General features: G+C 33.3%; 2 protein-coding genes across 2 annotated transcripts; both read right to left on the bottom strand.

The window, feature by feature from the left end:
* Positions 1 to 12,387: 12,387 nt before the first annotated feature.
* On the bottom strand, positions 12,388 to 19,167 carry LOC142230865 (uncharacterized). Its single transcript, XM_075301487.1, has 2 exons — positions 17,542 to 19,167; positions 12,388 to 12,441 (listed from the first exon to the last, which is right to left on the bottom strand). Exons 1-2 carry the CDS (start codon positions 19,165 to 19,167, stop codon positions 12,388 to 12,390), a joined length of 1,680 nt encoding a protein of 559 aa, XP_075157602.1.
* Positions 19,168 to 42,174: 23,007 nt separating this feature from the next.
* Positions 42,175 to 45,375, bottom strand: LOC142230864 (uncharacterized). The gene is made up of 2 exons (XM_075301486.1): positions 45,343 to 45,375; positions 42,175 to 42,750 (listed from the first exon to the last, which is right to left on the bottom strand). The coding sequence occupies exons 1-2, from the start codon at positions 45,373 to 45,375 to the stop codon at positions 42,175 to 42,177; spliced, it is 609 nt and encodes a 202-aa protein (XP_075157601.1).
* Between the last annotated feature and the right edge of the window lie 26,714 nt (positions 45,376 to 72,089).

Raw genomic sequence — 72,089 nt, 5'->3', positions numbered from 1 at the left:
AGCAAAATATTATGCAAATTGTTTCAAATTTAGATATAGCTTCCATATATATGCATCGCTCGATTTTCCCAAATTTGGCCATAGTACTCCTATTTATTAACCAATGTTACTCAAATTTCAAATTTTGATGTACTAGCCGATCGTACTTATACGTACTTGTAGCTCTTACATAAGAATATTGCTCGATTTTTACAAATTCTTATTTATTACCCACACTAATTTAACGATTTTTTCTTTTTTAATAATGGGCTCAATATTAGTGGCATACTAACTCCGTAGGTGCAATATCAACACAGCCAGTGTTGCTAGAAGTAGGGGAAATTCCCTATATGTAGGGTTTTTCTAATATTTAGCGTCTTGTAGGGACGTAGGGCCACAATGTAGGACATTTTCACTCAACACAATTTGTAATCATTTTTACATTTTGGTGGCTCTAGAGGAGGAAATTAGAAGCCGGCAAGGCTGATCTTTAACAATGTGTGGTAAACTTTATTCCTCTAGAAAATTTTGTCAACATTTTAGTTCTTTTTTCAAAATATTATTTCTATAAAAAATTTTCTCAAAATTTTATTTCTGTGCAATTTTTTCTCAAAATTTTATTCCTATAGAATTTATTGTCAAAATTTTATTTCTATAGAAAAATTTCTCACGAAAATTTGTTTATAGAAACTTTTTCCAAAATTTTATTTTTATAGAGATTTAACAAAAAAGATTACTAATTTGGGTAGAATTCTACCAACTGTGGCAACCGTGGTGGTAATACAAAATTTATATTCTAAGTTATATACATTCCATATTCATGTTTTAAGATAATAAAGTACTTAGAACCATTTTTGTATTGTAAAATTTTTTAAATTTAACGAAAAATGTAGTAGGGAAAATTGTTTGGGAATGTATGGGAAAGTAGGGAACTTTTTTGCCCTTGTAGGGTAAACCGAACATTTTCCGTGGCAACATTGACTATGAGCTATAGTCAGATTGACACAAAGTACCCATAGACATGTACCCCTTAATTTTCTTAAATATGCAACTGCGGTTTATCTCCCAGACCTATATGCTACCCCACAAATGCTTATGATTACTAATTCTGTAATGGTGGTTTAGGGTATGATATAGTCGGCCCCGCCCGACTTTCTACTTAACTTACTTGGTTTTTATTGTTTACAATCTTACAAAGCATTTTGACCTGTTAAGTATGAGTTTTTAAGTAAATACTCAATTATGTGAATAATTATACCTAATGGTACCATATTTTATTCTATTTTATTAAGTCAACTGCATAATAATTAAAAAAAAAAAAAAAAAAAAAAAAAAAAACAATTCTAAAATTACCGAGAAGCATTTATTATTGGCATTACAAGTTAGTCATTACAACCCACCGCAATGTAATGCAACGTGTAATGACAGCTTTACTCCTGGTAATGCCAATTGTAATGAGATGTGGTTACCTAGTTTTTGCTGGGTGGATTATGTTGTTGACCTTTGGCAATTAAAAGCAGACTCGGATAGGCTTACTCTTTATAGATAGATACTAACCGTTCTACGATTGGTTCAATGCACATCGTTCTGTTCGTCGGTCGGTTAGAATGCGTCGCAAATATTATAACCGAAGGAATTCGGGCCTACAGTTCCCCCACTGTGTCCTTAAGGCCTACAGTTCGCTCGTACACTAGCTAGTAGAGTAGTTTCAATGATAGTCGTCAGTAATACTAAAACGTTTTCATCAGTTTTCTATCATCAATGAACTACATCGAAAAAAAGTTAACTATTGTTTACGAAAAATTAACTAAGCCATAGTAAGAATGACCATGATTTGGCGCCAAAGATTTTTGTCGTCTACATAAGTTCACGATTTTCTTATAAATTAGTTCATGCATTGCATCGTATTCAAATTCATTATTACTACGCTATGAGAAGAATGTCTCACAATCATTCAAAATATTCCTGCTATCCAGAAAAATGAAAAATTTTTTGGGAAACTATATTAAGAAATTGGCTTCAAATAAAATGTTTTCAAAAACGTAGATACATTAAGTCGTTCAAGGTACAACAAGTCTATATACAACTAAGAAATTTTTCGTACAATACACTGAAAAAACAGTGAATCCACCAGGAAGAAAACTTTCGGTTAATTTTAGAAAATTTTGAATATTTGTAGAAAATTTTAACTAAACAGTATTACAAACGTTGGCATCACGCCGATGTCATAAAAATAAGTAAATATTTTTCGACAAATTCAAGAAAATTTATTAGACATAACTAAGTTTTTTCACTTGTTAAAGAAAATTTTGTAGTTTGAAGGAAAAACTTGGAGTTCAAAATTGCAAGAATGTCTTTAGTGACATACGAAGTTCATGATGGACTCATTTTTGGTAAAATTTACAAATTTAAAGAAATTCTGAACTATTTTGTGGAAGACACGAATTTAGTTAATCTTCATGCTTCAGTTGAGTATATTTTTTTCCTCGGGTTTAGTTAATTTAACTAACGTACACAAAAAATTATTAGAGTAAAGAAAACTTTCTCCAAACATAATAATTCCATGAACTAAAATAAAGTTAAATTGGCTTTAGTGTAATAGAGAGTTCACTTTTTTTTGAGTGTACATGTAAATTTTCTATAACCACCAATACTTTATTTCAAAAAACTATTATTATATTACAAAAAACTATGGCTTATGAACTATTTTTATTCGCACGTTGAATGCAGTTACTTGTCGGTTGAAACATTCTAACATATATTAGTAGGACTAAACTAATTAATTTCAATTTCCATATTTTTTAGATTTGGCTAGTTTTTGTTGTGTGGATTTGCTTTATAAGCATCTGAATTTGCAAAGTTATACAAATTATAAAAAATATCAAATTCTTTCGTACATATTGATTTTTAACCTACGGTTTTCATCAGTATTTTCTTAATGGTTAAGAATGTTAACCATTAGAACCTGTCTAGCTGCACGGACGAAAAAGACTGTTTTTCACATATTTGGGTGTAAAAATTATATGTTTGGAACTCAAATTTTTAAACACAATATTTTTAAATGCAAGCATATAATGTTCATAAACTAGCATAATATGTTTGGGACATATATGTTAATATGTTACAACATATTATGTTTGGGACATAACATGTTTGTAAAAATAATATGCTTGGATGCAAACATATATTAATTTAGAAATAGACTATAAACATAGTTTATGTGTTTAGAAAGAGAGACATAAAGTGTATGCTGGAAGTAAAACAATGAAAGTAACTAATTGGCGCCTTAAAAATATATATATATACAAAGAAAATTTCATTAAAGATTGGAAAATACTATGTGTGAATATAAACAAATTTGAAGTAAACATATATGTGTTGTGATATAAGACTTCGCCCAAAACTGTACTTGCTTAAGTAAAAATATTAAAATGAGTATTCGGAGAGAAAATTCATTCGCAACCAAGAGTAAAGATATTTGAAGAAAAGAGCATGAGTTTTGTTCATGTTTATCATTTTCGCATTACGGGCACAATTTTTTTGTTTCGTCAAAACAAATCGGAACGTAGGACGAGTAAGTCAAAATATTCAAACAAAGGTAATTAAAGGGATCTTCATAAAAACTAACAAAAGGGCACTATACACTGAAAACAAAACATGCCCGGTTCCAAAGATTGTCTCTCTACTTTAACAATTTTGGTATTGATTCCGAGCCAATGAAGCCGAGAATTCAAGTAAGGATACTTTTAAGACACAATTCTCTTTTAAATGTGGGTTTTGTGCATTTGACTCTATGAAGCAATTTTTTTTTCGCTTTTTCAGCTTTTTTCATATGCTATAAAAGGTCCGTTGAAAACAAAACTTTCAGTAGAATTTATGCTATGTTTCACGTAAAAAACGTCTTTAAAAAAAGTGTTGAAAAACATGTCCTATTTTTTTACGATTTTTGCATTGTAGTCAAGATGCAAAAATGCAACAAATTTAAAGACAATTTCATTAATTTTAAAGAATTTTTCTGAATTATTAAAGTCAAGTTGACCTTAGTCCTAAAATTTTTTATTTCATGTTATGATACCCATTTTCAAGTCAAATCACTTAATTATACGGACAATATTTTTTGTCAGTGTACTCATTTTATACCCTCCATCATAGGATGGGGGTATATTAACTTTGTCATTCAGTTTGTAACACATCGAAATATTGCTCTAAGAAATTCTGAAATTCTGAGTCGATCTAAGCATGTCCGTCCGTCCGTCCGTCTGTTGAAATCACGCTAACTTCCGAACGAAACAAGCTATCGACTTGAAACTTGGCACAAGTAGTTGTTATCGATGTAGGTCGGATGGTATTGAAAATGGGCGATATCGGTCCACTTTTACGTATAGCCCCCATACCAAGGGACCCTCAGATTTGGCTTGTGGAGCCTCTAACAGAAGCATATTTCATCCGATATGGCTGAAATTTGGTATATGGTGTTGGTATATGGTCTCTAACAACCATGCAAAAATTGGTCCACATCGGTCCATAATTATATATAGCCCCCATATAAACCGATCCCCAGATTTGGCTTGCGGAGCCTCAAAGAGAAGAAAATTTCATCCGATCCGGCTGAAATTTGGTACATGATGTTGGTATATGGTCTCTAACAACCATGCAAAAATTGGTCCATATCGGTCATTAATTATATATAGCCCCCATATAAACCGATCCCTAGATTTGGTTTGTGGAGCCTCTAGGAGAAGCATATTTCATCCGATATGGCTGAAATTTGGTACATGGTGTTGGTATATAGTCTCTAACAATCATGCAAAAATTGGTCCACATCGGTCCATAATTATATATAGCCCCCATATAAACCGATCCCCAGATTTGGCTTGCGGAGCCTCAAAGAGAAGCAAATTTCATCCGATCCGGCTAAAATGTGGTACATGATGTTTGTATATGGTCTCTAACAACCATGCAAAAATTGGTCCACATCGGTCCATAATTATATATAGCGCCCATATAAACCGATCCTCAGATTTGGGTTGCGGAGCCTCAAAGAGAAGCAAATTTCATCCGATCCGCCTGAAATTTGGTACATGATATTGGTATATGGTCTCTAACAACCATGCAAAAATTGGTCCACATCGGTTCATAATTATATATAGCCCCCATATAAACCGATCCCCAGATTTGGTTTGCGAAGTCTCCAAGAGAAGCAAATTTCATCCAATCCGGTTGTAATTTGGAACATGGTGTTAGTATATGATCTTTAACAACCGTGCCAGAATTGGTCCATATCGGTCCATAATTATATATAGTCCCTATATAAAACGTTCTCAAGATTTGACCTCCGGAGCCTCTTGGAGGAGAAAAATTCATCCGATTCAAATTAGGAACGTGGTGTTAGTATATGGTCGCTAACAATCATACCAAAATTGGTCCAATCACACAAAAATTGGTCCATATCGGTTCATAATCATGGTTGCCACTAGAGCCAAAAATAATCTACCAAATTTTTATTTCTATAGAAAATTTTGTCAAAATTTTATTTCTATAGAAAATTTTGTCAAAATTTTATTTCTAGAGAAAATTTTGTTAAAATTTTATTCTGTTCTATAGAATATAAAACAAAGATTAGTTTCTCTTTATTAATGAGTAGTCCAAGAGGAGATGACGGGTTCTTTCGAAAATAAAAGCTGGCATTGAGTTCGAGTTTTGCCGCTAAAACTATTTCTCATTTTAGCAGCAAAACTCGAATCGGTAAAACCTGAATAACATTATAACTTTTTTCGGTAAATTGTGTCATAACATGGTGGGGAATGATCCAAAGCAACAATTGAAAAAGTTTATTTTCTTTAAAATAAATTATTAAAGAAAAGTAAAAGGGCCATTTTAACGCGATAATGCCAACTTTATACCGGCCTTAAGAATTAAATTAAGTACAAAATTATTCGTTAATAAAAATTCATATTTATTTGTATTTCTAAATGTTTGGGCAATACCCAAAAATGTATATGCTTGAAGCAAAATGTGTTTGGGAGTATATGTTACAGAAGCGATTTTTTTGAGGGTGTGCAAATGAAAACAATTATTTTAAAAAGTTTAAATTTTTGTTTTATTACAAATGAACGAAATGCCGTTTATAGAAAAACTTACCACATTGAAAAAGTCCATCTAGTAGGTACATTATTCGATTCATATCCATGGACTAATGGGACATTTTTGAAATTTTTCTCAGAATATATTTGAAATAAAAAATATTAAAAAATTAGACAAAATTTCCACTGGCCGCTATACCATTTAGTTTTAGCTAAAATCGCCGTTTTTCACGATTAATTTTCTTTAATAATCAATTTAAAGAATATAAACCTTATAAAAGCTTGGCATCAAAGACGTATAATTTTAGACTTTTCTTACTGATTTATTTTTGATTTTAGCGACTAAACTCAAACTTTGCATTCAAGAATTGTTGTAACATAAAAAATAGAGATTCAAAAAAATTTTTTCATCTCCAACCTGTGATCCCGATGTAAGTAAATAAATAAATCAACCTATTACCACTTATGAAGTCGTTTATTTTTCATGTAAATCAATTTAAAATCAACAATAATTTTAAACCATTAACAAAAAATATTCCGGCGATTTGTTTTTTAGTTCTATATTTTTTATCAAAATAATTTTATATCACAACATTCACTGCTCATTTTCTAAAACGTTTCGAACTAAATGTATTTTCATTAACGAACACCAATACTTCGCAAATTTTTGTTTTCAATAAAAATCACGTGTTTACACCATAAATGCATCAACAGACTGAATGCTGCTATAAAACTCGAAGACACAAAGGTCACACACCTGCAGTAAAGAAAAACAAAAGCAACAAAAAAACAACTCCACACACACACACACACAAAAATAACTGCAAATAAATATTAACAACTTTATTTGTATGTAGAATCTGCTTATGCTCAACAAATTTGTCCATTGAACATGAGGCATTTGTTGTTGAAATGTGTTTGTAGATGTTTCACAGAGGAAATAATAGAAATATTCTGAATTTTCAACAAATTGCTTTGTTGCGAAAATAGTTGACTGCTATCGATATGAAAACAAAAATACAAGACTGGTTACGCACACATCGCTGAGAATATGTACGAAAGCTATATTTATATATTTTATATATTCTTTGTATATTTTTCAATATGGTAGTTTCTTAAATGTGTTTTTGTATGAGATAAATAATAAAACCATATTAATATCGGGATTAGAGTTATTACAATTCTAATTAACTAGAATATATAGCACTGGGAAAAAAGTTGTCAAAATGCTTGCTAGACCCGGACTACTCAAATTTAAAATTGTCAAACATTTACAAAACTGAGTATAGGATTTTCGACACAAAAATGTTACATGTTCCCCGTCCAAAAATAACATTTTGGTCATATTCCTTCTCTGTGTGTACTTAACAAAATATCTCCAAAATTGTTCCGGCAATTTTGCAATTTTGGTGCAATTCATAGCAAAATTCTGTCAATTTTAATTTCAATTTAATTTTTTATCAATACACCAATAAATTTGTTACAGGTCATTGATAAACTCCAACAAACCACAATCAAATTTTTTCGTTCAAATTCAAAAATATTTGTTGAGGATTAAACGTAACGTTCAACAACAAATATTTTGTACTGTTGGATGCTCAACAAATTACTTACAAATTATGTTATTGAAAACACAAATTATTTGTTGCCTTCTGATGGTGACGATTGCTAACAACTTTTTTGTAATAATGGTTATTAAAAGTACAAATTAGTTTGTTGCAGGAAAATTAACAAATTTTGTTATTGGTTTTCCAACAAAAGTTATTGGTTCTCAAACTTATTTTTATCTGTGCACGATCCCTTTCTGATCTCGCTTTTGCAACAAAACAACTAACAGGTTGGCTGATAAGTATGACACATAGAATGCGTCGCTAGTATTAAATGCATATTATTTTTATATAGTAAGTCAATTAGTTTGTGAGATAGAGGGGTCTGGATATGCGGAAGCTCAGTGCAAAATGGGTGCCGCGCGAGCTCACATTTGACCAAAAACAACAACGTGTTGATGATTCTGAGCGGTTTTTGCAGCTGTTAACTGGTAATACACCCGAGTTTTTCCGTCGATATGTAACAATTGATGAAACATGGCTCCATCACTACACTCCTGTGTCCAATCGACAGTCGGCTGAGTGGACAGCGACCGGTGAACCGTCTCCGAAGCGTGGAAAGACTCAAAAGTCCGCTGGCAAAGTAATGGCCTCGATTATCTTGAGAAGGGAAAAATCATCAACAGTGACTATTATATGTCGTTATTGGAGCATTTGAAGGTCTAAATCGCGGCAAAACGGCCCCATATGAAGAAGAAAAAAGTGTTGTTCCACCAAGACAACGCACCGTGCCACAAGTTATTGAGTACGATGGCAAAAATTCATGAATTGGTCTTCGAATTGCTTCCCCACCCACCGTATTCTCCAGATCTGGCCCCCAGCGACTTTTTCTTGTTCTCAGACCTCAAAAGGATGCTCGCAGGGAAAAAATTTGGCTGCAATGAAGGGGTGATCGCCGAAACTGAGGCCTATTTTTAGGCAAAACTGGAGGAGTACTACCAAAATGGTATCACAAAATTGGAAGGTCGTTATAATCGTTGTATCGCACTTGAAGGGAACTATGTTGAATAATAAAAACGAATTTTGACAAAAAATTTATTTTTCTTTGTTAAACCGGGGACTTATCAGCCAACCTGTTATGTCCTCAAAAGATACCAACAACACACAAGGAACATTCCAGAACTTCATCCACACTGTCTCTACAATCAAAACAACCAACAACAGCATAAAAGATGCAATAACCAACACAAACACTCATACAGGATATACACAAAATGTCTCTACAAACCCCCTCACATGATGCAATGATTTCATCTACAGGATAAGATCAAATATATTCCAAATTTACGAGGAATCTATAAAAAAAAATCATATACAACCGTCAAGGATTATATTAACTGCTTTTTATTCTACTTTATCTAAAAATTTCAATACGAGGAAAAATACTCCAAATTATAATAAAAATGGGAATAAGCTGTAGGTAGCCATCATACGAATCGGTAATGTGGTTAAGTTCATTTTTACTACAAATTTATTTTTTCCATACAAACAAATTTTCTAGTAAATTGTCCATATTTTGTAATAAGATTTTTATATTGCCTATGTATTTTTATAATACAATCAACGATGCATTAACTACTGATCAGGCTATTTATTTAAGGAAAATCCCCCCATTTCGTAGTTAGTGAACTAAAAAAAATTTACTGAAATTTTACAAGTTTTCCTTTAACTAAGTTAATTTTTGTTCTGGTAACGAAAAATTAACTTAATTAATTTTAAATTAGGGCGTAATTTCATGACTTGTAGTTAAAAAGTATACCAAAGCACTAAATTTTCCTAGTTTCAACAACGCTTTGTCGAAATCTCAAAATGCGGAGTAGAATTTAGTTCAATTTTCACACGTGGTACTTCATTCTTTCTAACTGTTTACTTTTTTCTGTTTATTAAGCTTTTCAAATGGAAAATTCTCTCCAAGGCTTTCCGTCATCTTATATATATCCATCTTATCATTCATGTAACTTTTGCGTGATTTTCGTGTGGAAAACCTTATTGAGAATCGCCATGACGATGCTGGACTATTGAATGAAATCTGAACGTTTGCGACTACCCATCTACAACGATAATGACCAAAACGAAAGTCATTCATGTCTTTAATTACTCGAATTCATATCATAATTAAATTTTTTAAATGAAGCACTGGTGAATGGGCTCTTCGCTTGTATTGAACAGAGCATCTCTACGAGTAGAATTTCGATGCCACCATTGTGGGTAGTAGGAAAGGTTGTGATTGTGAAGCATGCAATATGAGCAAACGAGTGCAGAATACCACAATGAGTCCTCATCAAGACAAACTCCACCAATGGGTTTGGATTCAACGAGTCCTCACAGAACTCACATAGATGGATCGACTAAAATCGATTCACTGATGGATGAGCGATGGCAATGCCTTTGTCTCGTTTGAGATGTATGGAAATATTGTTTCATATGGCACTTGCCTTCCATTCAACGATGACACAAAGTCCCATTGGTTCAATAAATCGTTTCGTTCACTGTGTAAATTGATGTCTGTTAGTCTGTTAGTCCGTCTGTTTGCTCGAGTTCTGTTTGGCTGGCTGTCAGTCTCTTTGTCAAACAGCCTTCAACTGGGAATTCGAGTATGAGTTGGCAAGTGTGACAATTGTCACATTTGCAATTCAACGCTGCTGGCATCAGATTCAGGTCCACATTTATGGAGCGATGCATATTCCGAATGTGACTCATTTTAATGTTGTTGTGTTGGATGTCATGCATGACTGCATAGATGGATATCAGAAAAGTGTGTAATAATTCACAAACCGGATGGAGAACATTCATGGGTTTGTGTTTCTATGTCTATTTGAGTACAATAACTTATCCAGAGGCGGTTATTTGACCAAAAAATAGTTGAAAATATGAAGCCCCAAAATGCAATTGACTTGAAACTGTTTTCAATACTAAAGTCATTTGAATGGAACTGTAATAATATCGGTAACGTGGGTGGCCACTATGGGAGATACTGGGTGTGCGGGTGCATACCTTTCGTTGTATTCCTGCAAATTTACACCCGGTACCTGTATTTTTCTTTACTCAACACAAAAATAGGCGAAATCACGATATTGTGAATAGCAAATAGTTTCGACAACACTGTCGAAAGTCTAAAGTCGGGCGGGCCCGGATACCATATCAAATCCGTCAAATGTGTTGGGTGTTATATAAAGGTTTATGTTCCCATATACATATACATTGATAGAAAGATTGATAGAATTAAAATTAATGCAATCTATTATCTAATTGACACTAACTTAAGTATTGATGTGGTAAAATCCAGAATTTCAGCATATTTGGATAACCAATAATTTGTTGTTGAATATGGTAGTATTTAGTCTTGTAATGTAATATATCCGGATGATGAGTCCTCCTCTGTAGCTGGTTGCATCCCTCTGCCTCCACCCCGCTAAGGTCCGTATCATGATGTGTACGCTTGGACTGGGTTGGGACTATTACTTACTTCGCGGACGGAATTCTCAATAACTCCGAAAGTGGGATTGATAATAATTGGCTTGGACCTAGGCCTCGAATAATCTTAGTCAAACGATTTGTATTTAATATTCTTGTAATAGGGTATTAAATGATTTCGGACAGACGGACTAACATATGAATTATTTCACAGATGGAATTTCCAATCGGAATCAATTGGGTTCCATCGTTCTCGGAACCTGGCTCTTAACCCAATTTGACGCACGTACTATAATCAAAAAGGTCTCTGTTCTGTTGGTGGACCAACCAAGGGTCCTTGCCAGGCTGATATTAGACTGCGTTATCTGAATGTCGGTGGTGGCTTTGCATTGACAATTGCCCTGTACGAAATTTTCGGCTACCAACCTCGCCAGACATTCACCCTACTATTTGTGGAGTCTGGTAGCCGAAAATTTCCATTTCCCCATATCTATAACCTTTTCCGCCAGGTGGGCAAACACAATGGACATTCGAATTCGGAAGTAAGTGATTTACGTCCATCGTCTCCATGTGATGGTTGTGGTAGCAAGTATAGCCGAGTAGGCACATTACTTTGCTATTGTAGTCTATCGCTATTATTACCCAAAATAGTCGAATTTCCGTAATGGTGATCATTCCTACGATAATTACTACTATTCCGAACATAACCGATCGAACCATCATTGTCCCGGCATTCGAATTTCTGTTGATTTCCAACTGATTCACGATGGTTTTTATTCGATGTGCTACTTTGTTAAACATTGCTGTTCGAATTTGACACGCTAAATATGGAGTAGCCAGCGTTGATTAAATATCCATGGCTGTCTCAAGTGGATCGGGTATCCGACATGCAATTATGGTCCGTAGAGACTTCACCACCGTCAGGGACATTCGCATTACCCAATGCGACTGACTTGTTATTGAGGCCGGGAATCCGACCTCTGATTTCGTTATTGAAATCCACGATATTTGTTCGAAAGGCAACCTGTCGTAAATCTCCTCCACACTGTATTTCTCACCGAAATAATCACCTACACCACATTGTAAATCCACATTTTCTACACCATCCCAAATCCTTCAAATTTGTTGGGTGCCATATAGAGACTTCTACAAAATCTATAGACTTGAATTTAAATGGTTAGCGCCCTAGCGTAGAACATAAAGAAATTTTTAGGCAACTTCGACAAATTACATTTATGGTTTATCGATGGATAATATGTATTAGAGTTATAGAAAAATTTGAGTAAATTTTATATGTTTCCAACTTACAGGCTATTTCTGATATCCGAATTGTACTCCTCGATATGAGTACAATTGTTCTAAAAAGAGAAAACAGATACATTTCGAATGAAACACTCATTAAAAGGAGAACTGTACTCTAATTATAGTAGAAATATAGAGATACAAGTACACTGCAAAAAATATTGTCGTGAGGGCAAAGATTTCATGTCTTTAAAATACGAATGCAAATTTTGCTTAGCATAGAAGACGCATGTCTCTAATATAAAGTTTATTCCTTGTCCAAAAGTCGATAAAGTTTTCAATGAAATCGTATTATCCTTATAATTAAGTGATTTCACTTAAAAATGGGTATCATAACATGAAAGAAAAAATGTTTGGTAAGATCAACTTGACTTTAATAATTCAGAAAAATTCTTTAAATTTAATGAAATTCTCTTAAAATTTTTTGTCTGTTTGCATCTTGACTACAAAGCAAAAAATCATTCAAATATAGGACATGTTTTCCAAAACTTTATTTTAAAGACGTTTTTTACTTGAAACACTTGAAAAAATTATTGAGCTAAACCAAACATCAGCAGTGGGAAAAGTTTGCCAAATAAATGGCGATGCTAGATTGAATTTTATGGAAAATAATTCAAGTAATTGAAATAATTGAGATCTGGAAATATTTGCATTTGACAGTAACGTAAGCCATGCGAACGAACGAAAGGAAGTTGGTCCCTATACAAATCGATAGATATAGTTTTACCATATATACTTGTTTTCTTTACTCTTAATTTAATTTTGTGTTAATGAAATGGAAAATTTTGTAAATGATTGTTCAAAACCAAAAAAAAAAACATCAGGAAATTATCATTATTTTAACAACGAGTTACGACAAGCTTGCAAAATGCCAAAATTGAACTAAATTCTAGTTCAATTTTTGGCACAAAGCAAAATGTATTTTATATTTTTTCTATGTATAACCGGAAACATAACAGCCTCCGGTAAAGTTTTTTGTTTTTAGAGCCCCATTTTTGAGTCTCCTTCATCTATTGGCTCATGTTGTAACCACATATTCCATATTTTCCTGCATTCAACATCCATTTACATGTCTTGACGAGACTTCCAACAATTTATACACTTAACTAGTTTGCATTTTTTTTTATTTATCACACGGAGACGCCACCGATCGAAACGAAAGTGAATGTGTGTGTGTTTATATGTGCCTAGCTAGGAATGAAGAAGAACTGAAGATGGAACGTATATAAACTGCATTCAATTCATACAAAAATGGCAGATTTACCAGATATCCCTACAATATTGTCATTTTGACATCATTCACATTTCCCATCTGCCACCACCGGGGAACTATGAATGCACCTCCTTCGCATAGGACTTCCAACAGATACTTTGTGGCACTTAAAAATGTAACGCAACAATAAAAACGGGTTTGCTGCGTTCACTCCACTTCTTCTTTTTGTGTGTGTTCTTTTTTTTTTTTGCTTCCTTTTCCTGGTTTATACTGGAATAATTTGCACAATTCTCGTCTTGATTGTTTGTTCCTTCGAATACCCGCCCGATCCCTATATAGTGGGTTGTATGTCTGGGTCGTAGTTACGTTCACTCTCTGCTTCGCCCATTGGTTGGTTTGTTTTAATTGTTTGTTAAAAATTGCGGAGTACCGTGTAATTTCTTAATTACCAAAGCTATTATACGAAAAACAATCACGTTATTCAATAATTAAAACATAATGACTATGCAACACGTAGTTCTTGTTCCATTTCCCCCTTTCTCCTCCCCTCCTTCTACAATTCCTTACTATCTACAGTATTATCATAGCAACCTAGATTGCCAGCAACGACACCATTCCATTTCAATGGCTGTTGTAACATCCACATCCATCCTCAAATTTCGTACGAATTCTTTGGGGTTTTTCTTTGGTTTGCATTTTCCACGTACGTGAATTGGATTAAACGTGGGTTGGTGTAAGAATTGCCACAATTTGCGATTGATTCAACGATGAACAAAACGAAAAAAATATTTTTTTAGTAGATCACACTCAAAAAACAATGAACTCACCAGGGCACTAAAGTCAGTTTAATTTCATATGAGTTCATATAAGTTATTATGTTTTAGTTGAAATTCCCCCAATATGTATAGGTTAATTAAATGAACTAAAAAAGAGAAAACCATTTATACAGATCTACTACATTCCCATTTCAATATAGTCTAGAATTTCTTAAAAATTTTAATTAATTTATGTCTACTAAATTTTTTTGAATTTTTTTTTTGTGAGATCTGCGTTTGCTATAGTTTAGTTAAACTTTTCTAAAATTAACCCAAATGTTCCTTCCGGACGGCTTCACTTTGTGTTGAAATTATTGATTTTTTAATAATGCATATTGACTCTTTCGTAAAATACATGAATTCATACATAATTTATCACATTCGTAAAAATCGAAATAATAATCTATAAATTAATAAATGTAATAATGTTGGTTTTCAGCATGAATGTAAGAAATTTTTTAATGGACTTTTTTTTTTTTTGGAATGAACTAATATGTACACGGACGAAAAAGACTGTTTTTCATATGTTTGGGTGTAAAAATTAAATGCTTGGAACTCAAATTTTTTAACACATTATTTTTAAGTGCAAGCATATAATGTTCATAAACTAGCGTAACATGTTTGGGACATATATGTTAATATGTTAGAATATACTATGGTTGGGACATAACATTTTTGTAAATAATATATGTTTGGATGCAAACATATATTTATTTAGAAATAGCCTATAAACATATATGTGTGTAGAAAGAGAGTCCTAAAGAGTATGTTGCAAGTAAAAGAATGGAAGTAACCAATTTGCGCCATAAAAATATATATACATAAATAAAATTTCATTATTATACCCTCCACCATAGGATGGGGGTATATTAACTTTGTCATTAGGTTTGTACTACATCGAAATATTGCTCTAAGACCCCATAAAGTATATATATTCTGGGTCGTGGTGAAATTCTGAGTCGATCTGAGCATATCCGTCCGTCTGTTGAAATCACGCTAACCTCTGAACGAAAAAAGCTATCGACTCGAAACTTAGCACAAGTAGTTGTTATTGATGTAGGTCGGATGGTATTGCAAATGGGCCATATCGGTCCACTTTTACGTATAGCCCCCATATAAACGGACCCCCAAATTTGTCTTGCAGACGGTTCGGAAACTTCTTAGCCTATCAATGAAAGAGAATAGTTAATTTTTCAAAAATATGTTTATTTTTCAATATAATCTCCTGAAACTTCAATACACTTAGACCAACGCTTTCCTAGCAATTCTATCCCTTGATTAAAATAGTTTTCCTCAAGGTCTTCAAAATAGTGGTTTACAACTGTAATTTCATTTTCATTTGAGGTAAAACGCTTGCCATCAAGGAATGTTTTTTTAGATTTGGGAACAAGTAAAAGTCACTGGGAGCTAAATCAGGAGAATAAGGTGGGTGGTCAAGCAACTCGTACTTTAATTCGTTGATTTTAGCCATTGTTAAAACACTCTTGTGCGCTGGAGCGTTATCTTAATGATTTTTTTTTGTGTTGTAAGCCAGGACATTTTTCTCGAATTTGTACATTTAATTGAATTGAATTTGTTGATTTAATTGAATTAAAAGGTTGCAATAGTACTCTGAATTTATTGTTTTACCCTTTTGCAGATAGTCAATCAATAAAATACCTTTGAAGTCCCAAAAAACCTTTGCCATAATCTTACCAGCCGATTGAATTGTTTTTGCCTTCTTTGGGGCATTTCCTAAAGCTTCAGTTCATTGTTGGGTTTTTCTTTTGTCTCTGGAGTATAGTGGTGGATCCATGCTTCATCAACAGTTATGAAACGACGGCTAAAATCCATTTTATTTCGCTTAAAACGATCCAAACTAGCTTGAGAAATGTTCATTCTTAAGCGTTTTTGATCGACTGTTAACAAATGCGGCACCCATCTTGCAGAAAGCTTTTTCATCTGTAGTTCTTCATGCAAAATTAAATGGACTCGATCATTTGAGATGCCCATGATATTAGCAATTTCACGCACTTTTATTCGTCGATCATTTAATACCATATCATGCACTTTGGCTACAATTTCTGTTGTTGTTGCTGTTTTTGGACGTCCACTACGTGGTTCATCTTCAATGCTTGTACGACTAGGTTTAAATTCAGCAACCCAATTTTTTACTGTTGCATACGAAGGAGCACTTTCACCTAACACATTCACCATATCATTATGAATTTCTTGTCCCGATAAATCTTTTTTATGTAAATATTTAATGACAGCATGCATTTCTAATTTTTCCATTGTAAAAAAATTTCGGATGCGTCTTTTTTGAACACCTGTTTCTGTGTTCATAACAGAGATGGAAGTTTCCAATACACTTAACTTTTTTCTGTTTATACCGCGCTTTTTGTGCTAGGCTAAGAAGTTTCCGAACTGCCCTCGTATACCAATATAACAAGATTATTATCTTAAATATTACAGTCTTGGAATTACAATGTTAGCATAATCTCTGTGTTATTCATATGTGGATTAAAATTAATTATAAAAGAAAAACAAACAAACAAATTGACAAACATTTAATATTTAAATAAAATAAAATTAACATTTAAAACTAATACAATTGCAAAGATGCAACAATTTTATAACATGAAAAAAAACAATATTTTCTTTCTTGTGTTAGATGTGGAAAGAGTTTATTCTTAAAACATTGCACGTTGCTAATGGTTTGAATAAGATTGGGGATATGATTCCAGAGATGGATTGATCGTATGAGAAACAAATTTTGTGATGATATTCGACGGTATGATATTTGTATGAGGTTCTTTTCTCTAGATGACCTAGCAATTTGTAGTCTACTGTATACACGGATGAAAAAGACTGTTTCTCATATGTTTGGCTATAAACATTATATTACGTTGAACATTTTCTAACATTATGTTATTGAATAAGTCGGCGCCGATCAATAAGTCGATTCGGCTACTTTCGTAAAACTTCGGATCCGCAAGTTTAATATTCGGGAAGTCTAACAGAAGAGATGGGTTAACTGAGGAGCTGGGAAGATCCCCAGACAGTCGTGGGACAACCAAAGCTGTAATATTAACCCCTAAGTTGGAATCGAATCGTGGACATATAGAGAATTTTGCCAGTTTTCTTGCCTTGGCGGAAGTAACTCCATTAAGTCCCGCAATTTCTGCCTCAATGGACTGGAATGGCAGTTTCAGGATGTTAAAAACTCGTTCGGAAATGAAAGAACCTTGTGATCCTGAATCAATTAAGGCTCTAACAAAATATTTTAGACCCAGATGTGCAATTTGGACCATTGCTGTACCCAGCAGAACATTATGGGAATGTGAAGCAAAACAGGATTGGATACTTCCGCTTGAAGTGGAAGGTTGAAAAGAAATTGGTTCCATATTAGTCTGATTGAAGGAAGCTTGAGAAATTGTGGACTGTACTGGATGACCATTGGACATCTGAATAGGTTGATTGGATGGATTTATGTTGGACTTCACTTCTTGTGACTGATTTGGAGTACGATGCAGAAGTGTATTGTGTCTTTTACCACAAGAAAAACAATTGTAAGGACTCTTGCAGTCCTTTACTCCATGAGCCTTAGCAAAACAATTCAAGCATAAATTAAGTTTTTTAATATAGGAAATCCTATCTTCGGCATTCATGTTAATAAACTTGGGACATTTTCGTATCGTGTGGGATTCGATTGAACATAAGGTGCATTTTGGATTAGATGAGGATGAAGAGATTTTCGCATGATTTGAATTTACCTTCTTATTCGATGAGGAGGGCTTTTTAGTGTTGGAGTGCGAATATTCTTTCGCAGAAATGCCATTAATTTCACTAATGGTTTCTAAGGTCTGATATCGACTGGATAAAAAAGAATCTAAATCACTCCATTTGGACAAGTCCTTTTTATTTTGAATGGATTGTTCCCACAAGGAGAGTGTAACGCTAGGGAGCTTTGTGGAGCACATATATACGAAAATTGCATCCCACGTAGAAACATCAATATCATACATCCTTAACGCCGTGATGCAGGAATTAATGTCCCGTTGAAGACATTTAATTTCTTCGCTTGATTCAGAAGAAACCGCATTGAGATTGAATAACACCCGAAGCTGGCTATGAACCAGCATTCGTTTGTTCTCGAATCGATCCTTAAGATTTGACCATGCAATGTCGAAGCCGTTATTAGTTAAGGGACACTTTTTTACAATATCATGGGCTTCACCCTCTGTCTTTTTCCTTAAATGAAAAAGTTTTTGGACCTTTGAGAGACTGGAATTCTGTATGTATATTGCAGAGAACATGTCTCTGAATGAAGGCCAAGACTTGTAATCACCTCGAAAGGATTCCGTATCACAAGCTGGTAAATGAAAATTGGAATGTTGGACAGTGGTTTGGAGAGTGGGACTAGGGTCCGATCTTTCGTGAATGATTGAACTAATTCTGGAGACGATACGAACATATGTATCGTATGAGGAGTGAAATTTTGCATTTACGCTGTCCAAAAGGGGGTTCTCTTCATCGCATACCAAGGATTTGCCGTCGCCCTTTTTAGCATTATCTCGAATTTTCCCTTCCTTGTCAAAATAGTCTATACAATTATCGTAAAGATTTTTTATAGTTGACCACATTGACTTGAGTTCTTCTCGGTGAATCTCAAGCGAAAAAATAGTCGACTCGGAAATGACAGAATCGGTAAATTCCTGTTCAAATTTAACCAACTTATCGTTGGCGCGAATAAATCTATCCAACGCACTCATAATGAATGGTATTCGACAACAATCGGCAGCAAAAAGATATGGTCAGAAAAATACGATATAGAATAATAATATCCACAAGAGTTGGAAGAAAGTGGGCAATCGAAGATTATACTTAAAATTAAATAGATATTTCAAAAAATCTCCAAGGACAAAACGAGATAGAAAACTTCTTTATTTTTTTCTTTTTTTTCCAGAGAGTTAACATAAATTAGTAGCAATTTCTACTATTCTAAACCAATTTTCAAGACGGATTTTCCTTTATCTTAAATATTGAGAAAATATTCGTTTCAAGCACCCAAAGTAATTTAAGAAATTAATTAACTCTGAGTTGTGACAAGAACAATTTTATAAATACATTAAATATTTCAAGTAATAAACATATATCCTTTTCCAAATTACGGAACCTGGATTTTTATAAAGAATAAATCAATGGCACATGAAGATAAATCTAGAAAATATACAACAATTTCATAGAATATGTAAGCTTTGGATTCATCGGTTTTCTTTTCTTTTTTTTTTCGTATATAAACGCATTGGTCTATGCTTACGACAGAACAATTCGGAATTTAATATTATAATTCACGATGCATGTATATGTCTATAAATATTGATTTCACCCCAAACTATTCAGCTATTTTCAGAAATATTTGTTCACTCTGGTCACCCTAATACATTACTCGAATTTGTGGCAGAATAGGTTTTTTTTTTTTTCACAAGAAAGCAATTGATTCTGTAGTATCAAACATATATACTTTTCATAGATACATATAGAAAGTCATATACATATATACACAATATATAATTTTTCTCATAAATAATATATTCTAGGTGATGTCGCAGTAATGTTTCTCCTTTGTGCATATATGTTTGTTTATCGATATTTGAGTTATCGATAGGAATATAGAAACGAAACGATCAAAATGGACATAAGAAAGAGTGATAAGACAACGTCACTCAATCTCTCTTTTATCTCTACACTTGTCTTTAAACAATTAAATGGTAGCCATAATGGAGTGAAGAGAGTCAGAGTTTGAGTAATAATTGGAAAGTAAGTGCAAAATAGCACAAAACATAAAAAAAAGATAATATTGGAGAAGTACGTACCAATTAAAATACTGGTTTTGCTGAAAGTAACGGATTAATCTGTTGTGGAGAGTTGTAACGTTTCATCTGTTCCTCTTTCACAGGTTAATTTTACATATGCCAATTTACATATGGCTGAATATATTTTCTTTTGTGTCTTCTTTTTTTTCTAATTTTTTAGGTTATGTTTATTGAACAATTTTGTTATTTCCAAAATTTCTTTTGTCACACTTTTCTTTATGGATTATGATTTCGAAGACATCTAGAGAATGATAGGTTATATTTATTTTAATTATATTCACATAATTTTCCCAAAAAACATAACTTCATATTTTCGCGCCTTTTCTTATGTTGGAGTACAACAATCATACATGTAAGTCGGAATGTCATATAGCAACATCAGAAATTACGTAACGAATATTGGAATGGATGGTAAATATTTATATATATATTTTGTTTTTGGATGAAAACGATGTGCTAGACATAAGTGTAATGATACTTATATACGAAGTTGTTTGTCAAAAAACATGAAAATTTACGAAATTTGAATATTTCAGAAGTTTTGAGAAAGGCGCTATCATTACATTTTAATCACGGTTACGCCAAAATATTTGTTTTTAGGGAATATTTAATGTGTTTACAAGTTTTCATAGCACACTCTTGGAAAATTTTTGTTTTCACAGTGATTATTTTTCAATAATTTTTTTTTTTCACCATTTGTGTACAAATGTGAAAGAAAGGATTGTCTTTCTTAAAATGAATTATAGCTCCTAAGATTGCCACGACGTTTTGGCTTGGTAACTATTATTTTCACAAGAAAGCAATTGATTATTATTCATCTGATAAGCACTTTAATTTTACGCCAATTAAAGTCTTTAACAAAAACCAGACCGGTAAAAAATTATACTCATCCGAACGCGTACCTTTTCAATTGTCTGTCAAATCAATACTACTGCCTTAATTGCCACGTACATACCATTGGAGACCAAATAGAGTTAAATGCGAACCTGAGAATGATGGACACAATGTGGATGCTCCTGAGTGATGAAATGAAGTAGTGATGTCGTCTTTGGGAATTAGTGTTATGTAACCCGATGCCCAGTTCTTGTAGGTATCCGGTTCGATAGGACCATAAAATGTTTGTACAAGGATTGAAGAGAACTGGACTAGATAAGGTACTAGTAGGCTGCAAGACACCAAAAGTGATTTGACTATCACTCTTCTCGACGATGTTTTCCTCGGAAAAGAAACCACAAATGTAGGAAGAAGAAATTTAACTTTTTTGAGAATATCCCAGATTGAAATAAAGTGGATTACCGATGTTGTTTCTTTGGCTGGTGAATAAGAAGTGGGCTTTTATTCATATTTGACCTTAAAAAACTAACATTGTGTTTTGACATTTCTAAATCTTAACGATTACAGGGCAACGCCACCTGCATATGAACTTAATTATTATTACAGACTTAAAGATAAATTTATTGAGTTTAGGGATTCCAATCGTAGACATAAACACATTATATGTTTGGAACATAAATTTTTAAACACAATATTTTTGAGTGCAAGCATATAATGTTCATAAAATAGCAGAACATGTTTGGGACATATATGTTAATATGTTAGAACATATTATGTTTGAGACATAAAATGTTTTTAAATATAATATGCTTGGATGCAAACATATATTAATTTAGAAATAGCCTATAAACATATATGTGTTTAGTAGCTTGGAGCGCTATTTAACAGGGAGCGATATTGAATTAAGTTGGTGGTTGTTGCTTGTTATTACAAAATTAACATTTTATTTTTCCTTGGGCAATTGATCAGCTGCTTCTTTGATCCTTACAAATTGTGTGGTCCGCTGTTCGAATCCCCGTCCGGCAAAAGGTAAAATTAAAATAAAAAAATCATACAATTGAATAATTTTTTCTACAATGTTTGTACTACAGAAAAAGGTGCTAAGAACTAAAAAATCTCGTGGAAGTGAGAAAGATGTGGGGGAATATACAATTGGACAGAAACAAAATTTTGAGCATTCAGGTCGAAAACCTATGTTGTTAGCACCTATATTACCTGTTTATTTTCATAATTCATTATGATTGTAAATATATAAATAAATAAATAAAATTTTGAGAATTTTTTTTAAGCATATAATAATTTTGGGTGCAAAATGCTTCCAAACATATTATATGTTCATATAATAACATATTGTTTTTTGAAAGACAACATTATTGAATTTGGATGCAAAAATACAAAATGTTTGGAACTTAGACTACCCAAATATATATTGTTTAGACCAATATGCTTTCAAACATATTATATATTGGAAGAGATCAAACATATAAATGTTTGGGCAATATCCAAAAATGTATATGCTTGAAGCAAAATATGTTTGGGAGTATATGTTACAGAAGCGATTTTTTGTGAGCGTGTAGGTAGGAGTGATTCGGTGTGTAAATTATTTTGTGTAAAAATAGCAGAGATTTGTATTCTAAGTACATTTCCCAAGGCATTTTTAGCACTTGAAGTGAGAACGATGAAACACGATCAAACTTTCTAAGTCCAAAATATATAAGTCCAAACCAACTTCAACAATGCCATTGTTGAAAGTGGTTTGGAGTTTGCGTCACAGCCTGCAAAAATCTCAGAAACATAAAGCAGCGTAGGTAAAATGTATATTCTTCGACAAGTGCTAGAAAATGTATTATAGTTATAATTAATTTTTTTCAAGTGTTAAAAAAAAAAAAAATCGTAAAATTTTAGGAAAAAACAAGTATATACGGCCGTAAGTTCGGCCAGGCCGAAGCTTATGTACCCTCCATCATGGATTGCGTAGAAACTTCTTCTAAACACTGCCATCCACAATCGAATTACTTAAGTTGCGGTAACGCTTGCCGATGGCAAGGTATCTTAAAACCTCCTAACACCATCTTCTAAATTGTATGTAAGTCCATACGTGGTATATATTAAATCAAAAAAGATCGATCCAATACGTATATAATTCAGTTCGATAAAGTAGACATAAAATTTTGACATAATTTTCTACAGAAATAACATTTTAACAAAATTTTCTATAGAAATAAAATTTTCACAAAATTTTCAATTTTGACAAAATATTCTATAGAAAGAAAAATTTGACAAAAATTTCTACAGAAATAAAATTTTAACAAAATTTTCTATAGAAATAAACTTTTGACAAAATTTTCTATAGAAATAAAATCTTGGTAGATTATTTGTGGCTCGAGTGGCAACCATGATTATGAACCGAATAAAATTTGAGCAAAATTTTCTATAAAATAAAATTTTGACAAAAGTATCTATAGAAATAAAATTTTGAAAATGATGAAAATTTTATTATGAACCGAATCAAATTCTAACAAAATTTTCTCTAGAAATAAAATTTTGACAAAATTTTCTATAGAAATAAAATTTTGACAAAATTTTCTATAGAAATAAAATTTTGGTAGATTATTTTTGGCTCTAGTGGCAACCATGATTATGAACCGATATGGACCAATTTTTGTGTGATTGGACCAATTTTGGTATGGTTGTTAGCGACCATATACTAACACCACGTTCCTAATTTGAACCGGATCGGATGAATTTTGCTCCTCCAAGAGGCTCCGGAGGTCAAATCTTGAGAACGTTTTATATGGGGACTATATATAATTATGGACCGATATGGACCAATTCTGGCACGGTTGTTAAAGATCATATACTAACACCATGTTCCAAATTACAACCGGCTTGGATGAAATTTGCTTCTCTTGGAGACTTCGCAAGCCAAATCTGGGGATCGGTTTATATGGGGGCTATATATAATTATGAACCGATGTGGACCAATTTTTGCACGGTTGTTAGAGACCATATACCAACATCATGTACCAAATTTCAGCCGGATTGGATGAAATTTTCTTCTCTTTGAGGCTCCACAAGCCAAATCTGGGGATCGGTTTATTTGGGGGCTATATATAATTATGGACCGATGTGGACCAATTTTTGCATGGTTGTTAGAGACCATATACCAACACTATGTACCAAATTTCAGCCGGATCGGATGAAATTTGCTTCTCTTTTAGGCTCCGCAAGCCAAATCTGGGGATCGGTTTATATGGGGGCTATATATAATTATGGACCGATGTAGACCAATTTTTGCATGGTTGTTAGAGACCATATACCAACACCATGTACCAAATTTCAGCCGGATCGGATGAAATATGCTTCTGTTAGAGGCTCCACAAGCCAAATCTGAGGGTCCCTTTATATGGGGGCTATACGTAAAAGTGGACCGATATGGCCCATTTTCAATACCATCCGACCTACATCGATAACAACTACTTGTGCCAAGTTTCAAGTCGATAGCTTGTTTCCTTCGGAAGTTAGCGTGATTTCAACAAACGGACGGACGGACATGCTTAGATCGACTCAGAATTTCACCACGACCCAGAATATATATACTTTATGGGGTCTTAGAGCAATATTTCGAAGTGTTACAAACGGAATGACAAAGTTAATATACCCCCATCCTATGATGGAGGGTATAAAAAATGACAGGTCTGTGCCTAGACGCCACCCTGAAAATTTAAAGCAAACCAGGGGAATTAAGCCCAATTTTTAAAAAGCAAAAAAAAAACTATTTTCATCATATGATCGGATATTTTCTTCTACATTTTTTGTAGAAGCAAATACCAAAGTGCTGAACCAAATAATCCATATAGGGTTCATCTTCCCTCAGTCATAATATAACAAAAGTTGAGATAGCATTTATGTTATTAAATTTATTAGTATTTACTAAATTGTGTTTACATTCTATAAAATACGTCAAAATTTATCACAAAACAAGTAAGGAAAGTCTAAAGTCGGGCAATGCCGACTATATTATACCCTGCACCACTTTGTAGATCTAAATTTTCGATACCATATCACATCCGTCAAATGTGTTGGGGGCTATATATAAAGGTTTGTCCCAAATACATACATTTAAGTGATATACTCGATCTGGACAGAATTTGATAGACTTCTACAAAATCTATAAACTCAAAATTTAAGTCGGCTAATGCACTAGGGTGGAACAAAATGTTAGTAAAAATAAAAAATATGGGAAACATTAAAATCTGAAGCAATTTTAAGGAAACTTCACAAACTTTTATTTATGATTTATCACTCGATATATATGTATTAGAAGTAGAGGAAAATTAGAGTAATTTTTACAACTTTTCGACTAAGCAGAGGCGATTTTAAAAGGGAAATGTTCGTATTTTGACCATTTTTGTCGAAATCAGGAAAACATATATATGGGAGCTATATCTCAATCTAATTCGATTTCAACTAAATTTGGCACGCATAGCAACAATGCTAATTCTACTCTCTGTGCAAAATTTCAACTAAATCGGAGTTAAAAATTGGCCTCTGTGGTCATATGAGTGTAAATCGGGCGAAAGCTATATATGGGAGCTATAACTAAATCTGAACCGATTTCAACCAAATTCGGCACGCATAGCTACAATGCTAATTATACTCCCTGTGCAAAATTTTAACTAAATCGGAGCAAAAAATTGGCCTCTGTGGTCATTTGAGTGTAAATCGGGCGAAAGCTATATATGGGAGCTATATCTAAATCTGAACCGATTTGGCTGATATTTTGCAAGTTTTTCGAGACTCATAAAATATTCGGATGTACGGAATTTTAGGAAGATCGGTTGATATACACGCCAATTATGACCACATCGGTGAAAAATATATATGGCAGCTATCAAAATCAATAGGGATCGTCTTTGAGCCGAAACAGGACCCTATACCAAATTTTAGGACAATCGGACTAAAACTGCGAGCTGTACTTTGTACACAAAAATACATCAACAGACAGACGGACAGACAGACAGACAGACAGACAGACAGACAGACGGACATCGCTAAATCGACTCAGAATTTAATTCTAAGACGATCGGTGTACTAAACGATGGGTCTCCGACTTTTCCTTCTTGGCGTTACATACAAATGCATAAAAATTGGCCTCTGTGGTCATATGAGTGTAAATCGGGCGAAAACTATATATGGGAGATATATCTAAATCTGAACCGATTTCAACCAAATTTGGCACGCATAGCTACAATGCTAATTCTACTCCCTGAGCAATATTTCAACTAAATCGGAGTTAAAAATTGGCCTCTGTGGTCATATGAGTGTAAATCGGGCGAAAGTCATATATGGGAGATATATCCAAATCTGAACCGATTTCAACCAAATTTGGCACGCATAGCTACAATGCTAATTCTACTCCCTTTGCCAAATTTCAACTAAATCGGAGTTAAAAATTGGCCTCTGTGGTCATATGAGTGTAAATCGGGCGAAAGCTATATATGGGAGATATATCTAAATCTGAACCGATTTCAACCAAATTTGGCACGCATGGCTACAATGCTAATTCTACTCCCTTTGCAAAATTTCAACTAAATCGGAGTTAAAAATTGGCCTCTGTGGTCATATGAGTGTAAATCGGGCGAAAGTCATATATGGGAGATATATCCAAATCTGAACCGATTTCAACCAAATTTGGCACGCATTGTTACAATGCTAATTCTACTCCCTATGCAAAATTTCAACTAAATCGGAGCACAAAATTGGCCTCTGTGGGCAAATGAGTGTAAATCGGGCGAAAGCTATATATGGGAGCTATATCTAAATCTGAACCGATTTGGCTGATATTTTGCAAGTTTTTCGAGACCCATAAAATATTCGGATGTACGGAATTTGAGGAAGATCGGTTGATATACACGCCAATTATGACCAGATCGGTGAAAAATATATATGGCAGCTATATCTAAATCTGAACCGATTTTTTCCAAAATCAATAGGGATCGTCTTTGAGCCGAAACAGGACCCTATACCAAATTTTAGGCCAATCGGACTAAAACTGCGAGCTGTACTTTGCACACAAAAATACATCAACAGACAGACAGACAGACAGACAGACAGACAGACGGACAGACAGACGGACAGACAGACGGACAGACAGACAGACGGACATCGCTAAATCGACTCAGAATTTAATTCTAAGCCGATCCGTATACTAAAAGGTTGGTCTATGATTACTCCTTCTTGGCGTTACATACAAATGCACAAACTTATTATACCCTGTACCACAGTAGTGGTGAAGGGTATAAATATGGGAAACGTTTAAATCTGAAGCAATTTTAAGGAAACTTCGAAAAAGTTTATTTATGATTTATCGCTCGATATATATGTATTAGAAGTTTAAGAAAATTAGAGTAATTTTTACAACTTTTCGACTAAGCAGTAGCGATTTTATAAGGAAAATGTTGGTATTTTGACCATTTTTGTCGAAATCAGAAAAACAAATATATGGGAGCTATATCTAAATCTGAACCGATTTCAACCAAATTTGGCACGCATAGCTACAATGCTAATTCTACTCCCTGTGCGAAATTTCAACTAAATCGGAGTTAAAAATTGGCCTCGGTGGTCATATGAGTGTAAATCGGGCGAAAGCTTTATATGGGAGATATATCCAAATCTGAACCGATTTCAAGCAAATTTGGCACGCATAGTTACAACGCTAATTCTACTCTCTATGCAAAATTTCAACTAAATCGGAGCAAAAAATTGGCCTCTGTGGGCAAATGAGTGTAAATCGGGCGAAAGCTATATATGGCAGCTATATCTAAATCTGAATCAAAATCAATAGGGATCGTCTTTGAGCCGAAACAGGACCCTATACCAAATTTTAGGACAATCGGACTAAAACTGCGAGCTGTACTTTGCACACAAAAATACATCAACAGGCAGACAGACGGACAGACAGACAGACAGACGGACATCGCTAAATCGACTCAGAATTTAATTCTAAGCCGATCCGTATACTAAAAGGTTGGTCTATGATTACTCCTTCTTGGCTTTACATACAAATGCACAAACTTATTATACCCTGTACCACAGTAGTGGTGAAGGGTATAAAAGACATCATATTGTTCCAAACAAAAAGTTTTATCACAAATATCCAAAAATGTTCGTTCGGCTAAAATTTCGTTTTAAGAGGAAGACATTTTTTGCATGTACTTAAGATTTGTTGCATATTAGATGGGCCTCGTACTTAGGTTTTTACCCCATCATTCAGTTGTCCGTTTCTGCAATTTGTTGCACACGTTTTTAGAAATAATAGAAATACAAACAGATCCACAGTATTTGCTTCAATGATACCCATATAAAGGGTGATTTGTTAAGAGCTTGATAACTTTTTTTTTAAAAAAAACGCATAAAATTTGCAAAATCTCATCGGTTCTTTATTTGAAACGTTAGATTGGTCCATGACATTTACTTTTTGAAGATAATTTCATTTAAATGTTGACCGCGGCTGCGTCTTAGGTGGTCCATTCGGAAAGTCCAATTTTGGGCAACTTTTTCGAGCATTTCGGCCGGAATAGCCCGAATTTCTTCGGAAATGTTGTCTTCCAAAGCTGGAATAGTTGCTGGCTTATTTCTGTAGACTTTAGACTTGACGTAGCCCCACAAAAAATAGTCTAAAGGCGTCAAATCGCATGATCTTGGTGGCCAACTTACCGGTCCATTTCTTGAGATGAATTGTTCTCCGAAGTTTTCCCTCAAAACGGCCATAGAATCGCGAGCTGTGTGGCATGTAGCGCCATCTTGTTGAATCCACATGTCAACCAAGTTCAGTTCTTCCATTTTTGGCAGCAAAAAGTTTGTTAGCATCGAACGATAGCGATCGCCATTCACCGTAACGTTGCGTCCAACAGCATCTTTGAAAAAATACGGTCCAATGATTCCACCAGCGTACAAACCACACCAAACAGTGCATTTTTCGGGATGCATGGGCAGTTCTTGAACGGCTTCTGGTTGCTCTTCACTCCAAATGCGGCAATTTTGCTTATTTACGTAGCCATTCAACCAGAAATGAGCCTCATCGCTGAACAAAATTTGTCGATAAAAAAGCGGATTTTCTGCCAACTTTTCTAGGGCCCATTCACTGAAAATTCGACGTTGTGGCAGATCGTTCGGCTATTCATGATGAAATGTCAAAGCATACTGAGCATCTTTCTCTTTGACACCATGTCTGAAATCCCACGTGATCTGTCAAATACTAATGCATGAAAATCCTAACCTCAAAAGAATCACCCTTTATTTGTGTGTTTCTCAAGTTGTCCAAAATACATCGAACATTATCTCAAATAAACAGCATCTTACATTATAGTTATTACTGAAAGATTTGTTTTATTTAAGTTCTATTTAATTTATTTTATTATGTTTTATACGTCATGTTTAAATTCATTTATATTTTACTTTACTAAATTAAATGTAACTAGTCTAGCCTAGTTAAAATCATTATATCTCATTAGTAATAGTTTTAGTTTGTTTAATTGGTTAAATGAAATAAAAAATATTATTATTTTTTATTATTTATTTGGTAAGTTACAACTGAAAGAGCAGTTCCAAGTCAGTCGACAAACGTATAACTAAACAAGTAAGTAAAGTAGAAAGTCGGGCGGGGCCGACTATATCACACACTAAATCACCCTTACTGAATTCGTAATCATAAGAATTTGTGGGTAAAATTGATATAGGTCTGGGATATAAACCGCAGTTGCATATTTAAGAAAATTATGGGGTACATAATTTTTGGATGCTTTGTCTTAATGTGACTATAGCTCATATTACAAATTATGTTGAGTGAAAATGTCCCTACATTGTGGCCCTACGTCCCTACAAGACGCTAAATATTAGAAAAAACCTACATATAGGGAATTTCCCCTACTTCTAGCAACACTGGCTGTAGTTGATATTGCACCTACGGAGTTAGTATGCCACTAATATTGAGCCCATTATAAAACAAGTGAGTAAAGTAGAAAGTCGGGCGGGGCCGACTATATCATACCCTAAACCACCCCTACTGAATTAGTAAACATAAGCATTTGTGGGGTAACATTGATATAGGTCTGGGAGATAAACCGCAGTTGCAGAAATAATATTTAAAAAAAAAAATTCTATAGAAATACAATTTTGACAAAATTTTCTATAAAAATAAAATGTTGACAAAATTTCCTACAGGAATAAAGTTTTGACAAAATTTTCTTAGGAAATATTTGTTTGGTAGATTTGTGGTAATTTGTGGCAATCTTCAAATTTTGTTGGAATTTTCTTGGCAGGAGTGGTAAATGTTGTTAAAGACCAAGCCTTGCCGGCTTCTAATTTCCTCCTCTAGAGCCACCAAAATGTAAAAATTATTACAAATTGTGTTGAGTGAAAATGTCCCTACATTGTGGTCCAACGTGCCTACACGAAGTAGGGGAAATTCCCTATATATTGGGAATTTCCCCTACTTCTTGCAACATTGGCTATAGTTGATATTGCACCTACGGAGTTAGTATGTCACTGATATTGAGGTCATTATTAAAACAAGTGAGTAAAGTAGAAAGTCGGGCGGGGCCGACTATATCATATCATTGGTATAGGTTTTGGAGTATCATTGGTATAAATTTTGGAGAACATAAAGGGGGGTACATGTTTATGGGTGTCTTGTCACAATCTGAGCAGAAATGTCTAATATTAGGAGCTATAGTTTATTTTGCACGAAAAGAATTAGTATGCCACTAATATTGAGTCCATTATTAAAAAAGAGGAAATCGGTCAATTAGTTGTGGGTAATAAATCCAAATTTCTGCAAATAGGGCAATAGATTTATGTAACAGCTACAGTAAGTCTAAATACGATCAGCTAGTACATCAAAATTTGAAATTTGAATAACATCCCAGTCAGAAATTTACGATGGTTATAAATATTGAGCGTTGGAAGCTAACGTTGAAACAACGCTTGCTAAACAAATTAATTGACGGTTTTTAAATAGTAAATTTTCAATTTATTAATTTTCTTTTTATTCGACCTTTTATCAATATATAATGAGATGATTAGTCAAGCTCGAGGTCTTTATGTTTTTATTTATTTATTTATTTGTCGATATTGAGGTCATTATTAAGGCGAAATATCGACAAATAAATAAATAAATAAAAACATAAAGACCTCGAGCTTGACTAATCATCTCATTATATAGTAAATTTTCCATAAAATTATCGTTGAAAATGCATGTTCCATCAATGTCCAATGGTTTTTAATGAGTAATGGATGTATTATTGTTGATATGAATTGATTTATAATAGGATAATGTTCCTTTATTATATAAAGTGAATATGTACATTAACAGTGAAACCACTAGGAACAACAATTTTGGTTAATTTTACAAATGAGGCAATTGTAGAAAGTTTTAACTAAACTAAACGCTGACATCACGCCAAAACCCAAATATAAGTACTTATTTATCGTCTAATTGAAGAAATTTTGTTAGACATAATTACTCTTTTTTCACATGTTAAGGTGAGTATTAACTTCGAGTTTAGCCGCTTAAATCGCTAAAGTAAAAACTAAATCAGTAAGAAAAATGCATGAAATTATACATATTTGTTGCAAATTTTATTATAACTTGATGGGGAAAAGCCCAAAGCAAATTTTCACAAAGTTTGTATTCCTTAAAACGGATTATTAAAGAAAAGTAATCGTGATAAAATGATTTTAGCGGCTTAAGTTGTGTATTAAGTTCGTGTTTAGCCGCTATAATCGCAAATTTTTCACGCTTACTTTTCTTTAACAATCCATTTTAAGTAATACAAACTTTGTGAACATTTGCTTTGTAATATTCCCCATCAAGTTATAATGAAATCTGCAAAAAATATGCATAATTTTATGCCTTTTAAGATTTAGTTTTCACTTTAGTGAAAAAATGCGACTAAACTCGAACTTAGTACTCACCTTTGTATAATTTAGGAATGGTAACACTGAAAAAATGCAACTCTGTGTACAAGAAACAATAATTCATAAACAAACGTGAAACAGTTATAACGGCGAAAACAAGCGTCACTTCGAAATAAGAAAATAAAATAAAGAATAAATATTGATAAAATATCTCAAAATCGTAACAAAAGGAAAATTAACACCTTTGGTACAACGGAAGGTAAGAAAAATGTCGTGCAATAAAGAATTCATTTCTTTATATTTTCAATTTGTTTCTACAGACACTGATAAAAGGTTGGACTCCATTGGAACGATGCCTTTCGTAGGAAAGAATCAAGCAAAGCGACAAAAGCTAATACACAGAAGAGGTACATTTTGAAATCCAGAATTTATATAATTGTTTTAATTCATTTTTCACTTTACAGATGCTATAGATGATAATTTGGATTCGAGACGGAGGATCACAGTATGCCATCCCATTCCGTAAATAAGGATGACGAGAGTAAGGAAATGTATTTCGCCCAATAGAGGCCATTATCAACAAATGTTATTCTTTATCTTTCTATGTGGCTTCATTCAGGCATGAAGTTAGAAGAGAGTTAAGGGTTATTAAGGACGAAATTGGAGAGATAAAAAATGAGTTGAAGAATGAAATTTGCAGTTTACGGAGAAGTTTACTTTATAACTTCAAAAAATGGAGGAGTCTATTATTTCCAACGTGAACACCATATTAAATAACCATATTAACTGCCTGTTCATGAAACACAAAATCGACTCGAGAGGATCGTTCGTCTAGATTGAAACTAAAATAACTTTAGATATATTTGCTAGAAAATGCTGAAATTTGTCATGAACTCATTATTAATGATTTACTATCGAACACCGAAATAATTGGTATTCCACAGACTCTGGTTTTCGAGATATCAATATGGGATTTTCGACGAATCGTTCGAAAATTCCATGAACAGGCAGTAAAATAATTTTTTTACCAATTAGCAATGTCAATGTTAATCTTAATTATGTATTTTTTCTATTAATTGTTAATTATTAAGTTTTCTGATGTTCCTTTGTAAAGTGTAGAACACTAATATAAATATAACAATAAAATATTCAATGTATTTTGTTTTGTTTCAATAGAGGTTTTCAGGTACTGTAAAATTATAATTCTAACCCTCCTAAAGCATTCTAGAAACAATTGGAAAGACGTATGAAATGTTGTTTTTCAGTGCTTTTTAATGGTTGTAAAAACCATCGATACACCGTATAACGATGTTATCATTTTGGGGTTGTCAAAGCGTTCGTTAAACCATCGGAAAAGCGTATAAAATATTGTTTTCATGACGCTTTGAAAACGTTGTTAAATACAATCGATACACCGTGGAATGATGTTATCATTTTGGGGTTGTAACAACGCTTTTTCCCACCGTGTATCAACCGTTCACAACGCTTTTACAACGCTTTTCCGATGGTTTTTTTCTGACTGGGATAGGTTAATAAATAAGAGTATTATGGCCAAATATGACAAAATCGAGCGATGCATATATATGGGACCTATATCTAAATCTGAACCAATTTGTATAATATTTGCAGGTATGATTGATACCACAGAAGGTCACTTTGTGTAAAATTTGAGTACGATCAGTTAATAAATGAGGCCCCTATGGTGAAAAATAAGGTTATTAGGGCAAATTTTTCAAAATCGGGTGATATATATATGGGAACTATTTCTAAATTTGAACCGATTTCGATGAAATTTTGCACATACAGTTAGTGCTATAGAAGATTACATTTAGCCAACCTTGTTTACGAACGGTTGATACATACGTACATACAGTTAGAGGTATAGAAGATTATTTAGCCAACTTTGAGTACTATGGGTTTTACGGCCAAATTTGACAACATCGGGCGATACATATATATGGAAGCTATATCTAAATCTGAACCTTTATAGTTTCGTACCGAGCCACAGAGGCGGCATCTTTAAAATAAAGAAATTTTTTAGCCACCTGGCTTTGAATCTAGAATCAATAATAAAATTAAGATACAGATCGCATTTATCGAATTTTCATTCTCTTTTTGCGGTATATTAGTAAAGCTATTCAAGTACAAACAAATGTCAGTAAAAAAATTATAATTATAACGGATACTTCAAAGTAAAAGAAATTTTCTTAATCCAAAAAAAAAAAAAAAAAACTTTAAACCAAAAATGCAAAATCCTCAAAATAAGTCTAAACCTATATTTGAAGCGTTTTCATTTCAAATCTAAAGATTCTATATTTCAGTTTATTTGGGGATGATTTCTTTAAATCAAAAACATGTTTCTTTACTTCAAGAAAAATTTTCCTTAGTTCCAAGATATGCGACTTAAACGCAAGGACACAAATTTGTGTCCTAAATTTTATTAAACAATTTTTGAAGCAAAGATTATAAACTTTATTTTAATTAAAATTTCATAATTTTAACCCTGGAAAGTCACCCTTATATTTTGTACACTAACGTCATCTTTCGTCATTTTGACTACCGCTTTTTTCAAGATGCTATATTTGCGTAGTGAGCAAAAATTGCAACAAAAATTTAATTTATTTTCTTACTCAATTTATTTTTAATTAGTATAAAACAAATATTCATAAAACAGTTGAATTAGTATAACTTAAATTTATCATTTCCCAATCGTCTAAAATGCATTTTAGATCGAAAATGAAATTACGTGTCGTCATTTTGACAAACGATGACTGTCCAGGATTAAAGAAACCTGTGTTTGTAAATTGCGCATCCTAACGTTTAGGTTGCCTATTCTTTAATATCACGTAAATAGTTTTTTCAGTGTACCCACAGTGGTAACCCGATATTTCAGTCTCACTTAGACTATTCAGTCCATTGTCATCCCTCAGTAGGGATCTTCCCTGGTATCACTAAGTCCTCATCAATTCTATGTTTAGATCAATGTTATGGGACCTCCTTTTTAAAGCCGAATCTGAACAGCGTTCCACATTGCGGTGAAACCACTTTGAAAAGCTTGGAAACACTTATAAATGTCACCAGCATTACTGAGAGGGTATAATCCACAGCTAAAAAATTTGTTGACGTTTGATATAGATGTCTACATTCCAAAGTGCACTAAGTCTAAAAAGTGAATTTTACAGGAAACAAATTCAAAGCTTTGTTTTTTGAAATTTCTCAAAACACGTTTAAGATAGAAATTTCCTTATTTTCGGTCTTAAGATCATATTTTTTATAATTTTTTTTTTAGCATGTATGAACTTAAAATAGTGATAATAGAACATGGCTAAAAGTTACTTAGACCACTTTAGACCGAACAAAGCTTTTTGCCCTTTTTGGATTGGACATTTTTTAAAACTTTAATCACAGACTAAGTACAATATTAACCATAACTTTTGATAGAAGGGTCCATTAAATTCCAAATTTTGACAGGATGCAATTCACATCAATCCGAATAAAAAACAGCGAATTCCATCAAAACATGCTAAGTCGACTTAGCGTACTCTGGAATGAGCCCATCGATATATATTTTTTATAAAATATGAATTTTAGTGCATTCTAACGCTTTTCTGAAACGTTTGACTTCCTATTTGCATTTGCTGGCCTTAGCATTTGTTTTCGACAAATTTTAAATAATTCGTACCATACACTCACTTTATTTTAGTTCATGGAATTATTATTATTTTTGGAAAAAATTTCCTTTACTGTGTAAATGTTGCTCGATTTGGCCAAATTTGTCTCAAACCCAACAAATGACCACCTATCTCGGCGAGATCTAGACCATATCCATTTAAACACGTCTCTGCTAAGTAGGAAATATTGTAAACATGCATCATTTAACTTTCGAAAATGGTTTGCATATCAGTTGAGTATTAGTCGTTGATTAGAAAAAAGGAGCAATACGGAATTACCCAGTTTGTAATAGTTTAGTTATTCATGGGTAAGTAAAGGGTGATTTTTTAGCTAATATATTTTTGGCAACACTGGTTTAAACAGGTTTATGAGAACGTTTCGTGGTTTTTTCCAATCAAACAACGCTTGCAAATTATTAAATTTTATTACTAAAATGCGTGCTCTGTTAACGTAAATTAGCAAGATTGTCAATTTTGCAGTGAAGATCAGCCAGAAGCATTGCAAAAACTATTTTTTAAAAATAAATTCCAACTATACAAAAATCAATATGTATGTGGGCAATTTACGCATGTTATAATTTTTGACGGATGCTGTATCCATTTGGAAAACAATCTTGCGTGTCCATAGTAAGAATAATAGCTCACCTGTATTGTCTACACACCATTGTACTTCCTCTACAACTAATAATTAAAACGGCAACGACTTTGAATACAAATGAGAAATTATCGGAAAATTTCTATGGAATTTTTTTAATATTTCTCATCGCTAGAGAGTTTAATGAAGCTACACTGTTAGAAAAATATGTTTTTCATATGTAACTATATAAACAAAATGTGTTTCCGGCACAATTTTTTAACACACTATATTTAATTTACAATTAATTATTATTCGAGCTATATGGACTTGATTAATAGAGTCATTGAAAAGAAAACGCCAGATTCAAATCTATACACGCCTAGACTGTACATCTTTCGGTTCGGGCGAATGAACCTTTCCACAGCCTTTAGTATAGATCTAACTGGGATAGATAACTCAATTTTGGGCCCTTTATGCTAACTCCTTATGGAGAAAACATTTTGGGAATTTTCTTCTTACAAATTGAATCATCTTTACTCCCACTGTACATCATCTTTTCATATAACTACAAATCTACAAATTTAAATCTGAAGCAATTTTAAGGAAACTTCACAAACTTTTATTTATGATTTATCACTCGATATATATGTATTAGAAGTAGAGGAAAATTAGAGTAATTTTTACAACTTTTCGACTACGCAGAGGCGATTTTAAAAGGAAAATGTTCGTATTTTGACCATTTTTGTCGAAATCAGAAAAACATATATATGGGAGCTATATCTCAATCTGAACCGATTTCAACCAAATTTGGCACGCATAGCAACAATGCTAATTCTACTCTCTGTGCAAAATTTCAACTAAATCGGAGTTAAAAATTGGCCTCTGTGGTCATATGAGTGTAAATCGGGCGAAAGCTATATATGGGAGATATATCTAAATCTGAACCGATTTCAACCAAATTTGGCACGCATAGTTACAATGCTAATTCTACTCCCTGTGCAATATTTCAACTAAATCATAGTTAAAAATTGGCCTCTGTGGTCATATGAGTGTAAATCGGGCGAAAGCTATATATGGGAGATATATCCAAATCTGAACCGATTTCAACCAAATTTGGCACGCATAGTTACAATGCTAATTCTACTCCCTGTGCAAAATTTCAACTAAATCGGAGTTAAAAATTGGCCTCTGTGGTCATATGAGTGTAAATCGGGCGAAAGCTATATATGGGAGATATATCCAAATCTGAACCGATTTCAACCAAATTTGGCACGCATAGTTACAATGCTAATTCTACTCCCTGTGCAAAATTTCAACTAAATCGGAGTTAAAAATTGGCCTCTGTGGTCATATGAGTGTAAATCGGGCGAAAGCTATATATGGGAGATATATCTAAATCTGAACCGATTTCAACCAAATTTGGCACGCATGGCTACAATGCTAATTCTACTCTCTGTGCAAAATTTCAACTAAATCGGAGTTAAAAATTGGCCTCTGTGGTCATATTAGTGTAAATCGGGCGAAAGCTATATATGGGAGATATATCCAAATCTGAACCGATTTCAACCAAATTTGGCACGCATGGCTACAATGCTAATTCTACTCCCTGTGCAAAATTTCAACTAAATCGGAGTTAAAAATTGGCCTCTTTGGTCATATGAGTGTAAATCGGGCGAAAGCTATATATGGGAGATATATCCAAATCTGAACTGATTTTAACCAAATTTGGCACGCATAGTTACAATGCTAATTCTACTACCTGTGCAAAATTTCAACTACATCGGAGTTAAAAATTGGGCTCTGTGGTCATATGAGTGTAAATCGGGAGAAAGCTATATATGGGAGATATATCCAAATCTGAACCGATTTCAACCAAATTTGGCACGCATAGTTACAATGCTAATTCTACTCCCTTTGCAAAATTTCAACTAAATCGGAGTTAAAAATTGGCCTCTGTGGTCATATGAGTGTAAATCGGGCGAAAGCTATATATGGGAGATATATCCAAATCTGAACTGATTACAACCAAATTTGGCACGCATAGTTACAATGCTAATTCTACTCCCTATGCAAAAGTTCAACTAAATCGGAGCACAAAATTGGCCTCTGTGGGCAAATGAGTGTAAATCGGGCGAAAGCTATATATGGGAGCTAAATCTAAATCTGAACCGATTTGGCTGATATTTTGCAAGTTTTTCGAGACTCATAAAATATTCGGATGTACGGAATTTGAGGAAGATCGGTTGATATACACGCCAATTAAGACCAGATCGGTGAAAAATATATATGGCAGCTATATCTAAATCTGAACCAAATAAATCAATAGGGATCGTCTTTGAGCCGAAACAGGGCCAAATTTTAGGACAAATTTTAGGACAATCGGACTAAAACTGCAAGCTGTACTTTGCACACAAAAATGCACCAACAGACAGACAGACAGACGGACATCGCTAAATCGACTCAGAATTTAGATCTAAGCCGATCCGTATACTAAAAGGTTGGTCTATGATTACTCCTTCTTGGTGTTACATACAAATGCACAAACTTATTATACACAGTAGTGGTGAAGGGTATAAAAATTGGAAGGCCGTTATAATCGTTGTATCGCTCTTGAAGGGAACTATGTTGAATAATAAAAACGAATTTTGACACAAAAATGTGTTTTTATTTGTTAGACCGGCGATTTATCAAAAAATGCTCAGGGTGAGCCCACCCTGAGTCGATATAGCCATGTCCGTCTGTCCGCGAACTTTAAGTCCAATCGACTTCAAATTTGGCACAAGTATGTGTTTTGGCTCAGAATAGAACCCTATTGATTTTGGGAGAAATCGGTTCAGATTTAGATATAGCTCCCATATATATATTTCGCCCGATATGGACTTATATGGCCCCAGAAGCTAGAGTTTTACACTAATTTGCTTAAAATTTTCACAAGAAGAAAAATTAGTGCTATATTGAAGTTTGCCAAATTTTATTGAAATCGGTTCAGATTTAGATATATCTCCCATATATATGTTTTTCTAATTTCGATAAAAATGGTCTAAATACCAACATTTTCGTTGTAAAATCGCCACTGATTAGTCGAAAAGTTGTAAAAATGACTCTAATTTTCCTAAACTTCTAATACATATATATCGAGCGATAAATCATAAATAAACTGTTGCGAAGTTTCCTTAAAATCCTGAAAATTTTTTAATTTAGTTTGACAGCATTCGCTGTGAGTTTCTGCCGAAATTTGTGAAAGTTTTCCCATGATCAAGCCTATTTTCTTAGGTGGTATCGAAATTCCCGTTGGTGAGTGTGCAAAATACCTTGGGTTATATTGGACTGGAGACTGAACTTAAAGCTAAGAAAGGACGAGAAAATCCACGGTTACCCTGAACTCGTGCAAAAGGCAATAGGGAAAATGTGGGGACTAAAACCGAAAATTGTGAACATTCCTAAGAATTGAAACTCCTTCGCACATACCATCGTCTCGGATATCATCGAATTCGCTGCCTAGCTGACGCGACTAAAGTATTTTCAGTTTGCGACTTTTGTTCCTTTTTCTACATTTACGACGCGTATGTGACGTTTACGACGTTTACAACTTTGCGACAGTCGCAAAACTAAAAGAGTTTGATACAGACCATCTCTGCTGTCTGTTGGTGTATTTTTGTGTGCAAACTACAGCTCGCAGTTTTAGTCCGATTGTCCTAAAATTTGGTGTAGGATCCTGTTTCGGCTCAAAGACGATCCCTATTGATTTTGGAAAAAATCGGTTCAGATTTAGATATAGCTGCCATATATATTTTTCACCGATCTGGTCATAATCGGCGTGTATATCAACCGATCTTCCTCAAATTCCGTACATCCGAATATTTTATGAGTCTCGAAAAACTTGCAAAATATCAGCAAAATCGGTTCAGATTTAGATATAGCTCCCATATATAGCTTTCGCCCGATTTACACTCATATGACCACAGAGGCCAATTTTTAACTCCGATTTAGTTGAAATTTTACACAGGGAGTAGAATTAGCATTGTAGCTATGTGTGCCAATTTTGGTTGAAATCGGTTCAGATTTAGATATATCTCCCATATATAGCTTTCGCCCGATTTACACTCATATGACCACAGAGACAGAAGCTAGAGTTTTACACTAATTTGCTTAAAATTTTCACAAGAAGAAAAATTAGTGCTATATTGAAGTTTGCCAAATTTTATTGAAATCGGTTCAGATTTAGATATATCTCCCATATATATGTTTTTCTAATTTCGACAAAAATGGTTTAAATACCAACATTTTCGTTGTAAAATCGCCACTGATTAGTCGAAAAGTTGTAAAAATGACTCTAATTTTCCTAAACTTCTAATACATATATATCGAGCGATAAATCATAAATAAACTGTTGCGAAGTTTCCTTAAAAGTGCTTCAGATTTAAATTTTTCCCATATTTATACCCTTCACCACTACTGTGGTACAGGGTATAATAAGTTTGTGCATTTGTATGTAACACCAAAAAGGAGTAATCATAGACCAACTGTACAATTCCCTGATCGACCTTCTGTAATTGGACTGTATGTAATTTAGTGCAGCTCAGGAAACGTAAAAGATGCCAATAAAGAAACAAAAGAAATAAAAGAATAGCAGGTTTCAGATTTCATGTAGTGTACAATTTATTGGTGTTTTGTAGCTGCTTACCGGCTTGAGGACAGAATTCAAAGTGAAAGAAGTAGAATCATGTAAGCTTACAATTAACCATTAGAGGGAGTTTAGAGCAGAAGGAGTTAAAAAGAAAGTTGAAGCGAGACAAATAGGCTTATAGTACTAAAAGATAAAAGCTTTTTTTTTTTGGCTTATAGCGTTGCCAATATGAATAAATTCAATCAATAGATACGTTAAGTTGAAATCAGATAATTCAAAAATATACAAATGAAGTTCAATTATTTAATTCATGAAAATTATAAGTTTAGATAAAAAAATGAAACTGTTAAACTGGGTTTAACATGCAGCCCGCCTTGCAGGATTGCAACGTTGATAGCGACATGCTCCTGAAATCAGCCATCCGAAGATGCTACTTTGTAGTATTGGCATATTTGACGATGTTCTTATCATTCCAGCTCTGAGTATTGCAGGTAATTGATCGTTGGCAATTATTATTTCGATGTTAATTGGATTATAAAAATTCGGATCTGCCAGCTCCTCCATATGGTTGTAGATTGACTTCAGACAGGGCTCCGTTGTCGATTTTGGCAAGTTGTTGTTGAATCGGGTTTTTACTATGCCGTTGATTTGTATTTTTACTTGAGGGTCATAAAATGACTCCAAGTTAATCGTACAGTATATCATATTCTCTCTGGTAGTGGTCCGCAGCTTCAATCGATCGACCAATCCTTGTATGATTATTGTTTGAGCTTCTCCAGTGCTCAACAAAAGCCGCACTTTCTCTGGGCCATTAGCTGTTATAACTCGGGCGAGCGCAGTGGGTATGAAAACGTGAGTTTGAAGACGGCGGCTCAATCTTTCCTGAATATGGGATTGACGACTACGATGGTTCGAAGCACTTCGGTTTTGACGAGTCACATTAGAATTTCGGCGGATTCGTGTATCAGATGAATGAGCAGAAGAAGATGGCTGTTGTTGTGGATTGTCCACATGGACCATTGTGTGATGATTTTTCTGGCACACCATACATTTGTTCCGTGATGGGCAGAAGTTTCTCTGATGAGCAGTACAAAGGCAGTTGAAGCAAAATCCTCTTTCACGAATTACATCACGGCGTTGTATTGCTGTCATTCTTTGAAACTGTGGGCAGTTTTTGACAAAGTGACGTTTCTTGCAAATGCGGCACATTGGTGTACTAGAATTTGAGCTGAAATGGTAAGACTTATTAGGTATGTGAACGGTTGTGAGAGACACTAAGCTGGGTCAATAGGAAGGATACACAGTTTGACTAAGGGACGTGTCAGAATGCCGTTTTGAGTGCGTATTTCGGCTACGCGAACATTAGAATCTGATCCCTTGAAGACCTTTATCACTCTGCCTAAACACCATTCGGTAGGAGGGAGGTTGTCTTCTTTAATTACCACGAAATCGTCGGTTTTCAGATTTTGTTGAACCGATTTCCATTTGTATCTCCTTTGGAGCTCACAAATGTACTCAGTCTTCCAGCGTTTGGCAAATTGTATTTGTAATGCTTTCAATCTTTGCCATCGATTCAGTAATGTCAGGTTATCAGAATATTCTTCAGGGGTAGCGACTAATGCACCTCCTCTTAGTAAATGGCCAGGGGTGATCGGTATCAAATCAGTTGGATTCTCACTCATTGGAGACAGTGGACGAGAATTCAAAACACTTTCGATACGAATAAGAAGGGTGGAGAATTCTTCAAACGTAAACTTAATGTTGGAAGCCACTTTGCGTAAATGAGTCTTCATACTCTTTACAGCTGCTTCCCACAGGCCACCCATATGTGGGGAATGCGGAGGAATAAACTGCCACGAGAAACCATGCAGATTATATTTATCAGAAACAGACCTTGTACATCTTCATCGAAGACGGTAAGAAGCCTATTGATCGCAGCAGCAATAAATCTGACTTCTGGTTAATACTGAATTCTGTCTTTGTTTCTGTTTTTTTATATTTCTTGGGTTCACTGATATTGGCTGATATTAACAACTCTGGGAGTTTACCAAATCATTAACATACAGTCCATTTTAGAAATTACTCCAAGTTTGTTCCGGTTCGAAGGACCATGTACAATTCCCTGATCGACCTTCTGTAATTGGACTGTATGTAATTTAGTGCAGCTCAGGAAACGTAAAAGATGCCAATAAAGAAACAAAAGAAATAAAAGAATAGCAGGTTTCAGATTTCATGTAGTGTACAATTTATTGGTGTTTTGTAGCTGCTTACCGGCTTGAGGACAGAATTCAAAGTGAAAGAAGTAGAATCATGTAAGCTTACAATTAACCATTAGAGGGAGTTTAGAGCAGAAGGAGTTAAAAAGAAAGTTGAAGCGAGACAAATAGGCTTATAGTACTAAAAGATAAAAGCTTTTTTTTGTGGCTTATAGCGTTGCCAATATGAATAAATTCAATCAATAGATACGTTAAGTTGAAATCAGATAATTCAAAAATATACAAATGAAGTTCAATTATTTAATTCATGAAAATTATAAGTTTAGATAAAAAAATGAAACTGTTAAACTGGGTTTAACACCAACCTTTTAGTATACGGATCGGCTTAGAATTAAATTCTGAGTCGATTTAGCGATGTCCGTCTGTCTGTCTGTCTGTTGGTGCATTTTTGCGTGCAAAGTACAGCTCGCAGTTTTAGTCCGATTGTCCTAAAATATGGTATGGGGCCCTGTTTCGGCTCAAAGACGATCCCTATTGATTTATTCGGTTCAGATTTAGATATAGCTGCCATATATATTTTTCACCGATCTGGTCATAATTGGCGTGTATATCAACCGATCTTCCTCAAATTCCGTACATCCGAATATTTTATGAGTCTCGAAAAACTTGCAAAATATCAGCAAATCGGTTCAGATTTAGATATAGCTCCCATATATAGCTTTCGCCCGATTTACACTCATTTGCCCACAGAGGCCAATTTTTTGCTCCGATTTAGTTGAAATTTTGCATAGGGAGTAGAATTTGCGTTGTAACTATGCGTGCCAAATTTGCTTGAAATCGGTTCAGATTTGGATATATCTTCCATATAAAACTTTCGCCCGATTTACACTCATATGACAACAGAGGCCAATTTTTAACTCCGATTTAGTTGAAATTTTGCACAGGGAGTAGAATTAGCATTGTAGCTATGCGTGCCAAATTTGAAAATCGGTTCAGATTTAGATATAGCTCCCATATATATGTTTTTCTGATTTCGACAAAAATGGTCAAAATACCAACATTTTCCTTGTAAAATCGCCACTGCTTAGTCGAAAAGTTGTAAAAATTACTCTAATTTTCCTAAACTTCTAATACATATATATCGAGCGATAAATCATAAATAAACTTTTTCGAAGTTTCCTTAAAATTGCTTCAGATTTAAACGTTTCCCATGTTTTTTACTAATATTGTGTTCCACCCTAGTGCATTAGCCGACTTAAATTTTGAGTCTATAGATTTTGTAGAAGTCTATCAAATTCTTCCAGATCGAGTGATATTTAAATGTATGTATTTGGGACAATATATAGCCCCCAACACATTTGACGGATGCGATATGGTATCGAAAATTTAGATCTACAAAGTGGTGCAGGGTATAATATAGTCGGCCCCGCCCGACTTTAGACTTTCCTTACTGTTTTTTTTTTTTAATTTAATATGTTGAACCATTTTCAAGCTATTCCAATATATGTAGCGGAAGTGCCTTAATTTTGAACATAACGGTATATCTCGAAAAGTCGAGCTGATAGAAAAAAACCAAGTGCGAATTTGGATTCAGCGACCTCGAGTTACTAAAAATTTGCTATACATTTCAAATCAACACAAAAAAGTTCAATTTGGTTCCCCTGTGTTATTTTTAATTTTTTTCAAGGTATAATTTATTGATTTTTTACGTTTATGCCTGGAATTTTTTTTTTTTTAATAATGGGTTACCACTAACAATAAATATCGGGTACCAGTAGCTGACAACGTAACTTGGGATTGAGGTTGGAATCCTGCCGTAACTTTCCGCAGTTAAGCCTTACAACTTCTTCCACTAGCAAGGATACTTCTCTTGGTCAAGACCCTAAAATGAAAACCCCCGAAGGGTATTTTCAAAAATTGACCAAATTGAGCATAATTGTAAAATATTCACTTGTATGATGATGATGCGTGTACCCATCAATACCAAAAAAATGTTAATACTTAATCCCAATAAGTCGAAGACAATTATAATCCGAAACAGAAATATTTGCTGTTTAGGGTTTATTTTCTATGAATTTTTATGCATTTCTTGTATGTGACCATTGTTATCGTGCAATGGGAAGTAGCTTAAATTCATATCAAAGTGGACAAATTCCTGCACATAATATCTATATGAGATGAAAAACCCATGAAAGCGGATAAAATCCCTTCTTGACTTTCTCTCACCATCAACATCAGCATTGCAATAATGGACGTCATTATATTTTTAATAATATTTTGCCACAAACAGTCAACACAATGTGCCTTTCTTTGTCAGAGACATCAAATCCTTTGGATAGTTTTGACGGCAAAAGTCCTTGACACACAATCCATTGGGAGCAGAGAGAAAGAAGCCAACTATAGACATTGTTATTGAAACCTAAAATTGAGAAAAGTAATCATTGCTGCTACTTAAGGCCATAAGACTCCGAGCTTGCAGTTGGCATAAACCAACCAAATGGCCAAAGATGATTTATCGACAATACCACATTATAGAAATCAAGTAACTTTCTCTCTCATCGTTGCCCGTGCATCCTCCTTGATGGCTCTGCCATTGGCCGTCCTTTGGCAATATCCAGGAATGTTGTCCACATCAATCCAATTGTTAATAAGTTTGTAACAGAATGAGCTCCACTAAATCTGTGCACGAAAGTAAATCCATTACAGATGGCGTACAAGCAATCCCACTCACAAGCTCCCTCCATCTGCCGCCGCCACAATGGTTATTGTCAAGATGTCCAATCATAAAGGATGACTTGATAAATTTATTGTCGAACAAGATTGACTTTTATTCTTAAGCGAACGAATAGAAAACCGAGCATTATCTCTACTTTATCGTCATCGGCATTATCGGTTGTAGCACTATCCCGTCATACCCCGTCGTTGCAGCATCAATGAGAGTGGCACAATTGCCATCGTCACCAGCATTATCTGCTGAACATCATCATGCCCACAATGGCCGGAATATAATAAAATTTTCCAAGTGGGTTTGTGTGGCCCGACTGTTTTTTATTGTTTGTCGATGTCATAAATTTCAATTGAAATGTATTGCAAAAGGACGAGGACAAACGTGAAATGGAGTGATAGGGGCAACCGAGGATAGCTCAGGGACACATATGGGGTGAGGAAAATCGTTTATTATTATTGTTATTATTGTTGGAAATCTTATGATGGCAATATGTGGCATAAACATTCACACTCATATGTGGACACTTGCACGTTCACAAATATTTTACTTGCTATAGAGATTCAAGGAATACAAAGTTTATGGCCTTTTCCTAGACATGTAGGCCTAACCGAACCTAACCCACATTCACCTTATAACCATGTCGCAAACATAAACAAGGAGAGATATTTGTAGAAACTATTGTGATTTGTCTAAGACTGGAACCACCATAACTCCCATATAGATCTTTCTCCCGATTTTGAGTCCACACATAAAAGAAAGAAACTATTTGTGCAACTTTTGTTATTATTTTGACCAACAACATTTACCTAATCTCAAGAATATCTTAAGTTTTTATACCCTAAACCACATAGTGGTCAGGGTATAATAAGTTTCATCTGCCAAAAAATGTGCCTACCAGAAATATTGATTTTAGACCCCATAAAATATATACCGATCGACTCAGAATCAGCTCCTGAGTCGATCTAGGGATTGGTGTCCGTCCGTCCGTCTGTCCATGTATTTGTTGTTCACAGGATTCCGGTCGTAATTATTAACCGATTTTGATCAAATTTGGTACAGGGAGTTTTTTGGGCACAAGGACTAACGCTATTGAATTTGGAAGAAATCGGATCAAATTTAGATATAGCTCCCATATTTATTTATTTATTTACACGGCTAATAGCAGCCGGGACATTACAAAATATAACATTTCAATTCAATTAAATACAATTCTATATTCCAAGTGGGCCAGAAGGGACCCTATAGGTCAGTAAGGCCCTTACGCCCTTACGTTGCGCTTTTTTACAAACGGATCGTCACCAAATTTGGCAAAAAATAATCTTCTTCATCGCCCTTCAAGTCTGCAAAATTTCATCAAAATCGGTTCAGATTGAGATATAACTCCCATATATATATATATAAAGGGTGATTCTTTTGAGGTTAGGATTTTCATGCATTAGTATTTGACAGATCACGTGGGATTTCAGACATGGTGTCAAAGAGAAAGATGCTCAGTATGCTTTGACATTTCATCATGAATAGCCGAACGATCTGCCACAACGTCGAATTTTCAGTGAATGGGCCCTAGAAAAGTTGGCAGAAAATCCGCTTTTTTATCGACAAATTTTGTTCAGCGATGAGGCTCATTTCTGGTTGAATGGCTACGTAAATAAGCAAAATTGCCGCATTTGGAGTGAAGAGCAACCAGAAGCCGTTCAAGAACTGCCCATGCATCCCGAAAAATGCACTGTTTGGTGTGGTTTGTACGCTGGTGGAATCATTGGACCGTATTTTTTCAAAGATGCTGTTGGACGCAACGTTACGGTGAATGGCGATCGCTATCGTTCGATGCTAACAAACTTTTTGTTGCCAAAAATGGAAGAACTGAACTTGGTTGACATGTGGTTTCAACAAGATGGCGCTACATGCCACACAGCTCGCGATTCTATGGCCATTTTGAGGGAAAACTTCGGAGAACAATTCATCTCAAGAAATGGACCGGTAAGTTGGCCACCAAGATCATGCGATTTGACGCCTTTAGACTATTTTTTGTGGGGCTACGTCAAGTCTAAAGTCTACAGAAATAAGCCAGCAACTATTCCAGCTTTGGAAGACAACAATTCCGAAGAAATTCGGGCTATTCCGGCCGAAATGCTCGAAAAAGTTGCCCAAAATTGGACTTTCCGAATGGACCACCTAAGACGCAGCCGCGGTCAACATTTAAATGAAATTATCTTCAAAAAGTAAATGTCATGGACCAATCTAACGTTTCAAATAAAGAACCGATGAGATTTTGCAAATTTTATGCGTTTTTTTTTTAAAAAAAAGTTATCAAGCTCTTAACAAATCACCCTTTATATATATATATATATATATATATATATATATATATATATATATATATATATATATATATATATATATATATATATATATATATATATATATATATATATATATATATATATATATATATATATATATATATATATATATATATATATATATATATATATATATATATATATATATATATATATATATATATATATATATATATATATATATATATATATATATATATATATATATATATATATATATATATATATATATATATATATATATATATATATATATATGTATATATATATAGCCCGATTTTCCCAAATTGTTCCATAGAATCCTTATTTATTAACCAATCTTACTCAAAGTAGGCAAGATCCAGTCCTCTATAGTACTAACGGTATGTGCAAAGTATCATCGAAATCGGTTCAGATTTAGATATAGCTCCCATATGAATATCGCCCGATTTTGAAAAATTTGCCCCTAATAACCTTATGTTTGACCATGCCTCATTTCATAACTGATCTTACTCAAATTTTGCACAAGGTAACCTTTTGTGGTATTAATCAAACCCGCAAAATATTATGCAAATTGGTTCAGATTTACATATAGCTTCCATATATATGCATCGCTCGATTTTCCCAAATTTGGCCATAACACTCTTATTTATTAACCAATGTTACTCAAATTTCAAATTTTGATGTACTAGCCGATCGTATTTATACGTAGTTGCTCTTACATAAGAATATTGCTCGATTTACAAATTTGTATTTATTACCCACACTAATTGAGCGATTTTCTCTTTTTTAATAATGGGCTCAATATTAGTGGCATACTAACTCCGTAGATGCAATATCAACTACAGCAAGTGTTGCTAGAAGTAGGGGAAATTCCCTATATGTAGGTGTTTTTCTAATATGTAGCGTCTTGTAGGGACCGTTAAAGATCAAACCGGCAAGGCTTGATCTTAAACAATGTGTGGTAACAACAGTTACCACTCGTGCCAAAAAAAAAAATCTAACAAAATTTGAAGATTACCACAAATCTACCAAACAAATATTTCTATAGAAATTCTTATCAAAACTCTACAGGAAGAAAATTTTGTCAACATTTTATTTCTATAGAAAATTTTGTCAAAATTGTATTTCTATAGAAATTTTTTTCAAAATATTATTTCTATAAAAATTTTTTTCATAATTTTATTTTATTCTATGGAATTTTTCTAGTTAAAAGAACATGGTCACAACCTAAAATTTTTTGATTTTTATTAAAAAATCTTTTTTCGTCGAAAAAAGTACGCCACTTGAGAAAAGAAAACACAAATACTTTATTTATTTGTTTTTATTTATTTATAAACTAATTCATTGTTTATTTGTATTTATAATGTCGTGCAAGCAAACATCACATATTTTTACACACTCTAGTTTGGTTCAATTTCAACAATAAGTAATCATTCCATATTTACTTCGTGCCCATCAAATTTACAAACGCAGACATCATGTAACTGCAAATAAAAATAAATGATACCACATAGCAAAATGCAGAACAAAAACCTGGTACATTTTTATACCCTCCACCATACACCCTCACAAAAACTCGCTTCTGTAACATATACTCCCAAACATATTTTGCTTCAAGCATACCAATATATAATATGTTTGAAAGCATATTGGTCTAAACATTATATGTTTGGGTAGTCTAAGTTCCAAACATTTTGTATTTTTGCATCTAAATTCAATAATGTTGTCTTCCAAAAAACAATATGTTATTATGTGACCATATAATATGTTTGGAAGCATTTTGCACCCAAAAATATAATATGCTTAAAAAAAATTCTCCCAAACAATATTGTGCTCAAAATTTTATTTATTTATTTATATATTTAAAATCATAATGAATTATGAAAATAAACAGGTAATATAGGTGCTAACAACATAGGTTTTCGACCTGAATGCTCAAAATTTTGTTTCTGTCCAATTGTATATTCCCCGACATCTTTCTCACTTCAACGAGATTTTTTAGTTCTTAGCACCTTTTTCTGTAATATAAACATTGTAGAAGAAATTATTCAATTTTATGATTTTTTTTATTTTAATTTTACCTTTTGCCGGACGGGGATTCGAACAGCGGACCACACAGTTTGTAAGGATCAAAGAAGTAGCTGATCAATTGCCCAAGGAAAAATAAAATGTTAATTTTGTAATAACAAGCAACAACCACCAACTTAATTCAATATCGCTCCCTGTTAAATAGCGCTCCAAGCTACTAAACACATATATGTTTATAGGCTATTTCTAAATTAATATATGTTTGCATCCAAGCATATTATATTTACAAACATTTTATGTCCCAAACATAATATGTTCTAACATATTAACATATATGTCCCAAACATGTTATGCTAGTTTATGAACATTATATGCTTGCACTCAAAAATATTGTGTTTAAAAATTTGTGTTCCAAACATATAATGTTTATAGCCAAACATATGAAAAACAGTCTTTTTCATCCGTGTGGTTGAATTTTTGGTGTACTATTTCTGTTTAAAACAAAAAAATTAGAATTTAAAAATAAAATACACTGAAAACTAAACTTACCTCTAATTATAGAAACGAAGAAAAAATTTTGGATGCACCCTTTTTCCTTGGTGCCTCTCCAGGTGAACTGCATCGCTAACTCATCTATCAGCACTCTTTTTATGGCTTGACGCACAAAGCAAGACATATCGGATCCCCCTATTCTGAATAGCATACGTTTCTAAAAAATATATTTATAAAAATAACAATATAATAAAATATGATAAAAAACAATGCAAGGTAGAAACTTACCAAATCTCTAACTAGATCCTTGTTTGTCAGACATAACTAAACACTTTTTGCAACAAGAAAACAAAAAAACACTCCTACTCACCTTCGCTACCAGCACTGAAATGAGGATATGATTATTGTTTACCGTGATTAAAAAAATAAAGTATGACGAAAATTCTTCCAAACTTCGCCTGTAGACACTTTACAACATTTTGTTTCACCGTTATGAGAAGACAAGACAATTACCAAAGTTCTTCCAGAGTGCGCTTGTATCCACTTTTTGTAATTTTGTACACAAAGTCTTCATTGCTGTACAACAAAACTTCTTCCAAACTTCGCGTGTACCCACTTTATATAATTGTTTTCATTTTTCGCATAATATTCATCGTTTTTTGATTCAGGCGAATATTTTTGTGTACTTATTGTAGAGTATTTCAAATATGTCAAAATATGTTCTTCCAAAATTTATCGATTTGATGTTTACACCGTATTGATGAATCGATTACATCAAATTGATGAATCTATTACATCATATTGATGAATGGATTACGTCAAATTTAGGGAAAGAGTTCATCGCTATGACGATGGCGTTTATAGCGATGACGAACGAGAATCGTATTTTTGAAGAATTGCATCATCGCATGGATGAAAGACACAGAAAAAAATTTCACGAAAATTTTTCCAATTAAAATCTTAATTGAGTTTTAGAAAATATTCAATTAAAAATTTAATTGATTCAACAAATTTTTTATTGAAATAAAAATCAATCACACAAATTAATAGTATCAATTAAATATTTAATTGGATCAATTAATTTTTTAATTGACTGTCAATTAATTTTTTAATTGATACTATCATTTCTGTGATTGAAGACATTTCAATTAAAAAATTAATTGGATCAACTAATTTCGTGATTGAATCAGAAAAAATTTTTTTTGTGTGGAGAATAATCGCAGATACGAAAAATATCATCACATAGATGAAATACATTCATCATCTGGACGTAACATAGTTGTATATGGGATGTAAATAAGATCATCACAGGGATGAATTCAATTCATCGCTGTGACGATAAAATCGTCAATGGGACGAAATGTTACGTTAGCTCATTTTTGACGAAAAATTCGTCACCGTGATGTAAAGATTCATCCTCATAACGTACTTTTTCCTTTCAGTGTACACATACTTTTTTTGTCTAATGTATGGACTAACTCACAATTTAGAAAACGATTTAAGATACCACAACCCAAGTAATTCGATTGTGGATGACAGTCTTTCGTAGAAGTTTCTACGCAATCCATGGTGGAGGGTACATATGATTCGGCCTGGCCGAACTTACGTCCGTTTATACTTGGTTTCAATTACACTTTCCTTTTTTGTATTCACATAAAACCACGTGCCATTTCTGAATAAATAAATTAACACAAAACACAATAATTCCGTATTATCCATCCATTCCAAGAAACAATCAACACACGACTGACGCGCAAAATGAAAATCGTGTGTACCTGCTCAATGTTTTTATAAAATTCTTGTCGCTGCAAAAAAATTAAAAAATTAAATGGTCACGAAAACAATGTACATGGTCTTTATGGCCATGTAATTGTTGTAGACATGTCTATACGTAAACTATAAAAATACTTTTTTCTCTGCAAAAATGTAAAAAAATGAATGGTCAGGCACATGATTTTCCTGACCATATAATGGTCTCAAATTCTATCATTTAAATAATAGAACATGTTTGCCGCATTTGAGAACCATTTAAACGCTTATTGCCAACATATATTTTTCTCCGCTCGAAAATTATTTTTACAAAGACAAAATACATGGGTTTCGCGACAATAAGCATTAAGTGGATGCGGAAGTAAGCATTAAATGGATGCGGCAACCATGTCCAAACATGTTTTTTCTGTGCGTGTGATTATTAATTCAGTAAGGGTGGTTTAGGGTATGATATAGTCGGCCCCGCCCGACTTTCTATTTTACTTACTTGTTTTAATATGATTTGGGTCCAAATATTTTTATAGCCTCCATCATACACATCGAAATATTGGTCTTAAACCCCATAAGGTATACATATTCTCTGTGTTGGTGATAATCGGAGTCGATCTATTAAAATCACAACTTCCGAAAGAAACAAACTATCGACTAGAAATTTTGTACAAGTACACTGAAAAAAAGCATGCCCGGTTCCAAAGATTTTGTCTTTACTTTACAAATTTTGGTATTGATTCCGAGCCAAAGAAGCGGAGGATACAAGTAAGGATACTTTTAAGACACAATTCTCTTTTAAATTTGGGCTTCTAGGAAGCAAATTTTAATTTTTCGTTTTTTCAGCTGTTTTTCTTCATATGCTATCAAAGTTCTTTAAAAACGAGTTAACGACAACTTTATTTTCCAAATTAAGACTCGACTTCCAGTAGAAATTATGGTATGTTTCAAGTAAAAACCGCCTTTAAAATAAAGTGTTGAAACACATGTCCTATATTTGAACGATTTTTTGCTTTGTAGTCAAGATGCAAAAAGACAACCAATTTAAAGACAATTTCATTAAATTTATTTTTTCTGAATTATTAAAGTCAAGTTGACCTTAGACCAAACATTTTTTCTTTCATATTATGATACCCATTTTTAATTAATTATAAGGACAATACGACTTCATTGAAAAATTTATCGGCTTTTATACCAAGAAAAAAACTTTATATCAGAGACATGCGTCTTCTATGCTAAGCAAAATTTGCATTCGTATTTTAAAGACATAAAATCTTTGACCTCACGACAATATTTTTTTCAGTGTAGTTCTTACTAATGTAAGTCGGACGGTTTTGCCAATAGGCTACTTTTAGATATAGCCATCGGTCCATAATTATATATAGCCCCCATATAAACCGATCCCCAGATTTGATCTCCGGAGCCTCTTAGAGGAGGAAAATTCATCCGTACCCAATTTCAATGGGATGGTCTAAGTATATAGTCCCAATTTCAATGGGATGGTCTAAGTATATAGTCTTTAACAACCATGCAAAAATTAGTCCATATCGGCCCATTTCTATATATAGCCCACATATAAACCGATCCCCAAATTTTACTTCCGGAGAGTAGGCCGCTAACAACCATGCCAAAATTGGTCCATATCGATCTATAGTATCCCTCAGATAAACCGACACCCCAATCACACAAAAATTGGTCCATAATTCATATAAAGCGATCCCCATATTTCAATTCTGGCTATCTACTTACAGCGCAGAATTCATATAGGTTCCTAATTAACATATTTGTAGACTTCCCTATATACTCGTATATCGGTCAAGAACTAATATATACCACGTATGGACTAACTTACAATTTTTTGTTTGGGAGCCACCGTGGTGCAATGGTTAGCATGCCCGCCTTGCATACACAAGGTCGTGGGTTCGATTCCTGCTACGACTAAACACCAAAAAGTTTTACAGCGGTGGATTATCCCACCTCAGTAATGCTGGTGACATTTCTGAGGGTTTCAAAGCTTCTCTAAGAGGTTTCACTGGGATATGGAACGCCGTTCGGACTCGGCTATAAAAAGGAGGTCCCTTGTCAATGAACTTAACATGTAATCGGGCAGCACTCAGTGATAAGAGAGAAGTTCACCAATGTGAACATCGGGCTGCCACCTAACCTAACCTAACCTAAACTAACTTACAATTTAAAAGACGATGTTAAGAAGTTTAAAGATACCGGTAAGTATTACCACTACCCAAGTAATTCGATTGTGGATGACAGTCTTTAGATGAGGTTTCTACACTCAAAAAAAAAAAGTTTACTTGAATCCAAAGATCTTGACCTTCCATAAGGATTTTGGTATTGATTCCGAGCCAAAGATGCGGCTTCTTTAATATAAAGACATTTGTTAGCTACCTATCTGGGCTTAAATCTAGTATCAATAAAATTAAAAGTAGGATACAGATCTCATTTATCGAATTTTGGTTTACTTTTCGCGGTATATTAATAAAGCTATTCACGTACAAACAAATACCTGTTTAAAAATCCAAATTATAACGGATACTTCAAAGTAAAAAATGTTTTCTTGATTCCAAAAAAAAACTTTAAACAAAAGATGCAAAATTCTCAAAATAAGACTTAGCCTATATTTGAAGTGTTTTTATCTTAAATCCAAAAATTCAATATTTCAGCTAATTTGGACGATTTCTTTAAATCAAAAATGTGTTTCTTTACATTAAGGAAAATTTGCCTTTGTTCAAAGACATGCGATCTTAGAAGAGGGACGCAAATTTGCAAAATTTGTGTCCTAAATTTAATGAAAAAAAGTTTTGAAGTAAAGATTCTAAACTTTATTTTAGTTAAAATTTCATTATTTTAAAGGATTTTTTCCTTAATATTTTATAAATTGTGCATCCTAAAATTTAGGTTGCGTAATTTTTGATACCACGTAAATATTTTTTCCAGTGTTCGCAATCCATGATGAAGGGTATATAAGATTGGACGAACTTACTGCGGTATATACTTTTTATACCCTTCACCACTACTGTGGTACAGGGTATAATAAGTTTGTGCATTTGTATGTAACGCCAAGAAGGAGTAATCATAGACCAACCTTTTAGTATACGGATCGGCTTAGAATTAAATTCTGAGTCGATTTAGCGATGTCCGTCTGTCTGTCTGTCCGTCTGTCTGTCCGTCTGTCTGTCCGTCTGTCTGTCTGTTGATGTATTTTTGTGTGCAAAGTACAGCTCGCAGTTTTAGTCCGATTGTCCTAAAATTTAGTATAGGATCCTGTTTCGGCTCAAAGACGATCCCTATTGATTTTGGAAAAAATCGGTTCAGATTTAGATATAGCTGCCATATATATTTTTCACCGATCTGGTCATAATTGGCGTGTATATCAACCGATCTTCCTTAAATTCCGTACATCCGAATATTTTATGAGTCTCGAAAAACTTGCAAAATATCAGCAAAATCGGTTCAGATTTAGATATAGCTCCCATATATAGCTTTCGCCCGATTTACACTCATATGACCACAGAGGCCAATTTTTAACTCCGATTTAGTTGAAATTTTGCACAGGGAGTAGAATTAGCATTGTAGCCATGCGTGCCAAATTTGGTTGAAATCGGTTCAGATTTGGATATATCTCCCATATATAGCTTTCGCCCGATTTACACTCATATGACCACAGAGGCCAATTTTTAACTCCGATTTAGTTGAAATTTTGCACAGGGAGTAGAATTAGCATTGTAGCTATGCGTGCCAAAGTTGGTTGAAATCGGTTCAGATTTAGATATATCTCCCATATATAGCTTTCGCCCGATTTACACTCATATGTCCACAGAGGCCAATTTTTAACTCCGATTTAGTTGAAATTTTGTACAGGGAGTAGAATTAGCATTGTTGCTATGCGTGCCAAATTTGGTTGCAATCGGTTCAGATTTAGATATATCTCCCATATATAGCTTTCGCCCGATTTACACTCATATGTCCACAGAGGCCAATTTTTAACTCCGATTTAGTTGAAATTTTGCACAGGGGGGGAGAATAAGCATTGTTGCTATGCGTGCCAAATTTGGTTGAAATCGGTTCAGATTTAGATATAGCTTCCATATATATGTTTTTCTGATTTCGACAAAAATGGTCAAAATACCAACATTTTCCTTGTAAAATCGCTACTGCTTAGTCGAAAGGTTGTAAAAATGACTCTAATTTTCCTAAACTTCTAATACATTTATATCGAGCGATAAATCATAAATAAACTTTTTTGACGTTTCCTTAAAATTGCTTCAGATTTAAACGTTTCCCATATTTTTATACCCTTCACCACTACTGTGGTACAGGGTATAATAAGTTTGTGCATTTGTATGTAACGCCAAGAAGGAGTAATCATAGACCAACCTTTTAGTATACGGATCGGCTTAGAATTAAATTCTGAGTCGATTTAGCGATGTCCGTCTGTCTGTCTGTCCGTCTGTCTGTCTGTCTGTCGGTTGATGTATTTTTGTGTGCAAAGGACAGCTCGCAGTTTTAGTCCGATTGTCCTAAAATTTAGTATAGGATCCTGTTTCGGCTCAAAGACGATCCCTATTGATTTTGGAAAAAATCGGTTCAGATTTAGATATAGCTGCCATATATATTTTTCACCGATCTGGTCATAATTGGCGTGTATATCAACCGATCTTCCTCAAATTCCGTACATCCGAATATTTTATGAGTCTCGAAAAACTTGCAAAATATCAGCAAAATCGGTTCAGATTTAGATATAGCTCCCATATATAGCTTTCGCCCGATTTACACTCATATGACCACAGAGGCCAATTTTTAACTCCGATTTAGTTGAAATTTTGCACAGGGAGTAGAATTAGCATTGTAGCCATGCGTGCCAAATTTGGTTGAAATCGGTTCAGATTTGGATATATCTCCCATATATAGCTTTCGCCCGATTTACACTCATATGACCACAGAGGCCAATTTTTACCTCCGATTTAGTTGAAATTTTGCACAGGGAGTAGAATTAGCATTGTAGCTATGCGTGCCAAATTTGGTTGAAATCGGTTCAGATTTAGATATATCTCCCATATATAGCTTTCGCCCGATTTACACTCATATGTCCACAGAGGCCAATTTTTAACTCCGATTTAGTTGAAATTTTGTACAGGGAGTAGAATTAGCATTGTTGCTATGCGTGCCAAATTTGGTTGCAATCGGTTCAGATTTAGATATATCTCCCATATATAGCTTTCGCCCGATTTACACTCATATGTCCACAGAGGCCAATTTTTAACTCCGATTTAGTTGAAATTTTGCACAGGGGGGAGAATAAGCATTGTTGCTATGCGTGCCAAATTTGGTTGAAATCGGTTCAGATTTAGATATAGCTTCCATATATATGTTTTTCTGATTTCGACAAAAATGGTCAAAATACCAACATTTTCCTTGTAAAATCGCTACTGCTTAGTCGAAAGGTTGTAAAAATGACTCTAATTTTCCTAAACTTCTAATACATTTATATCGAGCGATAAACCATAAATAAACTTTTTTGACGTTTCCTTAAAATTGCTTCAGATTTAAACGTTTCCCATATTTTTATACCCACCACCATAGAATGGTGATGGGGGTATAATAAGTTTGTCATTCCGTTTGTAACACATCGAAATATCGATTTCCGACTATATAAAGTATATATATTCTTGATCAGGGAGAAATTCTAAGACGATATAACGATGTCCGTCTGTCCGTCTGTCTGTCTGTCTGTTGTAATCACGCTACAGTCTTCAATAATGAAGCAATCGTGCTGAAATTTTGCACAAACTCGTCTTTTGTCTGCAGGCAGGTCAAGTTCGAAGATGGGCTATATCGGTCCAGGTTTTGATATAGTCCCCATATAAACCGACCTCCCGATTTGGGGTCTTGGGCTTATAGAAATCGTAGTTTTTATCCAATTTGCCTGAAATTTGAAATCTAGAGGTATTTTATGACTATAAAGAGGTGTGCCAAAAATGGTGAGTATCGGTCCATGTTTTGGTATAGCCCCCATATAGACCGATCTCCCGATTTTACTTCTTGGGCTTATAGAAACCGCAGTTTTTATTTAATTTACATGAAATTGGAAATCTAGAGGTATTGTAGGACCACAAATACGTGTGCCAAAAATTTTGAGTATCGGTCCATGTTTTGGTATGGTCCCCATATAAAACGACCTCCCGATTTGGGGTCTTGGGCTTATAGAAATCGTAGTTTTTATCCAATTTGCCTGAAATTTGAAATCTAGAGGTATTTTATGACCATAAAGAGGTGTGCCAAAAATTGTGAGTACCGGTCCATATTGTGGTATGGCCCCCATATAGACCTATCTCCCGATTTTACTTCTTTGGCTTATAGAAACCGCAGTTTTTATTCAATTTACCTGAAATTGGAAATCTAGAGGTATTGTAGGACCGCAAGTACGTGTGCCAAAAAATTGTGAGTATCGGTCCATGTTTTGGTATAGCCCCCATATAAAACGACCTCCCGATTTTGGGTCTTGGGCTTATAGAAACCGTAGTTTCTATCCAATTTGTCTGAAATTAGATATCTAGAGGTATTTTAGGACCATAATGAGGTGTGCCAAAAACGGTGAGTATCGGTCCATATTTTAGTATAGCCCCCATAAGAACGATCTCCCGATTTATTTCCTTGGGTTTCTAGAAACCGTAGTTTTTATCTGATTTGCCTGAATTTGTAAATGTTCTGATATTTTAGGCTCACAAAAACGTGTATCGGATTAAGTTTTTATCGGTCCATTTGATAATGCCTCCATATAGACCGACTTCACTTCTTGACGGTGTAGAAGGCACACTGATCATGAAAATTGCTTGAAACTCAATGTAAAATTTTCAGATTTTACTTCCACAGATTTAAGATTTCAAATTAAGACGTTATTTTATAATTTTCTTGCACACTTACATGAGATGTTAATGATTCCTCTAAAACTCAAACAAAAATGGTTCTTATAAATCCAGAATCTAATATAGTCGTCAAAGGTGAAATCTTTAAATTCATCTTCGGGAAGTGTCCTCAAGTCCTCAAGCCCTCCCGAAATTTCAAAGGAAACCCTAATATTTGGTTCATGGTGGTGGGTATTTAAAGTTCGGCCCGGCCGAACTTAGTGCTGTATATACTTGTTTTTTACTAACATTGTGTTCCACCCTAGTGCATTAGCCGACTTAAATTTTGAGTCTATAGATTTTGTAGAAGTCTATCAAATTCTTCCAGATCGAGTGATATTTAAATGTATGTATTTGGGACAAACCTTTATATAGCCCCCAACACATTTGACGGATGTGATATGCTATCGAAAATTTAGATCTACAAAGTGGTGCAGGGTATAATATAGTCGGCCCCGCCCGACTTTAGACTTTCCTTACTGGTTTTATCAAATATTTTTTCTAAAAAATTATTTTTTTGTGTTATACATCTTTTTCTTCTCTTCTTCTTTTCTTCCTTCTCGAAAGAACTTCAATGGAAGTGAAAAAGTCAAACTATACAGGTCCAAATTCCATCGGGTATGAAATTTATTGATTTATTTATTTTTTATTTGTATAGTTTTTTAATGATTTTTTTTTGTGAAACTTAACTTCCAATACTTAAACTTTCACTTAAAATAGCCTAATTTCTTGTCCACAAAGACTGCACCGGAAGTGGAAAAAATCCTGAGATGCTGTTTAAAAGAAATGTTTGCGGACTTGTCCAAAAGGACTACATCGGAAGTGGAAAAATCGATGGGGGATTCCGGGATGCGTTTTAAAAGAAATGTTTGTGGAACAACTTCCAATTTTTTTCCTGGGTTTGCGTGCCTTGACACAGCAACCAGGGAACTTTAAAGCGGAACATGTTACATGTTCCCCATCCAAAAATAATATTATGTTTTTGAAAAATGTTTGAAGTACATGTGAATCTGAAATATAGCAGACAGCCGTTGAACCCTAACCATCATGGAGCCTAATCGATGAAGGCTTTCCTTATTATCCTTCTGGTATGTGAACACACAGCCACACGTACTGATATGTATACATCTATTTCAAAATTTTGGTACATATGCATGTCGTTTATGTGATTCTAGGAATTCTAAAGCAATTTGATTTTGAAAATTTATCTTCATAAGCTAGAAACGTGTGGGAAACATTTACCATCATAAATGTTAAATAAATTTATTGAAAATTTAATCAATGTCTATTAATGGAAGAGTAATGAAAATGTTTGTGGTCGTCACTTCAGAGCATATCAAAAATATAGCAACAATGCATTCCAAATAAGAATTTATTCAACCAATGAATAACGTTGGCACATAATCTATTTGGGGGAGTGAAAGGAAAGGACCACAATGTAAGAACTAAATAATTTTATAGTTCAACATTGTAATGGAAGAAACTCATTGTCATAAATATATTATTGTACTTTAAACTTCGTACGTGAGTACACTCTAAAGAAAGTGAACCCTATATGGCACTAAAGCTAATTCTATTTTATATTTGTTCATAGAATTATTATTTTTTGTGAAAGTTTTGTTGACTTTAATAATATTTGGTTTCGTTGTTGATTTTTTTATTGCAGCTTAAAACCATACATTGACTAAACTACAATTGTAGCTTAACCAACAGAGGAAAAGAATGTTTGTCAAATTTATTTGGGCAAAGCCCTATAGACTGCAAGATGGTTGGATGGACGCACGTTTCGGAATTACCACATTCCTCATCAGCATCCTCTACTTGCAGCAAAACTATCAACCATTTATCAGAATAAATTCAGGCAGTTTATTAAACCCAACAAAAACCACACTTGAACCGTCCGAAAAAAGGTTTTACATTGATAGCCGGCTTATGCCGAAACAAATGGAAAAAGAAGAGGAGGCACGCTCAAAATAAACCCAGCCATGTGAATTCAAATCGATGATTTGACAGTGGCATAGGAAAAGAGATATGTTTGTTTCGAATTTATTTCGGCATAAGCCGGCTATCAATGTAAAACCTTTTTTCGGACGGTTCAAGTGTGGTTTTTGTTGGGTTTAATAAACTGCCTGAATTTATTCTGATAATTGGTTGAGAGTTTTGCTGCAAGTAGAGAATGCTGATGAGGAATGTGGTAATTCCGAAACGTGCGTCCATCCAACCATCTTGCAGTCTATAGGGCTTTGCCCAAATAAATTTGACAAACATTCTTTTCCTCTGTTGGTTAAGCTACAATTGTAGTTTAGTCAATGTATGGTTTTAAGCTGCAATAAAAAAATCAACAACAATGCTTAAAGAACATAACCAACAATAACAAAACAAAACAATATTTGGTTTCGTCAAACTTTTTGAGTCCGTCATGAAAGTAAAACCTAATCTTGGTGTCGTCGCAAAATATTACATATCCCCAAAAAGTTCGCCTATATCGAAATGTGTTCTATTGCAAACTGTAGTAGTTTTTTAATATTTTGTTGAGAAAGGAGAGGCTGTTTTCTTGCTGATCAAGACGAGTAATTGTGTGTTTAATTCAACTTTTCTGACAGTCTCATGGGATATCTGCTTCCCGCAGTCATTTTTCAACTCTCGTAGAAGTTCTCTAGTGCTGCATTGGGGATTATTTTAGACAGATGTAATAATTTTGTTTTCATCCCACCGTTTGAGTTTCCTTTTTCGTCCGTTTGAAGCTTTTAATTCAAGTCGCCCTTCTTTTTCTGCCGATTTATGATGTTGTATACTGTCCTTATTTCGAAGACGAACATGGGCGCTAGTTCTTTTGTAGTTTTCCCTTTGTAATAATCATAATACTCCAGCTATATTACATCATAATTGCCAGGCATTTTACTTTTCAATGTAATACAGAATGACTTGCACTTATGGTGATATGATTGCAACTAAATACTTCCCCTAGCGTCCACTGAATTTTTGTCTTGGGATCTGGTTTTGCAAAGAATTTATTGACAGCAGTCAAACAGACTTTTAATGAATTATTTTGTCCTATGCTTCTACATGATATATATATATATATATATATATATATATATATATATATATATATATATATATATATATATATATATATATATATATATATATATATATATATATATATATATATATATATATATATATATATATATATATATATATATATATATATATATATATATATATATATATATATATATATATATATATATATATATATATATATATATATATATATATATATATATATATATATATATATATATATATATATATATATATATATATATATATATATATATATATATATATATATATATATATATATATATATATATATATATATATATATAATTATTATAGTAATTGGTTTACTGAAATATATTGATTACCATCGTAACAAATTTGATTACGGCGGGAATTAATCTCGGCTACAAAATTTAATACACATTGTACTCATTTCAATTACGAGCGTAATTAAAAACATCGTACATTTTAAAAATGAATGTATTTGGATTGATACAGTATCATTTAAATGTGATGATAAATTCCAATTACCTTTCTACTCAATACAAATATCCAAATATTTGAAATTAATTTTGTGACGACTTTACAATTTTGGTAATTGGATTCATGAATTTTGTAATAAGCCGAAAATCAAATACAAAAATAATTGAAATCACAAGTTTTGTATTTGATTCAAATATACTGCAAACAGCCTTTAGCAAATAACTTTGTTAAAGACTTTCCCTAATATTAAAATATTTACTACAAATTATTGTATTATTATGAAAACGGTTCAAAACTGTGTACAAAAAAAGGTATTAAATCATTCGTGGGGTACTACGAGCGATGCAGTGCCTGTGATGAAACTTAATTTAGAGAAAAACCTTGTATGAAAAAACGATGCATTATGCATGCATTAAAGAAAAAAATTTTTTTACGTGTGTTTTGCCGGGTTGGTATTATTGGTACTTTCATACTTTCATAATATCGCATTGCACTTTCATGCTTTGCGTACCGCCTGCATCGTTCGGTATTATTATTGTACCATACGGGCTTGGCCAACTATCAATAGCGTACGGTATCGATTTGAGCCCATATGCACGGATGAAAAAGACTGTTTTTCATATGTTTGGCTATAAACATTATATGTTTGGAACACAAATTTTTAAACACAATATTTTTGAGTGCAAGCATATAATGTTCATAAACTAGCATAACATGTTTGGGACATATATGTTAATATGTTAGAACATATTATGTTTGGGACATAAAATGTTTGTAAATATAATATGCTTGGATGCAAACATATATTAATTTAGAAATAGCCTATAAACATATATGTGTTTAGTAGCTTGGAGCGCTATTTAACAGGGAGCGATATTGAATTAAGTTGGTGGTTGTTGCTTGTTATTACAAAATTAACATTTTATTTTTCCTTGGGCAATTGATCAGCTACTTCTTTGATCCTTACAAACTGTGTGGTCCGCTGTTCGAATCCCCGTCCGGCAAAAGGTAAAATTAAAATAAAAAAATCATACAATTGAATAATTTCTTCTACAATGTTTGTATTACAGAAAAAGGTGCTAAGAACTAAAAAATCTCGTGGAAGTGAGAAAGATGTGGGGGAATATACAATTGGGCAGAAACAAAATTTTGAGCATTCAGGTCGAAAACCTATGTTGTTAGCACCTATATTACCTGTTTATTTTCATAATTCATTATGATTGTAAATATATAAATAAATAAATAAAATTTTGAGCACAATATTGTTTGGGAGAATTTTTTTAAGCATACAATATTTTTGGGTGCAAAATGCTTCCAAACATATTATATGTTCACATAATAACATATTGTTTTTTGGAAGACAACATTATTGAATTTGGATGCAAAAATACAAAATGTTTGGAACTTAGACTACCCAAACATATATTGTTTAGACCAATATGCTTTCAAACATATTATATATTGGAAGAGATCAAACATATAAATGTTTGGGCAATACCCAAAAATATATATATGGTTGAAGCAAAATATGTTTGGGTGTATATGTAACAGAAGCGATTTTTTGTGAGCGTGTGGTAATAACTTTTCTATGGGTGTATCGAATGTAATTTTCAATCGATCAGTATATATAATGTGAGAAATAGGATCAATACGCATTCGAAATTGAAAGTTTTATCCTGACCGTGAAGTGATTTAAAGTATATCAAATGTCACTTGAAACTCGGAATTTCATATGTTTAAATTAATAATTGTAATATCCAAAAAAAAAATAATATTAGTATTTTCACAAGACAAGCAAATATTTTCTTATCACATTTGTGCATATTTTAATTACCAGAAATTTGTTCGTCAGTCATTGTCTGAAATTTTTCCAAATTTGCGTATCATAATATGGCACGGGAGAAGTAATATAGTTTTACCTTAACTTAACGCCACTTGAACTCAGTACTCTTAAATATTTCATTAACAATTCTTTTATTGTTGCCTATGATGATTTATAAACTGTCATCTCGTATTAGACACAATATCAGTAAACATTGCTAACAAACATGGAACGTGATTTCTTAATAGAATTTAAGCAAATAGAACCACACCAAGAATCCAGGCTCACAAAACTCAGGAGTACCACCACGTACAAGGTTCTATGTCACACATCGCACATGGCAGGCTACATAGTATTCACAAATATTCTTAGTGGATGTATTCATCAGCAAATAAATCCATACGAGAATATTGTCGCTGGAATTGAGCGAGCTCTGTGTAGTTGATGTACACTTACAAAAAAGTTTATTTGGATGCAATGATTTTTTAAATTGTTTACAATAAATACTGTTGAAATATCAAAAGCAAATCAGTTCGGAGTGAAGAAAAACAATTTCATGGTTCATACCCACGATTGCAACTCTATTTTATATGCTGCCAATTTGCTACTCCTAACAATAATTCAAATAATAAATATAGTAGCAAGACGTGTTTACCCGATATTTCAGGCTCATTAAACCATTCAGTCCATTGTGATACCACAGTAATGAAATTCTTCCTTATCACTGGGAGAAAAAACTGGTAACCACAGTGGTGAAATTCCCTATTATCACTGAAAGAGGAAAATGATAACCACAGTGGTGAAATTTTCTCTTCTCAGTAAGAGAAACAATAATAAACCAAATTTGGTGGCCACTTTCTAAGTATTTAATATACACTGTATTTTCATATATTTATGATAATAAAACATCTCATTTACATTTAAATTTAATGAAAAATATTGTCGGGAAAACGGAATCAATGCAAAAATCCTTCCTTTAAGGTTTTTGGTATTGATTCCGAACCAAAGATGCGACTTCTTTAAAATAAAAATCTACACTGGTAGATAAAGTTTCGTTAATACGATGAATTCCTACGTTGTATTAACGAAATTCTTATTTAAAAGTCAGCCAACGTAGCATTTCATTATAACAACGTAATTGTACGTTATATTTACAAAACCCTTTATGGAATACATTTCGTAGTATTAACGAATAATTACGTTGATATAACGTAGCCTTTTCGTTGTATGAATGAAACTTATTCATTGAATGGATGCAGCTTATACGTTGTATGAATGAAAATCATTCATTGGATGAATGAAAGACGAACGTTGTATCAATGAACACAAACGTTATATTAATGAAACCTAACCCATTAATGTATTTGAGTGTAGGTTTACCCATCAGAAAATTTTTCAGTTGAACTTTTTACCGTTTCAAGATACACACGGAAACATGTGCTTATTGTCATGTATACATGTGCATGTACATATTACGTAGACGCCACAGACGTATTAGAGAGAGTATGGAGAGACGTATTATAGAGAGTATAGAGAGACAGAAATACTCAAAGTACCATTCGTACTATTAACGAAAATATTTCATTAATATGACGAAAGATACCAATTTTAAATTTATTTTTTAACGATCCATATCGTTATATTAACGATCACATTCGTTTTATAAATGAAATTTTCAATTCCAGTTTGGGAGTATATAAAAGGACTTGTTTTAAGGGCTAAAACTTTCCTAAATTTTCTAAGTGCAAACGATTATAATAATTCCATCTTTGCAAAAATTTTTATTCGAATTCTCGAAAAAATATAAACGAAACGTATTTCATCAATATAACGAAAACACAAAATTTTGATTTCATTGTATTAACGATAGCTTTCGTTCTTATAACGAAATATTTCGCTATATTAACGACAAATAATCAACGAAGCCCAAGCATTTTTCTACTAGTGTAGGATCAATAAAATGAATAATATGATATAGATCGAATTTATCTAATTTTCATTCTCTTTTCGCGATATACACACAAAGAAATTTTCATTAAAATTGAGCCAACGAACATTTTTCATTGATACAACGAAACATTTTCAGAAAATGAAAATATTCGTTAATAGTACGAAGCGTTTCGTTGACTATCAGAAAATTCGTTATAGTAATGAAAAAATTCGTTATATCAATGAATTGGTTTCATTGGCTCAATTTTAATGACACATTTCATTAATATAACGAAACTTTTTCTACCAGTGTATTAATAAAGCTATTCACGTACAAACAAATATAATTTAAAAAAATCCAAATTATAACGAATATTTTAAAGTAAAAGTGTTTTCTTAGTTAAAAAAAAAAAAAAAAAAAAAAAAAAAAAAAAAAAAAAAAAAAAAAACTATAAACAAAAGATGTTAAATCCTCAAAATAATTCGTAAATATTTTTTTCAGTGTAGGGGAATGTAGGGGTTTTGTTTTTCGATTCTTCGAAAAAAAATAATAAATTGTACCATTTTATTAATTCGTACTCCGTTTTTAACCTATTTGAATAAATAAAACCTATTAACCTATTTGATAAATAAAATTATCCATTAAAAATATGAAAAAACCGTGTTATAAAAAAATGAGTTAAAAGAAATTCATGTGTCGTTAAAATAAATAACGTCTTTGGGAGGAGAATTTTGGAAGTGCTTTTAAGTTGTGCCTTTAGAACTTCTTCCAAATTTTTTTGCTGGGACGCCAAGAAGGTCCAGTCTGAGATCCATCATTTAGCATGCCGATTGTCTTAGAATAAAATTTTGAGTCGATTGAGCGATGTCCATTTCTCTGACTATCTGCCCGTCTGCAAGTTTATTGATGTATTTTTGTGTGCGAACTACAGCTCAAAGTTTAAGTCCGATCGTCCTCAAATTTGGCAAAAGACCTTACTTTGGCCCAAAGGCAATATCTATTGAAAAATCGGTCAGATTTAGATAAAACTGCTTTATACACTGAAAAAAGCATACTGGATTCCAAAGATTTTGTCTTTACTTTAAAAAATTTGGTATTGATTCCGAGCCAAAGAAGCGGAGAATACAAGTAAGGATAATTTTAAGACACAATTCTCTTTTAAATTTAGGTTTTGTGTACTTGCTTCTAGGAAGCAAATTTTAATTTTTCGCTTTCTCAGCTTTTTTTCTTCATATGCTATCAAAGTCCTTTAAAAACGAGTTAAGCCAACTTTATTTTCCAAATTAGGACTCGACTTCCAGTAGAAATTATGCTATGTTTGAAGTAAAAAACTTCTTTAAAATAAAGTTTTGAAAACATGTCCTATATTTGAACGATTTTTTGCTTTGTAGTCAAAATGCAAAAAGACAACAAATTTAAAGACAATTTCATTAAATTTAAAGAATTTTTCTGAATTATTAAAGTCAAGTTGACCTTAGCCTATAAATTTTTTTCTTTCATGTTAAGATACCCATTTTTAAGTCAAATCACTTAATTATAAGGACAATACGACTTCATTGAAAAGTTTATCGACTTTTGGACAAGGAAAATAACTTTATTTTAGAGAAATGCATCTTCTATGCTAAGCAAAATTTGTATTCGTATTTTAAAGACATGAAATCTTTGACCTCACGACAATATTTTTTTCAGTGTACATTTATCATCGATCTGGTCATAATTGGCATGTTCATTAACATCCCACTCTGAAAAAATTAATTTTATGTTAGGATACGCAATATAAACAATATTAAGGACAAATAATGAAATTTTATTATAATCTTTGCTTCAAAAAAATTTTTTTTTTTAATTTAGGACACAAAGTATGAAAATTTGCATTCCTCGATTGAAGTCGTATGTCTTCGAACTAAAGAAAATTTTCCTTAAAGTAAAGAAACACATTTTTTATTTAATGAAAACTTCCTTAAATAATATGAAATATGAATTCTTTCGATTTCAGATAAAAACGCTTCAAATATAGCCTAAGACTTATTTTGAGGATTTAGCATATTTGTTTTAAAGTTTTTTTTTTGGAATTATGAAAACATTTTTTACATTGAAGTATCTGTTATAATTCGGATATTTAAACTGGTTTGTACAGGAATAGCATAATTAATATACCGCGCAAAGTTAATGAAAATTCGATAAATGAGATCTGTTTTCTAATTTTAATAATTTTAATCCTTTATTTAAAACCAAATAGGTCGTTAAAAAATGTATTTATTTTAAAGAAGACTCATCTTTGGCTCGGAATCAATACCAAAATCTTTAAGGGAAGGTCAAAATCTTTGGATCCAAATAAACTTTTTTTGAGTGCAACAGTGTTCTTCTAAAGGCACGATTTTAAAAGCAGTTCCAAAAATTTGCTCCCAAAGATGTGCTTCATTTTAACTACACAGGAAGTTCTTTTAATTCTATTTTATATAACTAGATTTTTTCATATCCTTAGTTGCTAGTTTTAACTTTTTTGTTTCAAATAGGGTAAAAGTGGAGTAAGAATTTATAAAATGGTAGAAAAATTGCAAATTTGTGAACATATTTGAAGTCAAACGTTTCAGAAAGGGTTAGGATGCATTAAAAAATCAAAAAAACAATTTCAAGATTATATATTTGGAAAACTATCACAAAATGTTTTAATTCTTATCCAAAACACTGAATTTGGATTACACCTTAAGAAGTATATTCAGTACAAAAGCTGTTGAAATGGTGTACATCCGTCCTATAACAAGCCCATGTTAAATTCATCGCTTCTGCGCCAAAAGAACGGATTCAAAAAGAACCTTTTCCCTACTTTTTTAAACTTCGTGCATCCAATATCAGCTAAATCGGTACAGATTTCTATATAGCTCCAATATATATCTTCCGATTTAGGTTCATACGACCAAAGATTATTTCCGAGTTACTTGAAATTTTGCACCGAGGGTAGAATTAACAATATGTACCAAATTTGCTTCAAATCGGTTTAGTTTTAGATAAAGCCCCGATTATATGTTCTTCCGATTTAGACAAATATATTCTGGCCATATTTGTCTAAATCGGAAGAACCCACATTTTACACACAATTTCAGTGATGATTTCCACATAGGGTATCCTGTAATGGCAGACTTTCCAGAGAACTGTTCAATTTATTCGATTGTAAATGTCATCCGATTTGGCCAAATATTGTCCCAACCGCCTCAATTGTCTAGGTCGTGGGTTCAATCCTAGTTTCGACCGAAAACCAAAATGATTTACATCGTTTGTTTATCCCATATTGGTTATGCTCAGTAACACAAAACGTCATTCGGACTCATTTTAGACAAGATGTCCCTGGTCTGAATTATAAGAGAGAAATTCATCACGATAGAATCACAATGAGCTGAGTAGTCTAACTGAGCCTAAAATATCAGGTTGTCACTATACCTAACCTAACTTAACCTAACTAGCGTGTCAACCAGTGGGTTTCTTCAGTAACAGAAGTAACTCATCCATGCTTTTGTGTAAATATTACGCCGTAAAAGATTTTTTTTTTCAATGTGAATGAAGCCCTACTTCACCCCACCCACTCAAACAGCGAAGGTTGCAAGCAAAATTCTCAAGGAAAAAGTCAACGTTAAGCGAAGGACAGACATACAGACAAATAGACTGATAAGGACGAATCACACAACATTCAATTTTAAAATTCATCCTGTTTTGCATACTAAATGATGATGTAAATAATACATTACTCTCCTTGTACCACCATAGCCAAGATGACAACTGGAACTCTGGCAGCAGGACGAGGCAACTGCGACACCAACCTCATCCGGAACCTCAACCTCATCTAGTGATAAACGAAAACAAAATTATCCAATTCAACCAAGGTAACACAGTGAATTCTATTCTTTGATGGTAGCTGGCCGTGGCTACGTGGCCGCAGGAGCGTAAGTGCAACTTTGAAGTTGGGTAGTTTATAGAAAATTAAAAATACTTATTTGCTTGTATTAGTTAAATATTGTTCGTATATGTATTCATCCACTTTTTTCCTTTGCTACAGATAACGAAAAAACTTTTCTTGTACACCAGAAGTTATGAATTATTCATAATGATATTCGAAATCAAGTAATTGTGGGTGAACCCCAAATTAAATCATGAAACTCAGTTTTAGACTTTAGTTCGTTGCGGAGATTTTATGAATATTACGCATAGAAAATATTCGGAGGTTTCGTTAAGTGAATACATTAGTTGTGAAAATATGGAAAAAAATAAAATATGGAATCTTACCCTTTAGTATCGAATATGCATGATAGCTATGGGAGTCGATATGGAACAGAATCAACGACATAACTCAATTTTCGAAACACATTAAAGGAAAGCCAAATTTCAAGACGTTGTAGTGATGCTCGTATCCAATTATGCAGCCTTGAATATCGATGCCTCGATTTATTTTTAGAGCATATATCAGATCCTATTTCTTTCCAACAAAAACTTGTCAAAAATTTATTAGGGATTTCTGTCAGAAAAATACTGGCAACACTGCTCTGAAGAAAATAATAATAAAAGATAAGAAACATGTTTCCTTGATTCATGAACCTTGGACAACTCGATACAATGTAACTGAATTAAACCATGCAAATTACCAACTGTTCTATGCTTACACAGGTATTAGACCAAGAGCATGTATAATACGCCACAAAAACGTGTGCTTCCCTTTGTCCGGAGTTGTGAACAGCAGATGCTGTGGGAAGTGTAATTGGAAGAACTCACATTTTACACACAACTTCAGTGATGATTTCCACATACGGTACCCTGTAATGGCAGACTTTCCAGAGAAATCTGCCATATGATGATGCACCGACTTTACCACCTCGGTCGGAGTTGCAAAAACCGGTAAAGAAAGTCAGGCAATCAGGACCTGGGTATCGGAAGAGTACTCATACTCCAACCATCGCTACATAAGGTTTAGACCACGAGGCCAGGACTGAATGAAATACAATACCGAAAGACGGCGAGAAACGATTGGACAAAATTTAAACGTACACTCATAGAAAAAAGTCTGCTAAAAACAACAGTCGATGTCTGCTGTTATATTTTTGTACTTCAGGGCCAAATGAACAACAATTTATAAAATTTTTAGGTTATAATTTTTTCCCCAAAGCATATTAAAGAACCAAAAGTAGATTTTTTTGGTATATTTTTGCACTGTAATATACTTACAAGCTCCTAAATACGAAACAAAATGTTTGCTGTTATGCCTCAATTCAATAAATATTCAGATTTTTGGTCAAATACTATAGATATTCATAAAATATTGTTTTAATTATGTTAGGATAGCTCCTAAGTTGACATTTTTATTTGTTTTAGCCAAAATAAAACATGTTTTAGTGTAATCGAGCTTCAA

The sequence above is a fragment of the Haematobia irritans genome, chromosome 3, assembly GCF_050003625.1.
Source record: "Haematobia irritans isolate KBUSLIRL chromosome 3, ASM5000362v1, whole genome shotgun sequence".
Taxonomy (NCBI): Eukaryota; Metazoa; Arthropoda; class Insecta; order Diptera; family Muscidae; genus Haematobia; species Haematobia irritans.
The sequence above is the reverse complement of the archived record's forward strand: the minus strand, read 5'-3'. Positions and strand labels throughout refer to the sequence as shown.

Coding starts and splice junctions, on each gene's coding strand:
- LOC142230865 (XM_075301487.1), bottom strand. CDS start 19,167: ATGAGTGCGTTGGATAGATTTATTCGCGCCAACGATAAGTTGGTTAAA. Junction 12,442..17,541: donor ATGGAGTTACTTCCGCCAAG/GCAAGAAAACTG, acceptor TTCTCTTTTTAG/AACAATTGTACTCATATCGA.
- LOC142230864 (XM_075301486.1), bottom strand. CDS start 45,375: ATGACGTCCATTATTGCAATGCTGATGTTGATG. Junction 42,751..45,342: donor TTGCAATGCTGATGTTGATG/GTGAGAGAAAGT, acceptor TTCTCGTGGCAG/TTTATTCCTCCGCATTCCCC.